The sequence below is a fragment of the Malaclemys terrapin genome, chromosome 3 (assembly GCF_027887155.1).
Source record: "Malaclemys terrapin pileata isolate rMalTer1 chromosome 3, rMalTer1.hap1, whole genome shotgun sequence".
Lineage (NCBI taxonomy): Eukaryota > Metazoa > Chordata > Testudines > Emydidae > Malaclemys > Malaclemys terrapin.
Genome location: NC_071507.1, coordinates 44099876 through 44171964, shown reverse-complemented (window position 1 = coordinate 44171964; position 72089 = coordinate 44099876). Strand labels below are relative to the sequence as shown.

General features: G+C 41.5%; 2 protein-coding genes across 3 annotated transcripts in view; one reads left to right on the top strand and one right to left on the bottom strand.

The window, feature by feature from the left end:
• BATF3 (basic leucine zipper ATF-like transcription factor 3) overlaps positions 1-3578 on the top strand; it is a 6080-nt gene extending 2502 nt beyond the window's left edge. Inside the window, exons 2-3 of the mRNA XM_054023713.1 lie at positions 330-434; positions 2940-3578. Coding sequence (XP_053879688.1) covers positions 330-434; positions 2940-3125 — 291 coding nt within the window. The 3' untranslated portion in view covers positions 3126-3578. The remainder of the gene's footprint in view (positions 1-329; positions 435-2939) is intronic.
• A 30936-nt stretch (positions 3579-34514) lies between these two features.
• On the bottom strand, positions 34515-46465 carry ATF3 (activating transcription factor 3). Of its 2 annotated transcripts, XM_054024426.1 has the most exons (5): positions 46247-46465; positions 44285-44382; positions 41117-41360; positions 39528-39635; positions 34515-38017 (listed from the first exon to the last, which is right to left on the bottom strand). In XM_054024426.1, the coding sequence occupies exons 2-5, from the start codon at positions 44347-44349 to the stop codon at positions 37820-37822; spliced, it is 615 nt and encodes a 204-aa protein (XP_053880401.1). In that variant the 5' UTR covers positions 44350-44382; positions 46247-46465; the 3' UTR covers positions 34515-37819. The 2 variants fall into 2 exon arrangements, with proteins under 2 accessions (XP_053880401.1, XP_053880400.1); XM_054024425.1 differs by lacking the exon at positions 44285-44382 and having other exon boundaries at positions 46247-46336.
• Between the last annotated feature and the right edge of the window lie 25624 nt (positions 46466-72089).

Genomic DNA, 72089 nt, shown 5'->3' with positions numbered 1-72089 from the left:
CTCGTTGTGCCACTGACTTGCTCAACAACCCCAGCTCCCACAGATGTCAATAGGAGCAGCAAGTGCTCAGCACTTTTGAAAATCAGGCCACAAATCTCTCCATGCCTCAGTTTCCCTGTCTGTGTAATGGAGATAATGCTACTTACTGACCTTTGCAAAGTGCTTTAAGATCTGTGGATGGAGAGGATTATGTAAGAATGAAATATTGTTATTATGAAACACACCAGATTGTTTGCTTATTTTCACTAAAAGTTATTTCCTTGCTTTTTGAATCTCAGTGCACTTTTTAAAAAAACAACAATAGCAAGGTGTTTGGTTTGGTTTTTCAGAGTCCCGAAGAGGATGATAGGAAGATAAGACGGAGAGAAAAAAACAGAGTCGCTGCCCAGAGAAGCCGGAAGAAACAAACGCAGAAAGCAGACAAACTCCATGAGGTGAATGGGTATTTCGTATGTTGCATTGCCTTTTGAGCGTTGTGTGCAGAATTTAACAATACTATGCATTTCTTAAACAGATCTGGGGTGGTTTTCGTACTAATCCAGCATGAGGAAGTTTGGGTTTGGTGTAAAAACATATGAATTACCATACTGACCATGCTGGTGAGCTGTCTAATCCAATATTTTCCCTACGTTGAAACATCTGGAACTTGCCAGTGGTGCTAGAACCTTATACTGAACAATTAAGGAATAAGCTTCCCATGGGGAAGCTTCTGCTAACTCCAATAAGTCACTGAAGTCTGAGGGTTTAGATACCTTATATATATTTTATCCTATCTTAAACTGTGGATGTTCCCATTGTGCATATAAATGTCTGATCCTTTTTGAAATCCTATTAACAAGCCCTCAGCATCACTAATATAATATGGTAGCCCTACTGTCTGTTCAGTTGTAAATCTAACAGGGCAGGCATTGTCTCTTTTCTGTCTTTGTACAGCAGCCAGCACAATGAGGCTTCTAGCTTGACTGGGGCTTTGGGCACCACCATACTATAAATATTTACTACTATGCTACTAATGCTTTTATGTAAGTGATGCAGCTCTCAGGGCCCAATTCAGCACAGAATTATCTCTGTCTTCTACATTGTGAAAATAAAATTTATCCACAGAAGACAATTTTTCATGATGTCTTTTGTCCTTGCAAAACACTGTGAAGTGCAGGAAATACTTGTAATGGGGTCACCATACCTAGGTTCCATTATACCAACTTCTAGAGATAAAATGCCAAATGTCTGCGCTTTTCTTCCCCTGGTGTCTACTACAGAATGCCTCCAACTCTTCTACAATTCATTCCCATAGGCAGTCTCTGCTCAGGTAAGAAGCAGGACTGGAATAACAAGGGTGTGGGTCAGGATTGACGTGGGTGCAAAGCAGAGCAGTGTTTAGAAACCAGCATCGAACCTGCCTGCATATTTGATTCTTCATAGTGCTCTTGTGAGCATTAAATTCAAACACATTTTAAAGGGGGAATAATAAAGATAACTTCAGAGGGATATTTTACACTTGCTGGATTGTGGGATATTTTCATTTTTTAGTTAGGAAAATATGATGAGTGATTATTTTCTTGCTATATAAGTACAGTGGTCATGGTGGTTGGACAGCTTGTGTTGATCTAGATAGGAACTTCTGTGGAAGTGTTTGCTAACCCACATTCAATTGAAAGTGAAAATCAGAGAATAACTGAAGTTGCACTGAAACACTGGTCCCACAGCCTTTTCATTCCGATCAATATAATCTCATTGTTTCCTTGTATTCCCTCATCTGTCTGCATCCGTCTGTTGTCTCGTCTTATATTTAGGTTGTAAGCTCTTTGGGGTAGGGACTGTGTTATTGTTGTGTGTCTGTACAGCACCTAGCATAGTGGGGGTACTGGTCCATGAGTGGGGCTCCTAGGCGCTATACTAATACAAATAATAATAATTAGTTAATAATAATGCCCCTCCAGCATATATACCAGTTCAGTTTATATTACAAGGTCTCTAGCAAGTTACTCAAGTCCCAGATGAGCAGCAGATGATAGCAGAAAATGAGGGTCTCACAGTTGTTTTTCAATTTTGTAATCATTAATTTATATAGTAGATAATGTAGAAGGAAAGTAGTGCTTAGTTTCATTCTGAAACATAAATGCAGATGTAGAGCTGAGTTAGCTGCTATCAGGGCCAGACTTTGGGCTCAGTAGCTTCCATGGTATTACATGGCCAATCTGGGCTTTCCAGCCACACAAGTCATTGTACAGCCTGAAAGGGAAGAAACCCCAGGCACAGATTTAGCACTTAGGCAGTTGCCCAACTACTCATGTTTCCCAAAGCAAACCAGGATTCTGCCCAGTTTAACTTGGGTACTTTTGATTTTTTAGGCAATACAAAACTGCCTTTTGCAGCCTACAGAGGATGTATCCTGTGTGGAAGGATCTTTGGATGGTGTGGAACTCCTAAACCACCCCCATCCCTTCAACCTGTGCAGAGGACATGGCTGGGGAAAGAAGCTGGGTGTTCTGGTCACAGCCCACACTCTTGCAATCACTGGTTGCCAGAAGGGTCCCTTTGGGCCTTTGCTAGTGAGCACAACCTAGAGCACCCTTAGGCTACAACAATTTGTGATGGGGGAACCAGAACAACGTAGATTAGCCCAGGATCAGGAGAATGCAAAGGTGGCTAAATGCTACCTTCGCAATCCCCTCCTGAGTGGGACTCCATGCTTCGTGGCCACAGCTCAGGATCTGGGCCCACAACTGTAGCTCAGTAAGAACATGGATAGTAACAGTCGCATTGTTACAAGCATCTGTATTTATTAGGCTAGTTTAGTATTTTGATTCTTATGTTAGATTTCAAAAACATTAAATAAGCAGAAACAACAATTTATTCTGCTATCATTTGATTAAAACCAGGTGAAGGCACTGAAAGGAACGTTTTTATTAGCAGTGGGCTTCCTTTTTTCATTCCAGGAATATGAGTGCCTTGAACAAGAAAATACCTCCCTGAAAAGAGAGATTGGGAAGCTAACAGATGAGATGAAACACCTGAGCGAGGTGTTGAAGGATCATGAAAAGATCTGTCCTTTATTGCACTGCTCCATGAACTTTGTGACCATACCCAGGCCTGATGCCCTCACCAGTTGCCTGCCAAGATGAGAGCTCCTCCTTATTGCCTTTAAATGCTGGTTATTGTTGCACGTAAATGGGAGAGATTTAAAGATCCAGCTTCTTTTTTTCACCACAATGCAGGTATATCCCTCTTGCAGAGGGATGGACTTTATCAAATAGGCCTTTACATCTCTAAATCCTCTGAATATCAAAAAGGTCAGTGTGGGGAGAACAAGACTGAGCTACAATTTATTTTCTAGAACCTGTAATACACTGTTTCATGTTCATAAATGGCAAAATATGATACAATCTGCTTTTACAGGATGGAAACTCTGGAGAAAAATAGCGGTATAGGCTAGAATCTGATTTACCCCACACTCTGCTGGCTATTATTTCTGAGTTGTTAGATTGTCATCCATAGATCTTATATATATAATATTCTGGCTGCTCATTTTTTGTTTACACTGGGGTTTGGCTAATAAAATCAATGTGCTCTTTTTATCTTTATGGTGTCCCCCACCTTCTTCAATATCCAATGCCTTTCGAACACCTTTACATCTGCTCATTTGTCAAATCCAAAGTCTAATGCTAATCTCCCTGCTTTCAGTGTGCCTTATTATTTGCTGATCACCAGCTTCAGGATGTTTGAAAAGCTTTATTGATTTCCCTTCTGAAGCTTGTGTAACAACTGAGTGTAGATCATCTTCACTTCCCTAATCACCCAAGCCATCAATCCTCAAAGAGTTTTATTCTCATTCTTGCATGAAGTGTGCCCACTTTCCAAGGAGTAAATGCAGAACAGGCAGTTTGGGGTCCAGATTCATCCCAGGAGCAAAGCCACTGTAGCCAGTGGAATTCTGCCAGAGGGAATTCCCTTTGGGTTTTTTTGTTTTGTGGTTTGTTTGTATGTTTTGTAATTTACTAGTTGTCCTTTTCCCTATTATCCATTACACATCTAGAGCTAGATTCACCAGGGAGACTTAGGTGCCTAACTGCCACTTTACGTGCCTAAGCCCAACATTTAGGTGCCACTAGCATTCACCAAATCCCCAAGGTGCCTACATTTTGGCACCTGGTGTGCACAGCTGCCTCAATCCTGCCCCCATCCAGCAGCTCAGTGCTTAACTTTCACCTAAGCCCCAGCAGGACTTATCAAGTAGGCAATCCCCTGTCTATGTTGCCTTTGGGGCCTGATCCCATAGGTGTACTGATAGCATGCCTAAACCTGCGCAAAAGATGCCAGAGGAGATGGTGGTGGTGTCCCCCTTTTGCCCAATAGCTCAGTGGTTAGAGCACTCACCCAGGATGTGGGAGACGTAGGTTCAAATTACTGCTGTACTGCCTCCTGTCTCCACAGGGAAGTTGGTGGTATGGTCGGTAGATAAAAGCTTGGCTACAGGATGAAGGAGACCTGCCTGACTTTTCAGCCGCTGAAGCACCAGTTGGCTGCAATGTGAGCCTCCTTCCAGCAGGGGATCCCTTGCACAGTCTGACCAGAATTACAGGTATCTAGAACAGAGCACTGCTTGGGAGGGAGTTGGCAACTGAGGAGTAAGAGGCCTAGAGCTGAAGCTGCCTGATCCCAGGTTTTCCTGGACGTGACCTCTTTTTTGGTAGCCCACCCTCTGTCCGGGCAGATTTTTCAAATAAGAGGCAGTGTCCAGGATTGTTCGTTGTGGAGCAGAGGTTGCAGCTCAGAGAGAGCCATCTCCATGCCCCGATTGGTCCCTCCCCTGCATCCACAGATGCCAGATCCTGCCTGCCCTAGCCCAGCCTGCCAGGTAAGTGGAGCCACGAAGCGCCTCTTGGCTGGGCCACCTGCCCTGCCGCGGGGCCTCAGAACCTGTCTGGGAGGGGTGACAGGACCAGGCTTTGGTTCCCTGCCATAGACAGGCTGGCACTGTGTCCCGGGCCTGGGCCAGCCTCCCCGCCACTGTGATAGGGAGCACGACACTGCCCCCCCACCTCGACAGTGAGGCCTCAGGTACCCCTTCCAACATCTCCCAGGTACCCCTTCGAGTACACACACACCTCTCCAGCACCCCCAAAAAAACCCAGTACACATGCACTCCCCATATACCCCTTCCAGCACATACACCCCTCCAGCACCCCCCTCCAGTACACACACCCCTCCAGCACCCTCCCAAACCCACTCCCAGTACACGTACACCCCTCCAGTACCCCAAATACCCCTTCCCAGTATACACACTCCTCCAGCACTCCAAAATACCCCCTTCATCACCCCCAAATACCCCCTCCCAGTACACATAAACCCCTCCAGCATCCCCAAATCCCCTTCTCAGTACACATGCCCCTCCAGCACCTCCAAATACCCCCTCCCAGTACACACACACTCCATCCAGCACTCCCAAATCCCCCTCCAGCTCCTCCTTCACCTCCCCACCCCCCCAAAGGTGTCCTCTAGTTGTGAACTTGAAATATACTAACCCTATGTCCAGGTAAAGCCCCCACCCCCACTCTTGCTCCCCAGCAACACTAGCTTGTGTTCAGCAATCACCCAGATACAAATTAGCAGGAACTCTGATTTTAAAAGCCAAATTAAAGAGTCAGGCTATGGATCTAGCTCAGCCACACACACCAAAATAGATCAAGGCATCATTTTTGAATTGTTTCTGCTCATTTGAATAACAATGAAGTAGTAATGGGCTGCTTCGTTTTTTCTCTTTGATACACTGTCAAAAAGCAGAGATGTTTATAAAAGGACATTATAATTGAACATTTTAGGCTTCCTTTGGCATTTATTTTACTATGGAATCTAGAAATAGAATAATAGAGTCATACAAATGTAGGGCTGGAAGGGACCTCAACAGGTCATCCACAGTACCCCATATGCTGAGGCATGGCCAAGTATACTTAGACTGTCCCTGACAGGTGTTTGTCCAAATTGTTCTTAAAAACCTCCAGTGATGGGGAGTCCACAATCTCCTTAGAACTATTATGTTCATTATGTAAAGAGCAAAAGGCACAATAAGTGGCAGACCAAATGGACTATTTTTCCAGCTCTGTCACCAAAGTGTGTATGATATTGTTGACATTGATGTTGATGCATCATCCTTATATTTAATAATAGAGTGGTAACTTACCAAAAATTTTGGTGCCCAAAATTCAAAGGCCTTTGGGCATCTTAAAAATAATTAGTTAAAATGAACAACATTCCACAAATAAATTGAATATTGCTGTCTGTTTATAGTTAGTTTGACGTTTGAGTCCATGCATGGCAACAAGAGAGCTGAGGTAATAAAGCAGAGTCTCACATAGGATAAATAAAAAGATCAACATTGGGGCTACAGTGATTACAAAAACCGAATGAACTGTTCATGAGGTATAGGTTTGTAATGTATTTAAAAACAGAAATTTATTCTAGAGGCTGGGATAATCGGATTGTTACAATACAACAAAGAAGACGAACAGAAAGGAAAAGGTTCCTTTGTAAAACTAAGCAACAAAAATATCTTTATCAAATCCAAACCTCCCCCTTTGGAGCAGACTAACACACCATTGCAATATATATTCTAAATCTGTGTATGTGCTAAAATGTCCTGTCCTAGCTAGTCATGTCCTAGCTTTCGAAAACTTCCAAAAAACTTGATTTGTTCCCTCTGAATTTGAGCTATTTTTTTTCTGATGTACGGTATATGTGAGGGATGCGTAGTAAGTGTTGTCTTCAGTTGTATGGCACATATGAGTGTTACCATGTAGTCATAGCCTTGTTGTATATGGATGTACAATACATGTGAGTTTGACTGTGGTTTTCAAATACATAGTGAAGTTTGCCATCTGTCCAGATTTTGTTGTTATGGTGGTGAGTCTTATATGTTCTATTTATCACAATGAAGAAGCAAAATGCATGCGGATCAAGTCTACCAAAGTTAAAAAACACTCAATTAACCGATTGGGCCCAATCCAACGTTGTCTTTCTATTAATTTCGGTGATGTCCAGAATGCCTGAAGTCTCTCTGAAAACCAATTTTAGCCTTCAAAGGTGAAAAATCAACAGAAAATAGTAGTCAAGCTTTCTGAAACCTTTAATTTGATTATAATAGACACTGACTTTGTACCTTGAGCTAGACATTTAAGGAGAAAAAAAGGAAACTACTTCTTCCACTGATCTCCCATATGTATATTTATGAATATTTACAACCTTCTAGATGTGATTTCAGTGCAGCTTCTTGTTCTTGTTGGTCCAATAACAAATATTACTTCACTCACCTTGTCTCTCTAAATTGCAGTGTAGATATTTGGGCTCGGGCTGGAGCCTGAGCTTTGGTACCCCATGAGTGGGGAGTGTCCCAGAGCCTGGGCTCCAGGCTGAGCCCATACACATCTACACCACAGTTTTACAACCCGGCAGCGAGAGCCCCATGAGCATGAGTCAGCTCACTTGGTCAGCCACAAGTGTGTATACCCTCAGTGGCCTGTGATCTAATTAGCTACATTCTTGAACTCACCCATCCTGCCTTCCCCTCCAAAAAGCCCTGTCCTTCAGTCATCTCTGTAGCTTTGTAAAATTGCACCTAGACAGCACTTCCCACTGTGCAGAGTTGAAAAGGGGGAGGTTGGGGAAAATGCATCACTGCTTGTAATGTTTGATGTCCTCATGAGTACATTTTTTGTAAATCAGAGGGCAGCTATAACATATTCCCCTCAGTGCCATTTCTCTGACCTGAACTCCTCCGCTGGGTGAAAATAAAGGAAAACCCTTGAGCCTAGTATAGTATAAACTGTCATGAACAGTAAGAAAAAGAAGATGGCCCACCCAGGCTCAAGGGCACATGGCTATATCAATTTACACTCACTTCATGTTTTCAAAGTCACTTTCATAACCAGGAGCCCTAAGAATATATTTTTGAAAATTTAAAACCCGGATTCTGAAGCACAGTTCTCTTGCAGTGGATGGGAGGGGTGGATTCTGCAGCTGTGGAATCTTGGAATCAGGGACCCCTGCTGATGATACTCCGCTGTACATAACAATATCCTAGTGTTGCTCCTTTTAATGACTCCTCCCTATCCATCCCTTTTCTGCCTTGATTGGCTGACCTGGAGCTCCATTTTGACTTCTTTCAGGTAAATGTTTCAAAGACAGCAGGACTTCTTTGGGGAAGAAGATCATCCTTAAATCCATCTCTAGCTCTTCTATCTCCCTCTTTCATGCAGTCCTTCTGTTTGGGTTCAGAGTTTATAATCTTTGTATTATCCTTGATTCCAAACTTTGCTTCCCTTCTCACCTCTCCTCTTTCAGCAAATCTGCCTCTTCTATCTCTGTAGCTTTGCCTGTGCATACTCTCTTGAGTCTCCCTGTGCTGAAATCCTCATGCATGCCATCATCTTCTTGAGCCTTGACTATTGCAATTCCCTTCTCAATGGCTTCCAAAACCACACCCTCTCCAGGCTCCTGCATGTGCAGAATCCTGTCTCCACCCTGTCACATATACAGAAAGTCATAACCACATCACTCTCGTTCTCCACTGGCTGCATAATCATTTCAGCATCCAGCTCAGAACTGCCCTCTTTATATAAACCTTCCATGGACTTGCAGCAGCCTCCCCAACAGACTTTGTGTCTCTCTCTCTCCTCCCTTCTTTACTATCTCGCATAGACTAGCACTGGTCTACTCTCTGCTCCTCCTTTAGCCCCTGCTGGTGTGAGAGTGTTCTCCTCTGCAGCTGCTGTCATCTGGAAAGCCTACCTGTATCTCTCCATCAAATTTCAGATGTTATCTTTTTGCCTCTGCCTGTACCTCTTAATTACTGTTTGGTCCTATTTACCGCTGTAACTCTATTACTTTGTCAATAATTTTGGAACACAGTTATTCTGAAGGACATTATGCAAAGTAGAGTTATATCATCCAGGTTGTACTCTGTGAAAGCAGGCAAACGTGTGCAGTTGGTGCTTGTCATTTGGGTGTTGAAGGAAGAAGTCTGAGAACTTGCACCTCCACTCAGCGTAGAAATATTTAGAAGTGGCATAACCTTTAGCCTATAAAACCACAGTGCTTCCTGTCCAAAGGCAACAGCTCTAGTGCACCGCGCTTGGGGTTTCCGTTTTTGAATCAGTCTAGAATTTCTTCCTAAGCGCATCAGTGAAAGTGATGAATAAAGCAAACACAAAAAAATCCCTTCTCTCCTCTTCCCATCAGTGTAGTGGTATCATTCCTGTCACAGGAAGGAAGCATGTCTGATAAGCAGGAGAACTGGTGGGTTTGATTTACTGTTACACAGACTGTTATTCTCTTGAAGGAAGGTTAGCAGATTACTGTATGTATACTCAGTGTTACTGTCACACAGCCATAGGAGAAACATTTTACAAAACTCTGGAGAATTCACATACATACAAATTAAGCAGTGTGTATGTGTGTGTGAGAGAGAGGAGAATTTAGGGTTTAATCCTGTGCAAAAATGTGGGTTTTATATTTACTTCAGTGGAAGAGGGATCAGACCCATGAATGCCTCAGAAGCGTCTCAGGGTTCCTGCTAACAAACTTCAGGTGGGGTAATGTTTAACTCAAGAATAGTTACAAACTAACTTGGAGTGAGTGCTGCTTAATAGAAAAAACATAGTAAAAGTTAGCCCTTTGATTACTCAGGAATGAGCCTGATACTCATGCGCTCTTTCCCAGATGGTTCCTTATGGAAAAGACTTATAGAATTTAATAGGAAATGTTTTCTCTATAGTATTTTTAAACTATCCTATAGAATGTAATGGAGAATGGCAGCCCTGCTATAGAGATCTACACATGTAGGTTGCTTTAAACGTTGTATAGAAGTGATCTCATTATCTATTAAATTATATAAATTTATAACATTTCTGTAGACCTTCTTGATCTCGCCCCTCTTATATTCTACAGGATATTTCCATCCAGGATTAGATCTGCCCTATACTGACCTCTCAGGTGTCTCTCACTGTGAGGGAACTCTCTCATTTACCTGCATGCCACACTGACCTGATGTTGTCTAGGTTTTGTCACTGTAAATTTTTATATTCAGAACAGTTGATTCATGAAATGGACATCCGAGTCCAGAGGTTCTAAAGCTGGAGTCTTAGGAGACTTTCTTGGGATCAGCAAAGTGCCCAGATTTTTTAATAATAAAAAAATAACGTTTTGCGAGGTTTTCATAGATGTATTTGACATAGACCTGCAATGTTTTTTAAACAGCAAAACCACATAAAAAAGATCTGCAGACTACAGTTCTCCCCTCATTGTCCCCAGGCTCATTTTGATGGGGGAACTAGGATTGGGGCTGAGGAGTGGGGAGAGGTAGTATCTCTTGTTAAATTAAATCAGTTAGTTTAATCTGTCTAAGGAGAAGACAGAAGAGAGTGGGGATTCTTTTTGTTAAAATGTTTATCATTTGAACCATGGTGGAATAAATTACATTTCTTGGTCAGAAAAGCTTTCATAGGCAAAACAAAAGCAAACCAACCAACCAAAAAAAGTCACAAGAATTTTGTGAATTTCTCAAACTCTGTTTAGTTGCTTACAGTCATAATGAACAGTTGTGGGACATACAGGCTTATAGAAGACTGCAGGCAATTTCCTCAGGTTCTCTTATGTCCAGTTCATTGATTAGATATGTAAACAGGATGCTGTATCTTTAAGAGCAGAAAGCTCTAAAACAGGATTTGATACTAAACAAGAGTCAGTAGTTCCCTTTTAGCTGTTCAAGTTTCATCTTCGCTTATAAGAACTGTTTTAGGGGACAGTAATTTCCAAGTGCAATACTGGGTTTGTGGGGTAAAGAATTTCTAGAGATGAATATTCTTTTTCTTTCTTTTTTACTGTAAATGACCATGCTATGTAGTGCTAAAAAATTCCCCATGTGAATTCTGGTCATCCCATGCAGGGCCGGCTCCAGGATTTTGGCCGCCCCAAGCAGCCGAAACCAAAAAAAAAAAAAAAAAAAAAGCTGCGATCGCGATCTGCGGCAGCAATTCGGCAGGAAGTCCTTCACGCCGAGCTGGAGTGAGGGACCGTCCGCCGAATTGCCGCCGAATACCTGCACTTGCCACCCCTCTCTGGAGCAGCCGCCCCAAGCACCTGCTTGAGAAGCTGGTGCCTGGAGCCGGCCCTGATTCCATGTATTCACTAGGTTCCAGTATGGACTCAGGACTTGCTCTGTCAATATATAGAGGAGTTATGCTCCATCACTAGGGCCCTACCAAATTCACGGTCCATTTTGGTCAATTTCACAGTCATAGGATTTTAAAAATAATAAATTTCATGATTTCAGCTATTTAAATCTAAAATTTCACGGTGTTGTAATTGTAGGGATCCTGACCCCAAAAGGAGTTGTGGGGGGTGATTGCAAGATTATTGTAGGGGGTGTTGCAGTACTGCTATCCTTACTTCTGCGCTACTGCTGATGGCAGCTCTGCCTTCAGAGCTGGGCCGCTGGAGAGCGGCGGATGCTGGCTGGGATCCCAGCTCTGAAGGCAGAGCCACCGCCAGCAGCAGCGCAGAAGTACGGATGGCATGGTATGGTATTGCCACCCTTACGTCTGCGCTGCTACCTGCAGAGCTGGGTCCTCAGTCAGAAGCTGCCATTCTCCGGACACCCAGCTCTGAAGGCAGCAGCACAGAAGTAAGATGGCATGCTATGGTATTGCCACCCTTACTTCTGCACTGCTGCTGCTCTGCAGCTGCCCAGTTCTGAAGGCAGTGCAGAAGTAAGGGTGGCAATACCATGCCTCTCCCCCTCCCCCAAATAACCTTCCAACCTCCTTGCAACTCCTTTTTGGGTCAGGACCCGCAATTTGAGAAATGCTGGTCTCCCCATTAAATCTGTATTGCATAGGATAAAAGCACACAAAAGACAAGATTTCACAGGAGGAGACCAGATTTCACAGTCTGTGACGCATTTTTCATGGCCATGAATTTGATAGGGCCCTATCCATCACCCATGCCTATCTAGAGGAGAATTGACCATTAACTGTGTTTGAGAGCTTGGGTAGTGGCTAAAATGCACAAAGTTTGGAAAAGGCTTCTTATAGTAATGATAGTGATAGTAGTGATTTTAGGGTATTAATTATTAGTCTTTATTATTTTTACAGTACACAAAATGTGGAAAGGTTCTGCTTTACAGACAAATAAAGTATATACAGCACCTGCCTCAGACAGCATCTAAACTAAGGCTTTGATATTGCAGACTGCTCCGTGTAAGCAGACCCCTGCTCCTGCCAGGAGCTCTGTTGACATCAATGGGGCTCAGAACAGGCATAGGGGTCAGCCCATGTAGCGCAGCTTGCAAGATCAGGACCTAATTGTAGACATGACTCAAACAGTAGGTTATAAATAAGGGTAATGGAGGATGATAATGATAATAATAGTTACATGGTTTCTTAAGTTTGTTATGGATTTTTGTAGATGACATTTACAGGCACACACACATTATATACATATTTACCATTATGTTAATAAACTAAATAATCAATAAATTTTTCTTTTCTGTAGCTCATATTCTTTCCCCAGTTGTTGAATTTTGCCTGATAATTCTTTTCAAACTTTCACTAAATTTACAGCTAAACTGATTTCCATATTCTTCACTGATTGATTTTATCCCACTATTTGTTTCCATTTTTTTTCCATTTTCCAACTTTAAATGGAAAATAACTAAAAAATTCCAGGGGCATTATGTACATTCTAGATAAGTTTCCATGTAACCGATTAGTATTTTTTAAATTTCATGTTTATAGTTTTTATTATGGTTAATGAAAATGAGATTTTGATAAAGAAATCTTGTTACTTTAAACAGTAAGGCTAGACATAAATGATCTATGGTGTGTTTGTAATTTTGTTTTGTTAACAATATATCATACAGGGATGCATCTCACTTACCCATTCACTAAATTCAGGCTTTTAGTGGTCTTGTTGTATTGTACAGTGTGCTACCAGAAACAGGGACACTGTGCTATTATTAAACACTAAACTGTTTCTTGAGCTCTTAATAAAAATTTCATTAGACTTACCTTTTCCATTAAATAAAGGGTTTCAAACTCTAGGATTGTAATTCAACTACTGAATTAATATTTTAAAAAATTATCAATTCTGAATCAATATGCAGTATCTACATTTTCCCTATATCAGTGGTTTTCAACCTTTTTCATTTGTGGACCCTTTAAAAATTCAGATAGAGGTACAGACCCCTTTTGAAATCATTGTTTGTGGACCCCCAGCAGCCCACGGACCACAGGTTGAAAACCACTGCACTATATCTGTAAATTTTGGTATCATGACAAATAATAAGACTTAACATTTTTAGTATAGAGGTTTACAAAGTGCTGTTTAATTATGTACTGGAGGGCATGGATCAGCGTTCATGTCGCATGCCCTGTCAGTACCCAGGCCGGGCCCAGAAGGAAAGCTAATGATACAACCAACGGAACGAATTCAGTGATGAATCCTGGTCACATGCCATCTGAGGCATGTTGCACATACGGTAAGAATTATGTACTAACTCATCCTTGCAACACCTTTGTGAGGTACATTATTTTTTGTTATTAATTATAAATAAATGCTTACCAAATGGACAATTAAAATTCTTACCCCGTTAATTATTTTTAGTGTCTATGCCTGAAGTATAAGCTTTATCTATAACTCTTTCTCTTACCCTACATCTGTCTTGTCTATTTACATGGTGAGTTTTTTGGAGCAGGCACTGTCTACTATTCTGTGTTAGGCACTTTTTTTAACACAACAGGGCCCCAATTTTGGTTGGTCTCTAGGCACTACCATAATACAAATAATAATAAATACTTTGATTGTACTATTAGTAAGGAAAGCATCCTCAAATAACTACTGTACTGGAGCAATTTCAGGGAGATTTCCTAACTTGCAGTGCTTTCCTGGTTTGTCCATGCATTGATCCACTCATGGCAAATTTCCCTTTCATTATTCATGCTTGTTATGCTATTGTACAGAAAACCACAACACCTGAGCTGAAGTCCCATGTTCTGAAATGGTTAGCCATATGTTTTACTGGTAGATTCTAATAATTCAATTACGATTTTGAAATCTATCTATCTATCTATCTATCTAATCATTAACATGCCCATCAAATATGTTCCTGGTAGTTTTCCTACTGTGCCATACAATACACAGTCCCTGTTTTTACAGTAGTTAGGTTACCTGAGGTGTGTTATAACAATTCACTATTATTTCATTTTTTTGTTATTTAAATATTGTCTTAAATACAATTTAATAATATCAGTGTCATATATTTCTAGAACCAAATTCTGTTCTCACAAACCCTATGCAACATCACTGAAATCAAAGAGGCACTAGTCATCCACACTAATGTTAAAAGACAGACTTTGCACCAGAATGTTTTACGCACAAATATTTCCATATGTATCAGAAATAAGGCTTTGATCCTGCAATATGCAGCATTCAAACTGACTGCTGCGCCCATGCAGTGCTCCATTGAAGTCAACGTGGCTCTGTGCAGGCACAGCAATCTGTCTGCAGGCTGCTCAAAGGATAAGGTCCTACATTGATATCCTCTTGATTTGAGAAATGAGGGGATTTCATTTAGGGGATTCCTTTTTGTTTAGATGGCATCCCACATGATATTTGCTCTTTTTCAAACATTTTTATAATATGACATATTTTCCTATAGATTTTTAAATGGTCCCCATATGATATATAATTTGTCTGTCTTATTTTTTATACCATGCATCACTTTCTCATTATTGCTTACTAGTGCCAGTAATTCATTCCTTCCAATAGGCCGGGTTTAAACCCAAGTAGTAAAATACAGATAGAAGAGTATTAGAATTGATGACAGTTCATTTAATGAAACTCTTACCAACACTCTCCAGAATACAGAAAATTGACAGAATGCTATTAATGGTAATTTTGGGGCTGCTTTCTGATGTCATTCAATTAACAACTAATGGGCTGTTCTCTTGGGTTATCATTTCACAGTTTAGCGCAGTGCAGGCAGATTTCTTTTTAGTCTTCAGTTTTCATGAGGAAAATGTTTTCACCCCTCAGCTCACAGAGAGTAATAACAGTTGATTTAATTTGTGTGTATGTGATTTGAAAGTGGATCTTCTTAGATTACAAATCAAGGACCATATTATCCTCTAATCATAAAAAATAACATTTTGAGATGTTTAGATAAACATTTGATATGAGACCTGTAATGTATTTTAAATAGCAAAACGTATGTATGTATGTTTTTTAAACTACAAGATGTATGTATGATCTCTGCATACATATCTCAATTTGATTGTTACCACAATTAGTAATAGCTGAACTGCTGATCATAAACATTTGGATGTTGGTGGCAAAATTGCAACCACTGATTTCCTGAAAAAAACCACTTTCACAGATTAAGATGATAACATGATTTCTCAGCACTACATTACTAATATTTGTCATTTCTCTGGAACTTTATTGACTTACATGTGGTATCCTGGAATAAACCTTTCTACCTTTCTGGTCAAGGCTTAGGAACAACCAAAGTAGAGACAGCCCTGAAAAAAATCCATCTCGGGTTTTACACAAGACCAAGTGTATTTCAGGACAGGATTTTGTGAGTTATCAATCATTCAGTGTAGAGTTTCAACAAAACTGGAATTTTATCAATATGAAATTGCTAATTCTTTGTCGTAAAAGTGAGTCTTAATATATAAATTCTAATTTCCCAGTAGCTTTGACATACCAACAATATGAGCAACAAAAAGCAAATTGTAAATTGTCAGGATCATGTGTGCTTATGTAATTCTTATGATTTCTCTTTAAACCTTTAAATATTACTACTATTTTGCATTTCTGCCTTCTAGCCCTAATCTTTAGCCTCAGAGTCTGAAGTATGAATGGTGATTTCTTGGTGTAATGTATAGTAATAGGGCAGTATACCTTTAATAAATAAATAAAAACTGCTAGAAACCAGTCAGAGCAGCAATCTGTATGTAATTAGGCTTTGCAGGTTTGTGTATATACATTGGCCAAACCGGACAGTCTCTACGCAAAAGAATAAATCAGACATCAAGAATTGTAATATTCAAAAACCAGTAGGAGAGCACTTCAATCTCCCTGGACACTCAATAACAGACTTAAAAGTGGAAATTCTTTAACAAAAAAACTTCAAAAACAAACTTCAACGAAAAACTGGAATTAATTTGCAAACTGGACACAATCAAATTAGGCCTGAATAAAGACTGGGAGTGGATGGGTCACTACAAAAAGTAATTTTCCCTCTGCTGATACTCACACCTTCTTGTCAAGTGTTGAGAATAAGCCACTTCCACTTTAATTGAATTGGCCTCGTTAGCACTGATCCCCCACTCGGTCAGGTAATTCCCATCTTTTCATGTGCTGTAATATATATACTGCTTACTGTATTTTTCACTCCATGCATCTGATGAAGTGGGTTTTAGCCCATGAAAGCTTACGCCCAAATAAATTTGTTAGTCTCTAAGGTGCCACAAAGACTCCTAGTTGTTTTTGCTGATACAGACTAACATGGCTAGCACTCTGAAATTAGTATACTTGGTTATTTTGGAGCCAAATGTGCCCTTGTGGTTTCTTCAAACTGTTTTTGTAAAAAGGGCAGGATAATACACAATAGCAGGAAAAGAGCCTCTTACACAGCATCAGAGGGCTTCATGTGCTAGAGAAAGGCCACCATAAAGAACCCTTAACACTTGGCCCTGAACCTTGCTTACTTTTAATTTCCCCTATATTCTTCATCTTTCTTTCTTCTGGCACTTAAGAACCTTGCTGTACATCTAAGCAAATGTTAATGTCCTGGGGACCTGTCCTTCAGATTATTGACCAGGATTTTGGAACACCTGAAGGAGAGGCCGACCATGCCCAGGAATCATTCCAGAATTTTCACTGAACCCACTGTCTGCTGGGACAGGACTCTGGGAATTTGTTCAGTGAATACTCATGCAGAGCAGACACAATAAATACAACCCACCTTAATTGATTAGTCTCATTATAGTTGGTATAGCAACACCCATTTTTTCATGTTATCTGTGTATATATATCTTCCTACTGTATTTTCCACTGCATGCATCTGATGAAGTGGGTTTTAGCCCATGAAAGCTTATGCTCAAATAAATTTGTTAGTCTCTAAGGTGCCACAAGTACTCCTGGTTCTTTTTAATAAATACAACTCATAGTTTATAGGCCTCACTATGAAGGCCCAGGTCCTCAAAGGTATTTAGATGCCTAAACTCTTATGGGAGTTAGGCATCTAAATATCTTTGAGGATCTGGGCCTCAGTACCTTGATTTAAGTAATGAGAACTAATCAATGTTAGCTACAGATGTGACAATACCTGTACAAGTGAAATACTCAAAGTTGTCAGGTGAGATTGCTTGAACTAAACCACTTATTTAAAAAAGAGATGGCATCTTGTGTAGTATAACAGCCATTTCCAATGATGAGAGGAAGATTTTGAGGTCACATTTTTAAAAGTGCTAAAGTTACTTAGGAGGAGTGTGAGGACCAGATTTTTAAAAGGATTTAGGTGTTGCTCCTCTCAGTGTTGCCAGGCCTACATGACTTAGGCAGCTAAGTCCCATTTTCAAAAGTGACTTAGGCATGCAGGAGCCTAAGTGTCATTGGAAGTCAGTGGGACTTAGACTCCTAAGTGCCTATGTCATTTTTTAAAATGGAACCTAAGCTCCTTAATTGCATATGCACTTTTTAAAAATTGTCTCCTTATCCTTTTTCTTTTTTATTTAAAATGTATGTTTTTTAAATTGACCAATGCTGTAAGAGCTCCCTTGTCTGTATCTTTCTGATATTGTAAAGCTTTTTCACTCACTGTTTAGGTACACCAAGACTGGTTCAGGGTACTTGGTACCACTCGATAGCTCATGGGACTATTTCCTACCCTTGCAGTAGAGCAGACTCAGTGATCATACAGGCCTTGTCCGCCTGCAACCAGTATGATCCTGCGATCTTATTATCATAATTCAATGACAACATCTTAGGTTATAGCTGAAGTCATGAGAAAATCCCAATGAACATATTCTATTAGTCATGAAATGTGATCAGTGAAGTATCGTTAGGGGCTATCCATCTAGTTAACACTGGTAAGAACTTTCATTTACAAGCTCTGGCCTTGCTGAAATAAGGGGAAATCCCTGTAATCAAGCCTTGGAAATCTGCAAATCATTCATTGTGACTGGAAGTTACTCTAAGTGCCAAATTCTGCCCTGATTTACACCCCTTGCATCCACATTGATGTGGACAGGGCTTCACAGGTTGTCGGTGAGGGCATAAGTTGGCTCTAATTCTGTAGCCTGGTCAGAAGAAAACATGGGGCCAAGTTCTGCCCTTAATTACACATGTAAAACCCCACTTAAGTCAATGTGGTTGCATTGGTGTAACTGAGAATTGGACCCTAAGTCTAAAGCACAATGAAGCTGCAGAGAATGAATTATAAATAACATTTAAAACATGACTGGCAAGGGTTTGGTCATATATACCCAACATTATACCAATGGAAGTGTGGCATGCATATAAAATTAGATGCATTTAAGTGAGCATTGCTGCCAGTCATGCCATAACAGAGAATTAGGTTTACTCACCCCTGGGCAGTACCGGGTTTACCATGGCGCTGGGCCCAGAGTCAGAAGGGGCCCCGGCCAGCCAGATCCCCCGGACGGCTGATCTGGCCAGGAAAGCTGCCCCCTCCTCTGCTCAGCCCCGCCCCGACTCTTCCCACCCCTGCTCTGCCTCAGCCCTGCCCCCACTCCATCCCTTCCCCTGAGCAACATCCCAGGGGACTGCAGCAGGGGTCGGGTGTACCTTGCAGTCACCGGGCGGCAGGAAGTGGAGCGACTCAGTCCCAGCCTGCTCCGCGCTGCCGGTGAGTGCTGGGGGGGCGGTTCCCCCCTACGCCCCAGTCCCAAGGCTGGGAGCCAGGGGAGCAGAGCAGAAACGGGTTTGGGCCGGGTCTCTCCACTTCCTGCCACCCCATGAGTGCTGGGTCGGGCCCGCCCTGCAATCACTGGGAGGCAGGAAGTGGAGCGACCCGGCCCCAGCCCGCTCTGCCGGCTTGTGCTGGGGGGCGGTTTCCCCCCTGCCCCCAAGCTTGGGGAGGAGATGGAGCAGTGGGGAAGGGGCATGGGATGGGGAAGCAAAGGGAATAGGGGAAGCAGGGGCCCAGGATGCGGCTCTCCTTGGCAGCAGCTGGGGCTCCCCTGTTAAGCAGGCCCATCCAAACCTCACCCTGACAAGCCCCACCTCCCCTGCATCTGTACCACCCCGATGAGCCCCCACAGACCCTCTCCCCACTGAGTCCCAACCACCTACACTTGGATCCCCACCCAAATGAACCCCATTGCCCTTGCACCCAGACCCCACCCCCCGCTGAGCTCCAACCACTTTCACTTGGTCCCCCCTGCAGACTCCCATTGCCTTTGCATCTGGAACCTCCCTGTACATCCAGATCCCCTGTTGAGCTGCCTGCACCCAGACTGCCCCACACGGAACCCTCTTACCCCCATCTGGACCCACACACACACTAAGTCCCTCTGCGCTTGGATCTTGCTGCCAGGCTGAGCCTCCCTGCCCAAATCTGGTGTGCCTGGCGCAAAAGGAGCAGGGCTGCAGGGTGTTTCTGTGGCAGACATGGCCCTTGTGCTGTGCAGGGTCAGGTTCAGCCTCACTGCCAAGTCCCTGTCCCAGGGGGGCAGGGAAGGCTGCAGGGTATTCTCCCACCTCCATGCAGCCAGTGGCCCATGCTCCCCACTGCCATGGTGGAGCCTCCACATTTATTTATTGTAAAAAAAAATTGCAGAGTTTTAAAATATTATGCACAGAATTTGATGCAGAATTCCCTCAGGAATATGGGGCGCTGTACAGCTGTGCTGGTGGGACTGTGAAGGGGTGCTGGACAATAGAGGATCTATGGGTGCGAGAGCTAGGCAGGGGGTATGGTGTGCAGGGTGCTGTGCAGTTGTGGTGGGAGGTCAGCGGGAGGGGTCTCTGGGCAGGGGGTGCTGGGCATAGCAGGTCTGGGGGCATTGGGCATAGGGATCTGTGGGGGAAGTCTCTGGGTAAGGGGGTTCTGGGCATAAGGGCAGGGCACTGGGCAGGGGGGCAGTGTGGAAGGGGCACGCTGGCAGTGCAGGGCTGGGCAGGCCAGTGTGCGTCTAGCAGTTGTGGGTTTGTAAACAGTGCCCTTGTGCTGGGCTGAGTGGGACCACTCCCACTGTGCTGCACCTCATTGCCCCCAACTGGCCCCTTGCTCTGCGGACCACCCCCTAATTCCCCAATGGGGGCCCACAAATATGTTCGGCGCTGGGCCCACAAAAAGTTAATCCGACCCTGCCCCTGGGTAGTCATCCCTGGAAGATGAGAGCTGAGATCAGCCCAGTTTCTTCCATGGGGATTTCTGACTGGCAAGTGGGGCCCCAGTTGACTGGATGAGGAAAGCAGAACTCTAGATGTCTCTCCTCACTCCAGGTGAACTGCACAGCTGTCACTTCAACTGCCATGGAACATTCAGGCCCCAGCATTCCACCCAGAAAATCTTCAAATCCCCATCGAACTGCCACAGAACCTTCAGGCCCCAATGTTCTATCTGACATGACACTTCCCCATTTCACCCCTGTCTTTAGAACTTTTTGAGTGTTTTTTAAGAAGCAGGGCAGAAGGAAAGAATGTTATCCACATTACCCCTTTTTTTTTTCTTTTTGGCCTTTTATCTCTTTCCCTTGCTCTCCCTAGCTCCTGCTTTCTCATTATGGCCATGAATAAGGGAGAAAGGGAATTTGACTAGTTCCACAGAGATCTCTTCTATTCTGACAGACCTACATGAGTAATAAAAATATATGTAGTTTATATACGTATGTCATAGGAGTGGCATACATTTTCAGATTGGTTTCGTGTGAGCTCATATATTGATTCATATATGAACTATTATGAAAGTGTCCCTTTACAGTTATTACTGTCATATGTATCATATTTGAAACATATGACATATCTATGTAGATTAAAAATAACTCTGTGTGTGTAAAGATATGGAGAGAGAGACTTCATTAAGCAAAAATTCACATGACTTTCATTGCAACCTTTAGAACCTTTATACTGTTAGCTCTGTAAAGTTCAATGTTACAGAACTATTACGTAGTTGACGAAAAATGTCTGCTCTGTGTTTTGGAAAATACTTCTGTGTCATTCCATTAGTTCTCATTATATCATGATTAAAAACGTGACTTCAAGGAGCACAGCCCAAAGCAAGGTATCCTGAGTTATAGTGTCATCTAGTGGCAACTGCTATATAAGTGCTTGATGTTGACAGAAAAGTGAAAGTGTTTCAGTTCAAAGTCTAGGGTTTTGAAATTACAATAAAAGAATCTGATTTTTACCTAAGGACCCTGTTCCTGACGAACCAGAGCAAAACATACACACAGAGGCCCCAATCCCACAATCTGATCAGTCTGGACCTTGTATCAGTACAGAGTCTCATTGACAGCCTATGGCAGTCAAAGTGCAAGACTGGTGACAAAGTTACTAAATTGTTGTCAGACAAAAATAGAAAACTCTTAAATGCTTTTCCAATTTACTTGATTTGGCTTATAACTTTTGGAAACACTTTTGAGTTACAAAAAGTCAATTTTTACAATATTGTCAAGCCTGTTAAAAGCAGCCAAAACCAATACTGTCTGAGCAGTTAGTTTGGGTGACTGTTTAGTGTTGTTTTATAGTTAAGGGGCCAAATTCTGCTCTGACTTACCTCCTATGAAATAGTATACCATACTGACAAAAGTGCAAGGATCCCCCATGAATGATGCAAGGCTTGCAAAGATAAATTATTCAAGGTTTAATGCAAGAGATATGCAAGGATCATGAGTGGTTAAAGACATTCTTGCATATTACATTCATGATCCTTGCCTCTTCGCTTCCTGCACATTACAGTACTTGGACTTTGCTGAATGATGTTGATGTCAGTGGAAGTGCACAGGATATAAAATCAGTGGAGAATTTGTTCCAATGAATTGTGCTATTGTTTGGGGGAGGGTAGTACTTAGTTATTAAGGGAGAAGGCTGCTGTGAGCAAGTGCATTAGAGAGTTTCTGTTTCAGTTCTGCTCTGTCTGCCTGCCATCCAACAAGCAAGTATCTGGTTGCAGCCTTTGAACTGTTCACAAGAGCTCATATAAGAACTGTTTGGTAAGAAGCGTGTGGTTGAAATACCACATTTCATAGAAGGAGATGGTGAACAGAAACTCCGCATTTTGGGCTGTTGTCTGCTGTGTTTCTTATTCACCACCTTAGAAATGGTAAAATACCTCCACAGCTTTACATGATTCATGAAATACTACTCTCAGATGAATGCCTACAGCTCTTGTTGAAGTCAGTGGGAGATGCATGCACATACGTGTATTAAAGACTCTCAGAGTCACAGTTATTAGTATCTATTTTCGAGTAATCAAATTGTATATCAGAAATAGATTATCCATTAAATATGAGTAAAAGACAGGGGGTTCATGAACCAAATCCTGCCCACAATTATATGCCTGTTAAAAATCTGCCATTAATTTCACTCCCATTGAAGTCAGTCATTATAAGTGAGGGCAGAATTTGGCCCCTTATCATTAATACCAGCTATGAGAAGAACTCATTCAAGAATGTTTTTTTCCCAGCATATTCTTCAATACTCCAGCAGAATCCCAAGGATTTCTTGTGTTTCCCTTCTTTATTCCCACTACCGTCATCCATATGCAGGATAGCTATTCTTCTGATAGAAGAAGATGGCATGTGGTTTCTCAGGTCTATCAATGTCACTCCTGAGTCAGCCAGAAAGGTCACTAGATGCAAGACGCTCTCTCTCTCTCCTCCCACAGGATGTGTGTGTTGCCCAGTGATTTATTTGAAGTGAGGGTAAACCAGGGAAATCCCCTCTTCTGAATGATCTGCTTCCTGGCTGTAAATGTTCATTTGTTTCCCGGCCTCAAAGGATATATTTTCCCCCATGTCATTTTTATATTTTTCTGTGGTTTGTATTGTCATTTGCTGATTATGACATGCCATTAATTTCTGTCCATTGACTTAAAATATTGTATGGCGTTTCTTCCTTTGCCCCTGAAGAATTTCACACAGGAATAACTGATACTACCGCTACAGTGCTTCCCATCTCTGCCAGCCCAGGAGATTAAGACCTAAACCAGGCCCAGACTCAGATCCTGGTCCCAAATCTTTTAATAAATGTTACTGGGTCTCTCTGAAAGAGATGCTTGTAACAATCTGTCCTTGTCTTTCCCAGGTACAATAAAGCATCTTCTTTCATTTTATTAATCAAATAGAGATTCATGACAATGGTGGTGAAAAGAAACTGGCTAGCTCAAGTTTATGAAAAGCTAGTTACAGTTTTCTGATTTAGTGTTTAGTTTGAAGCTGCATTTCTAGCTCACTAGTTGTTGTTCATGTACCCAACTAAAATATTACCTATAGGAGATTGTGTCTAGAACATTTTAATGAGAAGATGGCAGAAGCCCCTGGAAGATCAGTTAAGCCTCACCCAGAACCTGTTTAAGTCTGAGGGGCATTACTTTGTCTTGATTTATTTTCTTAGCAGGGAGGTGAAGGAAGGGTGGTAGGAAGAGTATTGAATGTGTTTCCAAGACCCCAGAATCTTATCCTTTCTCCTACATACTGTCCCAGCTCCCTCAAGGCCCTTGATCATAGTGATTTGTTTTGTTTCTGTCTGGTGTGAAAACAATTATGTAGCAATCAGAGCTAGTCAAAAAAATTAAAAACTAGTTTAGTAAAAATATTTAAAGCTCTGTTCAGTTCAGAGGATATGGAAAAGACCCATTTTCATGACTTTTTATTGTTTTTCAAAACATTTGTGACAACCAAAAAATGTTATCAAACTTATTTTCAAAAGGAAACCCTTTGAATACTTTAATCGTCCTCCAAGCAGATTTCATCCATCTAAAATAAGAAAACTACTTCTTGTACAATAAGCCCACCCAGTGGGTCACTAGAGAGTAATACAAGGCCCTCTCTGGTCCCCATCTGTAAAATGGGGATAGTAACACTCCTTTCTTCCACCGTTTGTCTCTCTATTCTACTTAGGTTATTAGCTTTTCAGAGTAGTGGCCTCTCACTATGCGTTTGTATGTTACCTAGTACAATAGGGCCTTGATTTCATTTGGGGTTTCTAGATGCTATTGCAGGGGTGGGCAAACTTTTTGGCCTGAGGGCCACATCGGGGTTCCGAAACTGTATGGTAGGCCGGGTAGGGAAGGCTGTGCCTCCCCAAACAGCCTGGCCTCCTCCCCCTATCTGCCCCCTCCCACTTCCTGCCCCCTGACTGCCCCCCTCAGAATTCCCGACCCATCCAACCCCCTGCTCCTTGTCCCCTGATCGCCCCCTCCTGGGAACCCCCACACCTAAGTGCCCCACCCCCGGGATTCCACCCCCCATCCAAACCCCCTGCTCCCTGTCCCCTGAGTGCCCTGACCCCTATCTACACCCCCGCCCCCTCACAGGCCCCCCAGTACTCCCACGCCTATCCAACCGCTTCCTGTCCCCTGACAGCCCCCCGGGACCCTCTGCCCCTTATCCAACGCCCCCGCTCACCGCCCCCTTACCATGTCGCTCAGAGCACCAGGACTGGCAGCTGCGCCACCCGGCCAGAGCCAGCCATGCCACCATGCTGCCCAGCAGGAGCTCGCATCCACACCGCCCAGAGCACTGGCAGCACGGCAAGCTGAGGCTGCAGGGGAGGGAGGACAGCAGGGGAGGGGCCGGGGCTAGCCTCCCCGGCCGGGAGCTCAAGAGCCAGGCAGGACGGTCCCATGGCCCGGATGTGGCCCACAGGCCGTAGTTTGCCCATCTCTGTGCTATTGTGATAATGAATGAAAGTTATAATAATACCTATTACTATATTATGTTATTAAGCATGTTTGGCCTCATTTAATGGTAACTTAAATAGTGCGTGAGTTACTCACGGGGGGAAATTGGTGTATGTGATAAAATGCAGTAACTTGAGCTGATTTGGTATGCAGTGGGTATGCAAAACAAGCCTAACAGATACTAAAGTGGAAGAAAGTTGGTAAAGGGGGGACATCAGCTAACGGGAGAGTGTAAGATACAGAGTGTGTGTTTAGGCAGGACTCTTCTACTTTCAGTCTCCTTTTAGGTACTTATCCTGCAGAAGTGGTTGGTTACTAGACACTAATGGGGCTAATCTGCAACAACAATGCTGCTAGTCACACTATAGGCACCATGTAGCAAGGCAGCATGCAGTAGCACCTGCTGCCACAGTGGGACTCCTGTTGGGGCTCTAGCAGCCTGGCTACCAGTAGGGGGCAGCAGGCCCTCCTCACCGTGCCTGGCTGCAGGTCACTGAGAGGAAGGCTCAGCAGAGGAAATGCAGGCCTCTCTGCAGGGGATCCCTGCCATGTGAAGCCTTGGTGTCCTTGGGCTGAAGGTAGAGGCAGGGGAAGAAAAGGGCTGAGGGTGGGAATGAGCTTCTTGACCCTGCAGAGTGGTCAGTGTGCTCTAAGTTGTGGTGGAGCATGTGGACGATGGGGCAGCGCTGATGGGGTAGAATGGTTAGAGGTTCTTTCCCCCAGCGTGGGGAGGATAGGGTGGTGTGCATGGGGTTTGAGATGGAGGACAATGTGGAGGTTCTGGGTTGAGTGCAGGAGGGAATGGTGTATGTATCAGGGGAGAGATGGTAGACCGCTACACCGCAAAGGGAGAGTGGGGACCAGGATAAAACAGTAAAGGGTCACAGAGAGATAAATAGTGTTTTCTCCTACACTGCTTTACTGAAAAGTGTCCCAGTTTTTCCTTTGGAAAGGCAGAGGGGCGGGTGCCCCAGTCTCCTCCCACTTCCCCTCTTCTCTTCGCCCTCATCTGCCACCAAAACGGTTCCTTGTGAGATCCCTGCTACAGTGTCCCTGTATTTGACTTTGAAAGTATGATTATCCTGCAGGGGAGGGCAGAACAGTGTGTTTGGAAGAAGATAAGGGCAACGTGCTACCTGAAGCCACATCACTTATTAACATCTGCCATTACTGCCTCTTATATCTCCAGTTTCTGCCTCATGGCATATAAATTGCATTCATGTTGCACCCCAACAAATGGCAGATTTGTGCAGGTTACTCTGCCCTTTCCATGTGTTTATGAGCAATGTATAACCAGCAGGCTGATTCCCGTCTTTCATACTCAAGTAAGACCACTTAAGTCAATGGAATTACTAGGTTGCCAGTTTTGATTGGACATATTCCTGGAGGTCTCATCACACGACATAATCTTTAATTAAAGATTAATCTTTCATTCCTGGAAACTCCAGGCCAATCCTGGAGGGTTGGCAACCCTAGGAATTACCCCAATTTACTCCAATCTAACATCAGGATCAAGCCCAACATATAACTTACCCCACCATTTAGTCACCATTTAATTTGGCCCAGAGACTTCCAGGGGACCTGTGTGCTTACACCACTTCTGAATTTGGCCCATTGTGTCCACTGTTGTCGCGGGGGCTGGGAGAACAAGAGACAAGTTTCAGAGATTGAATCTAGCTCACCAGCACAGTGTAGTGCAGCGCAAACAACACAGACTCGCCTGCCAGACTCAGATCTTTATTTTAATATTTTAATTTGAAATCTGATTGCACCAACCACTGGAGTTATTTTTAAACGATTAACATTATTCATGATAGCTCATGCACATTTAACAGGTGTATCTCTTAAAAGATTTATTATTCTAATATTTCACATCTCTGGCAATAATTCTGTGCTAATTGCTCAGACAGTTTGTCACTTGGGGATTATAAATCAAAATATGACACTTTATGTTTTTTCAATTTACATATATTGAACGTTCAATTAACCTGACATTACAGAGCACATGAGATAGTCGGTGAGTGTCCATTTTACTCGATGAATGTGGATTTATTAACATGACTTAGAGAAACAGAATTACCTTTTCATAAAGTTTGGGTAATCTGTCTTTCCATACAAGATGCTGCTATGGTAACCTAGGTGGTGTTACGAGAGTGACCCGATAAAATTAATTGGGTCCTTTTATACAGAAATAATTTTTAAAGGAGTCTGGGCATAATACTCACCTTCCATTCCTTTAATAATACATGTACTCATCTATCTAAAATTAGAAATACTTTCTAATTTCCCAATTCTTGTTACTTAGCATTCAGATGCCATTTTAATACTGTTTCTTAACAATATTTAACACTTATTTAGAGATTTTCATCTCCAAAAAAATTCACAAACTTTAACTAGCCATCCCTCCTGTAGTCTGATTTTATGAACAAACTGAGGCACAGAAGTGACTTGACCAAGGCTGCCAATGTTAGAACTGGATTAGAGCAGATGACTAGATTATGACTTTCTCTTAATTCTGATCTCATGTACACAAGGGCTTGTGTTTTTGGTGCTGATGGTCCTGGTTCTGAGCCTGGTTCCAATGCTTTTGGAGTCTGTAGATATTCATGGCACACACAGGGTTTGGAATCACCAGTGTGGCCTTTTAGTGACTGGTCCTTCAATTCATGCAGATGAACTGAGACAGTTCCACTGGATTACAGCTTTCCATGACCTTGGAGGAAGTGAGGACAGCATTTGTTTCTTCATCATTATTATTATTTTACTGGCATTAAAGTAGAATAAGCAATGGCACATTTACATTATTAGCAATATCAGGTACAACTCAGAATTTTAAAAAAGATTGGACAGATTCTTACCTGAATAATAACTAGTGATGGCAACAGTTGGCTGTTTTTAGTGGCATTATGTATATTTTTTTCTTTTAATTTAATTCAGTGCAATGTCACGTGTAATGATGCAGACAGAAGCTCATCAGGCATCTACTATACGGGCAGTCATGTCACTTTGCTGTATCTTAAATACCCCATCTGTAAAATGGGGTACTGGTACTTGCCCACTTTTATAAAACATTTTGAAATCTGTGGCACTTTAATAAAAGCAGACTGATTTTCAAAGGTTTTGTGTCCAGCAGTTCCCATTGTCTTCATTAGGATTCATGGGTACTCAGGACTTTTGAAAATCAAACCACTTTTATTTATGTGCCTAAGGCCCCAATTTAGGAAAGCACTTAAGCACATCTTTACCTGTAATTACATGCTCAAATTCCATTGAAGTTAATGGGATTTAAGCATATGCTTAAAACTATACACTTGCTTAAGTGATTTCCTGAGGAGGGATGGACATAAGCATGTGGTTAAGTGAATTGGGGTCTAGATAGATTTAGGAGCCTAACTTCAGACACTCCGATCTGAACATTTTGGCCACTGGGACTACATAAATCACCCACAGAAGGAGCTAGGTCTAGAACCTTTGAAGTTCATCTCTAAGAACACAGGCCTTTCCCACTCCTTTAGTAGTAGTAGAGAGCTCCTTTAGTAACAGGTTCTATTTTCAGAGTGGTAGCTGTGTTAGTCTGTATCAGCAAAAAGAACGAGGAGTACTTGTGGCACCTTAGAGACTAACAAATTTATTTGGGCATAAACTATTTTCTATCTGTAGGGCAGCCACATCACTCTCATTGACACACACAAATTTACCTAGCTACTCATGGGAGCAGAAATCTGAGGCAATGTCAGAAATGCCAGACTTAACTGAATGTCTTCCCAGCAGCCAGCTCACTGTTTATGTGCTTGTGGAAGAAAAGAATTAGCGGCTTCCAGCTAATATACTAGAGTAGAATCTTATCTCACATTCGGCATCAGTGAGCTTTCAGAGTGAAGGGGCCAGCTATAATAGTGGCCAAACTGTCCTCTTTTTGCTTAAGACAAACTCTGGTTCATCATGTTGATGCTTCTGTGACGCAGGGATGGTTGTAGGTGCCTTGAGTCCCTAGGCAAAGATGGAATTTGTACCTCCTCATATCCCAGTCATTCCCTGCTCCCTTTCTCTCACAGCCCTACCCACCCAGTCACCTGTGTCATTTTTTCTCCAAGTCATTTGTGTCTGTTTCCTGCCCAGTTATCTGTGAAAGGAACCTTTCGTTCCCAAACACATCCCAGAATCTTTCCATTGACTGCAATGGTACCACTGCAACCAGTGCAGCCGGATTCTGGGGCTCACCTGAGACCCAGAGGAGCCTGCTGCTCATGAGTAAACAGGACGTAAGGATCATAGGCAGTGAGTTCTATGAGCCCGTGGTGCCTGGGTACCAGGAATATTCTGAGCCTGGGGCCCGGCTCCATCACTGTCTGAGACTGGGTTTCTCCCTCTGCTCTGCCTTCTGCCCCCAGGCGCTCCCCCCTTCACATCCCCCGGGCAATTTAAAACAGCCCGGGGCCCCCACCCACCATCAGCAGCACAGCGGTGCTGAGCGGTTTCCTGCCTGCTCGCTCCACATGGCTGCTGGCCCCTCCCTGTGGCCCCTGGGCGGGGTGGGTCATGTCTGTGTCCACATGTGTTGCTCCCGCCCCAAGCGCCCCTGAAGCTAATAGGAAGCTATGGGGGTAGTGCCTGGGGGTAGCAGAGCGCGGAGGCCCCCCGGCCCGCCCTGCCTAGGAGCCCCAGGTAAGTGCTGCATGCCCTCAGCCCTTTCCTACACACCCCCAAACTCCCTCCCAGAGCCTTCACCCCCTCCCCTTTCCTACACCCCCCTCTTGCCCCCAAACTCCCTCCCAGAGCCTGCACTCCCTCCCTCCGTATACCCTCCAATCTCCAAACTCCCTCCAGAGCCTGCACCCCCACCCCAGCGCCTGCACCCAAACTCCATCCCAGAGCCTGCACCCCAGGCCCCCTCCCCCACCCAAACTCCCTCCCAGAGCCCAACCTCTCACCCCTTCTGCACCCAAACTCCCTCCCAGAGCCTGCACCCTGCACCCCTCCTGCATCCCAATCCCCTGTCCCAGCCCAGGGCCTGCACCCCAGTCCTCCTCCCCCATCCAAACTCCCTCCCAGAGTCTTAGGTGGGGGGGCAGAGTTGGGGGGGCGGGCGGGCTCTGAGCATTCTGGGCACCACCAAAATTTCTACAACCCTGCCACCCCTGGCAAGGATAGCACATTTCTGGGACGGGGAGGATACTGGGTGCACAGAAGTGCCACAGACAGTGATGTTCAGAACTGTATTGATGGTGTCTGGCTGTGGCTATTCCAGTGGTGGTCCAGTGCAGCTTTAGACCTGGTGCTGTAGACAGCCATTTACGTAGCCTATGCCTAAAGCTGCTCCTGCTGATACTGTGGAAGTGGTAGGGAGAATGTGGGGTTTGGCTGCAGTGCGGAGAGGGGAGAAGAGGAAGAGCGAAGGAGGAACTGAAGAGAAGGAACTGCTTTTTTTGCAAGGGAATTGAAAGTTCATTTGCTGGAGATATGTATGTTTAGTTTAGTTTATTATTAGGAAGGACGTTTTTCACACCCTCATCTTCCATCTCCAATCCCCATTCAACAACTTCTATCATAGCAAGGTATCCTGGCCAAGGAGGGCTGGACATGTCTCCTCTGGAGTACATTGACATAGCTCTTGGCTCAGCTGGAGAGCCACACAAGGAGTTTGCAGGAACTGAATGCACTAACCTCTGCAGTCCTCACTCCCCTCCAACCCCCTGGGGTTGTATGCATGACCTCCACAATACATACAATGATATGTTAACTTGCAATATATTATTCAACCATGAGATATCTCTGTGCTATACAGTTCCCAACGAAGTGTGGTCCCTGGTAAACAAGGGAGACAAAGCTGGAGCACAGGCTATGTGGAAGCCTGTTTGTGTCTGTAGTTGTAGTTTTCTTTTCTAAATGTCTCCCGTTTAAGAATGTCTTTGATTCCATATATCATGATAGCAAGTTGCTTCTTGTAAGAAGCCCTTGCCTTATTCGCTTCACATCTTGTGTGTGTGTATATATATATATATATATAACTTTCATGGGCTCTCTTTGTGTGGCATATAGAGAAATACAAAAATCTACAAGACACTGCATATAGAATATCAGGGTTGGAAGGGACGTCAGGAGGTCATCTAGTCCAACCCCCTGCTCAAAGCAGGGCCAATCCCCAATTTTTGGCCCAGATCCTTAAATGGCCCCCTCAAGGAGTAAACTCATAGCCCTGGGTTTAGCAGGCCAATACTCAAACCACTGAGCTAGTGTAATTATTGTATTATTTGAGAAATAATAAGTGATCATATAACTGAAAACTATTGTTTGGCATATACAGAGTGGGGGCAAGGTTAAGCTTCTGCTTGCAACTTTAACATTCACATTTCCTGACTTTTGAATGCTTAATTATACAACCTTAATGTTGTTTAACCTTCCTGAAGAATGGCTTCTGTACATGATGGCATGGTCATGCCATCACCTTATAAGCAGACACTGAAACATTACGTTCATTCAAGTAACAATCTCTAAAGAGAAGTGAAGTGGCAGGTCAGTGCACAAAAGGAGAGGAGGCTCAAGAATGCGATTGAATGCTGCCCTGAGAAATAAGATAAAAATGACTACTAAGATAAATGTACAGTGAAATAGCTTTGCTCACCGCTGTTGATTGGGTGCAGAGAGCAGCATGATGTTTGAATGTTACTTTAAAAACAAGTAAAATTTTTACAATACCCAACTTCCCCCCCCTTCACTATTAGCTGTGAAGTCTAGTCTTTAGACCCTTTCAGAATCTCCACAGATAATTGATTTTTCTAACAGCATCATCATTAGGATGTGTCATGCAAGAAAGAGCATAGAGTGCCTGCTTGTTAGAGCAGAGAATGCAGCATGGACAACCCCAAGCACTCTAAAATCACGAGTAAGGCCCAAAAATCATGAGATTTGCTTACAAATAATGAAATTTTAAAAATATAATGTATTTTGGGTTCATTTTATTTGTCTTGTCATTTCTGAGTCTTTATGGTAACTCCGGTCACATTGTCAAGCTTTTCTCTGCAACCATGAACACTGAGATGCTCATCTAATTGCATACCTGTAGGAGCTGGGGCTTTAAGAAGAACACTCGTGATAAAATCACAAGAGTTGGCAATACTGGGACTGGGAGTTAGGACTTCTGGGTTCTGCTACTAAATCCACCACTGGCTTTCTGGATTTCTTTGTGACCTGGAGTAAGTCACTTAATCTCTCTGTGCCTCAGTTCTGATGGTTAAAGTAGATTTAAACAGGATGAAGAGCTCTCACTACACCAGCAAAGGAGGAGTGGGTGCAATGGGAGAGCTCTGTTTACCCAAGCCAGGAGAGCACGGTCCCAGTGGGAGTTGCACTCTCATCCACATGTGAGTAAGTTTACCCATAGAAATAGTCCCATTTAAGTCAGGCATTTGCACGATTGAGGACAATGCTAGTAATATGGTCCTTTCTACTGAACTGTGTTTGACAGTATTAGTGAACGTCAGCTGCAAGCTCTGGCCACCTGCTGCATAAAATAAGATAAATGTAGCAGCAAGTCTCGGTCCACATTGTCAACTACAATCTCAGGGCCCAATCCTGCAAACACTTGTATATTAGCTTAACTTTACTTCCACAAGTAATTACTTTGATTTTGGGACTACTCCCAGCAATAAAGTTAAACACATACATAAATATTTACAGGATTCAGGGAGAGGAAAGGGGTAAGAAAGGACAGAGAGGTGCCTAACTGTGCACCTTTTAACAATTTCACAAGATTTGAAGCTGGCATGTGAAGTTACTGCTAACCACCACTAGGTGATCTCCATCAGTAACATTTAAAAAGCATAGTAAAACCATAACTAGTTATTCTGTTTTTTGCTTTTGTTCATCTTAACATAATTTGGATTGTATTTTCCCTCCTATAATTACATTTGTGGGTGATTTCTTTCTATGAGTTTTGTAACCACCTATAAGATTTCTTCTACAAAAACATCAAGACCAGAACATCTGTTGTCTGTGATCTTGTTAACATTTTAATAGGTAAAGCTACAAACTTATAAAATGCCAACCTATACTCTTAGAGTCTAAAATAGCCCCTTAATCTGTTCTAAAACATGGAATTAATGGTTATTTTTATTCACTTTGTGGGAGCGTCTACCCTTTAATTAATTGAATTGACTCACTGATTATTTATCCCAGTGTTGTTGAACTTGCTTTCTTGGGCAAAATGTGTAAAAATAGGTTATGAGGATAGAAAAGACCCAGAACAAAATACACTTATTAGTGGGTCTCAGTCATGGTGAGCCCCATCAAACTTTTTTTTGGAAAGCCCCCATTCTGCAGTGTGGTCTGCATGGATATAATTGCAAGATCAGGCCCTAATTTAAGACAAAATGCAACAAGCACGTATAACAAACTATCAGAGGGAATAGGGGAAGGAGAACAAGAGTAATAGTGATAAGAATGTTACATACACTAGAGATGTACACAATTAGATTTTTTCAGATCATATGTTTTAAAATAAATATTATATAACATAAATACAATTAACATCAGCAATACCTAGCCTGTTGATGGGGTTTTTTAAAACAAACCTGTGATTAATAGTTTGTGTTGAAGGCAAGCAGATGGCTTACAAATTTAGCAAAGATAAAATGAGACAAGAAGTCAAAACCCACTAGCTAAAGCATGACTGCCATCCAAATAAGAGCAGATAGAAGAAAATGGGTGAGAGATTGAATATATGCATGTTGGCTGGTGCAAGTCTTTTAAAGGGATATATTGATAGGGAAGTTCCATTTATAAAGAAAAAAGATGCTGTTGAAGTTGGTAGTCCCAAATTCCACCTATCTATCCACTGTCTTTCCTAGTAGAAAGTCCAGTTGAAATTTTAAACTGGTTTCAGTTGGCCAGCTAGGTTGTGTAATGATGCAATGGATCTATTAGGCTACTGATATTTAAATAACTCCAATCTACTGGAATTTCCACTGTGTTGAGGGTTTTTCTTATTTGCAAAGTATTCAGGCTAAAATTTTTGGTCAGCACCTACCTGTAAGTGCCAGGACACTTTTATTTAGGAACTTTAGTATGGATGTAGGTGCTCGGTTCCGAATATACAAGATTGCATATTTTAGCTATAATCCTTAACGTTTTCCCAAATAAACAACCAATAACAAAATCCCCAGATCCCCAACCTGTAATTTTTAACAGTTTGCACTTATATAGCACATTCCATCTTAGCATCCTAAAGCAATCTATAAATATGAAGCTCTATAGCAGCCCTCTAACATATGTATTAGCCCCATTTGGCAGATGAGTAAACTGAGGCATGGAGAGCTAAAGTGACTTGCCCAACATCTCACAGCATAAAAGTCCTGGCTACGAGTCCCCTGATGCAACTACTATGCTGTGTATGAAGCCAGCAGCCTAGCATTCCTGGGCAGTGTGTATATCAAGAGGAGTATAGAGTTCAGTAAACAATGCCAGTTTCAACTTCCAAAAACTTATTGTTGGAAACATATTTTTTAAAATAGCTTCTTGTTCTTCTAAGAAAAGAAATTGTTTCCAGACTTTGAATGAATCTTAGAATGAAGTCACACATGAGCAAATGTATATTAATTATTTTTTATTAAAGTATCAAAACATAACCTTGAGAATAGAAAACAAATTGCTTTTAATGCTGTTTTAAAGGTTCTCCCGAATAAAGTAGACATTTACTAAACCCATGCAATGCATTGCTCATGTCTAGCCTTTTTAGACATTGCTTTCTTGGGTATATTCAAATTAACTTCAGTACCATAACTTATGAATTATACTTGCACATACACACGGGTGCATGCACACACACACACACACACACTCACAGTGCAAAGCAGCAATGACTGAACAGATAGAAATAAAAACAGAATACCTTCTGACAAAAGTAGTGATGCCACATTAACATTTGGCATGCTAGTAAATAACATTTATGTTTAACTCAAGCAGCAAATGCATGACGCCTGCGTCACCAGTAATACAGTTAATAGCAACTGTACAAAATTCCTAAAGAAGAGACACGAATTTTGTGATTATGTTGAACAGTAAATGAAGCCAGTCCCTGTACTAATACCTTATAACAGCATAAGTGACAAACTTTTTTTTTTATTTTGCCTTTGCTGATATTTGTTGCACAAAGGACAAAGCCAAGGAGTTTGGTATCTGGATTATGCTTAGATCTACTGCTTCTATATTACAGAAGTCAAATGCTAATGAAAATTCATTTGACAAGGTTATTGAAACACGTTCTATGTATTTCCTGTGTCAGCCAAACAATGGGCCAAATTTATCCATTGTGTAACTCCAGTTAAGCCAGTGGAATTGCATGAGGGGACTCTGTTCTCCAACCACAGGATCTGAGAAACTCTCATTGAAGTCATTGGGAGTTCCATATAATCTGCAACGAGAGACTTGGTCCCCAGGACTGAATGTGGCCTAATATATTGTATTTTATACATTCACCTTTCAGGTGCTTGAAGTACATATCTGAAACATGATATAGGACATTACAATATATCCAGATCTTAGGAAAGTGTATTAAGAAGTTCTGTTGCAGAATATAAAAATAAAAAGGGATCTGGCATGATATCTGGTTTACCCATTTGGGGCTTGTAAAGTAAGAAGCTGATGGTTGAGGTATCTATTGGTTTAGATTGAAATTGTCTTTTTAACACTGCAGAACTGGTGTAAAATATTATGTACTGTAAGCTCCATTTTTATGGTTTATTTCATTTAAAATGCATTATTAAGCAATTAGACACCACTGATTGAGATATGAAATCTCTGAACCCAATCCTGCAAGATGATGAACACCTCATGAGAGGCAAGAATCAGGCACTTATACTTTTTAAATAGTGGTGTCCCAAATAGAAGCGTTGAAGTTTAGAAATATATAATATTAGACACCAAAAAGTAAAAATAAAAAACAGTACAACACTTGTGTTTTCAGTTTTATCTTGTTTGCAATATTTATTATTTCAACTTCTTAGGAATATTAGTGATAAATAAGGATAATATTTTCTTTTACAGAAAACTGTAATGATAATATTTAATAGGATTAAACAATCTGAGGATTTCACAGAAACATCAGAATTTAAACACTCATAACTCTAGCTCTTTAGTCCAGCAGCTCAACTAATAGTTCAAAACATCTAAGGTTAGATTTTTAAAAAAGTAAAAAATAGTTACTCACTAAATCACCAAGGCTTGGTCCACACTAACCCCCCACTTCGAACTAAGATATGCAACTTCAGCTACGTGAATAACACAGCTGAAGTTGAAATACCTTAGTTCAAACTTACCGCGGGTCCAGACGCGGCAGGCAGGCTCCCCCGTCGACTCCGCGCACACCTCTCACCAAGCAGGAGTACCGGCGTCGACGGCGGGCACTTGCGGGATCGATCCAGGATCGATTTCTTACCACCGGACCTGGAGGTAAGTATGGACCTACCCTTAGGTTAAGTTCTAGGCTGTTCTTGGATTCTAAACAGCATTTTGGTTGGCTGCAGTTACCACTCAAATATGAAAGAAAAATTCCTACAGTCAGAATTCTTTCCCCTGTATAAATTATCTGACAATAAGAAATAATCCTGACAGGGTGAGAGACTTCAAACCATTGCTCACATGAGTAAGAGCTACGTGTGGGACTACTTGTGTGAACAGGATTACTAATTTGAGTAAAGGTGTGCAGAATCAGCCCCTGTGTGATCTAATGTAGTAAGTCTTTTCCATTTCTATTTTCTGTGATTCACAAATTTGGGGTTCAATCCTGCAATCCTTACTCAAGCAAAAGTCTTATTGAAGTCCCTTCCTGGTTAGTTCCCTCTTCCCAAAAAGTACAATTCACCCATGTGCAGAGGGCCAGCATAAGGTGGATGCATTATTTAAATTACATTTATAGCGTCAAAATAGGGCTTACATGATGTATAGCCCTTGCACCTGCCCTCTGCACGGGGTAAATTTCACTCAGAATGAATGATAAATGGGAGTTTTGCCTGAATAAAGATTGCATGCTCAGAACCCAAGTCATTAGGGAATCATTAGATTTTTCAAGTCTATTTTTACTGTGTAATTTTGTTTCCATTAAGTTCTTTGAAATATCACCCATATGAGATATTATACTTTGGGTGCACAAAGGCCAAGGTGCTTTCCTATTTTTCATGGCAAAATTGCAATTCCTGAAGAACAGTGAGTGAGGTTCCAGTTCAGTAAATGCAAACTTAGTTACATGGACATTTGGCAAGAAACTGACACTTGTCACATCTCTCAGACTTCACAGAATCTGCCGCTGAGTCATAAAAAAACCCACACAAGTGTTGTGAAAAAAAAAAAAAAAGTACAATGCTTAGTTTGAAACGAAAGTCTTTGCAGCATTAGGTTAGACTACAGTATGTCCCATCACATAGCAACGCATTCTGCCAGAAAGCATCATTCTGGAAACATTGCAAAACTTTAAAAACACTCTCAGTGTGCTTTCCCTACCAGCAACAAGGAAAGATAGTGTCCATCCAGCACAGCTGTCGGTACGATGTGCATCATTGGAAGTCATAGTGTTCTAACACAAACATCATGAGTGCAGGCACTGCACACTACAGAGACCTAAAACTTCCGGAGCTGTTGTCTGTAGCTTCTAGGAACAGCAAGTATGACAAGTACTAAAACCTAGAGTTGAGGCAGAGGACTCTTCGACTTGATCGAGACCAAATCTTTGGAGAGGAAGAATCACAGCTAAGCCAACATGATCCTTCCTGCTTAACAAAGCAATCTCCCCTGCCTAACGGCTCTAGACTACTAGGATCCTACAGATACACATTGAGTCAAATCCTCGATGGTTTCTGTTTTTTTGGTGTAAAAATGCACTATGAGAACTCTTGGTTTGCCTTAACCCTGCAATGTTCCTTCTTTGATCTGTTGAATAAAGAGGTTTCTTTCATCCTCTGGTGTTCTCCCGTTCTGTGCTCGAACTATGCAAGTTGGCCTGTGGAGATTGAGCATGTATATCAAATGTTGCTTCTCATTCTTTAGCTCTTCAATCTGGGCCTTTAGTTCTGCGTTGATAGTTTCCAACTTTTCTGATTCCTAGTCACAGAGCACAGACATAAGTATTACAGTGAGTATTTTACATAGTTAACCATAATGTTATTGTGATGGTTGCCACCCTTTAATTGTAGCAAAGCATGATGGCTGGGTTAGAAAGAAACTACCTGCTTCTTAATTAGTCATAACTATGCAACTGTACTTCACCAGTATATAATAGTCTAGAGAACAGATTCAGACAATGGTCCTCTTTGCCCTTTAAAGAAATAGGACAATGGTCACAAAGCCAAATTCAATAGAGCTACCTGCCAACATTGCTTTGACCAAAAGGAAGCTTATTTGCCGCCACCACCACCACCACAACAACAACAACAAAAAAGCCATTATGAACTCACTTGGCCAGTCCAACGGCCGAGTAGAAGTTCCAGCGAACTGCACCCCAGGATCTGAATCCTTGATTCTAGCCTGGTTCCTTGTTCCCAGGCCAGCAGGGACTTAGAGCCTGTGGAGGCAGTCCATTCATTTTGGGGTAGGATAAGAAGCAGCACCCTGCTTTTCTTTGATAAGCCCCTCTGACCAACACAAGGAGTGATGTTAATGGGCTCCCTGCACTTTTCTGAAGAGACAGTCACTGATATGGGGCTTTTGAGAGACTGCTTAGTTCTCTTAATGCACTAAATACTAAACGCTACTAATCACAAACTTGCTAATGGAGACAGACATTTGCACCATAAGGGATACTTTGTGCCTATTCTTGTGTCCTCTGTGCTACCCTGTCTATAGGGCTCTTGTCTATAGGACTCTTATGACATCATTACTGTTTTGCAGTGGCATAAGCTTATGGTATCAATAAGTAATAGTAATAGTAAATAAGCTTGTGATTTGTAAAAGTTACTTCTCTGAAAAGTTCAATCAGTAGTGTTAATTATAAACCAAATGAGATGCAGCTTTAATTTGTTAAGCTACTACATCAGTGATCATTTCCAACTGGAGAGCCATTTCATAGAAAAATCAAGTTTTGGTGCATGGAGTAAGCATAGCTTATTAGAATCTATAATGTACATTATGTGAAATGTAATTTTAATTCTTCGTGTTCCATTTACATTTTCAGATTAGTATTATCCATATAAATAACACTATCATTCACTAAAATTTCAACAATGTTTTCTTCTCCTTCTTCAGTTATTTTTCATATATATATTTTTCATTGTTAACCAAATTTGATCTAAAGGCATTTGGGTAAAATTCACCCCAGTGTCCTAGGATTTTGCATAGGCCTTGTGCCAGCCTTCTGCACAAAGATGAATTTCACCCATTGGTGAATTCATCTTTCCACCACTCAAGTGAGGTGGCTAAATATCTCCATTTTACAGTTAGGGAAAAGAGGGTAAATGACTTGTCCAAGATCACACAGGAAGTCTGTAGCAGAGACAGGAACAGAGTCCACATCTCCTGACCCCCGGTCCTGACCTTTAGCCTGAAGACATTGTCCTATTTGCTCAAATAACAGAAAGAGGAAATAGGTTGAGAAGAGTCAAAGTCAGTAACTTACTTTCTGCAAACATTCTGTTTTCTCCTTCTTTTTGTTTCGGCATTTTGCAGCTGCAATTTTGTTCCTTTCCCTTCTTCTCTTTTTCCTTTCATCTTCTTGGGGCGAAAACTACAAGATTCAAGATGTACATACTCAGCATGATGCAGTAAATGCAGAATAATCATGTTGATAATTGCTGACTTTTAAAATAATGGTAGCACTAAAGGTTAGCACTAATAGGTGTGTTACCAACACAGAGCATCAGACACTCTAGAGGTATGCTTCTGATCTCACAACAGTGTAAATCAGGAGTAACACCTCTGAGGTCATCAGTGGAAACCTGGCGTAACAGATCAGAATGAGGTCCTTTATGTGTCACATTCTGAAGAGTTATTTAATCCAACATTTTTAAATTAAAATATATTCAGATTTTATTCTACTGACTAATGTTTAATTCCCTGAAGTCAGGAGGAGTTTTGTCTGAGTAATAATGATGTGCAGATGCAGGCCCCTAGTCTGGTGGTTGGATAGCAGAGTACTATGCCAGTGTCTAAGATCTACTAGCTGTACTCAACCCAGCCATCTTTACACACTGAACACCCTCTGATGCCAATAGGAGTATGGAGTGGGGATCAATGTATGGAATTCTCAAAAAGTTTCACTCTTTACACTCAATTCTGCTCTCAGTTACTCCAGTGTAAACCCAAAGTAACTTTGACCTATGGACCAGATTCTCATCTCACTTGGATTTTACACTAGTATAACTTCATAGATTTCAGTGGAGTTACTCAGACTTATACCAATATGCATGAATTCACAATCTGCCCCACCTCCCCCCGAGGTTAGGAATGGCACAGCTGGTTTCTTCAGAAGAGGGTACTATTATACAGCTTAGCGCTTTCTTTTTGGCCACCTGGTAGGTTCACAACCAGAAAACTGGTTTACAACCAATTCATGGCTAGGGTGACCAGATGTCCAGATTTTATAGGGGCAGTTCTGATTTGTGGGTCTTTTTCTTATATAGGCTCCTATTACCCCCCACCCCCGTCCCAATTTTTCAGTCTGGTCACCCTATTCATGGCTATTGACCAAACTTAAGCTATGTCTTCACTGCAATAAAAGGTGTCTTTTTATATTGAGATAGCTAATTTGAGATAGTGACCTTGATATAAAATCCTAGTGGTTGATTTTACTTCCCTGTACCGAGCTGAGGAAAGTCAACCCTTTACCTCCCACCTGCAGATGACCTCAACTAACTACATCAAGGTTAAATTGCAGTGACTTGCTCCAGGCCCTACAGCAAGTCAGTAGTGAAGCCAGATACAGAGTACCCTCTAGAGATACTCCCATTAATAAGGGAAGTTATTACTTGTGTCAGGCTAAAAATAAACTGGCCCTAACTGAAATGAAAGGTGAAATAGTGTTTCACAGTAGCATCTAAAGAAAACGGAAATAAAGAAACACTAAAGCACTGAACACATTGACAGATTAAGTCCCCTGAGGACTGCCTGTGTTTGAGATTATATCATTCTTGGTCTTTGGGATATTTTGTGGTACATTAAATCAGAACACTAATCAATCAAACGGAAATATTATTGAAGGAATGATACCTCTGCTTTCAGAACAGACATTTCAACGGGTCTTTCCAACACTGTCACTGTATCCAATGTGGAAGACATCCTGTGGGATAGGCACTTATTTTGGATGGCAAATCTCAATTCCTCCTTCACCAGTGGGGTTAGATTTGTGAAATCCTCAAACCCCAGTGACGCTGTAGGAGACAAACAGGGAACAATTGCGGAGGCGCTGACTTCTGATGCAGATACCTGGCCTGGGTTTTGGAGCATCATTTTGCTGAAAAGGAACAAAATAAAACATTGAATAGTCTTTTAATAATCTTAACAAGCCAAACAGATTTGACAGAAGAGAGCTGCATTTTCATAACTATGAACCAATCCCTGTATATTTTTTGCATAGGTTGAGATGACATTCTTACACTATTTATGTATGTGTACATATATGTATACACACACATTTATAGATTTATTTTAGTCTCATGGAAAGGTGTGCGAGTTGACACTGTAGCTCATAATGGTTGCAAGAGAACGGTTACTGTCTACTTTATAAGGACTGATCATGTATTCCTTGAGCAATCCAAACTTCCATTGAAATCAAGCAATGCAGGCTCAGATCCTAAGTGAATGCATCTATATTTAGTCAATTTTTAAATGGATGTATGTTTTTTAGATTCTATCTTATTATGCAAGTCCATTTTCAGGATTTTTCTGCAAAGTAAAATGGCATTGTGAATCCTTCAAGCATGGCAGGGTGTGTGAGGATAGTATTGGGGTGGGAGGGAGGAAAGGAGAAGGACCCGTAGAAGGAAAAAATGGCAATTGAAGAGGTTTTAAATTTTAAAATTGTAAAAAGACACAAAATAAATGATTCTCTCATACTAAGAGCTATACTTCTATATTCGAGCTTGGAAGGAATGGGCCAGATCCTGGCCTCAGTTACACCTGTGTAAATCCAAAGTAACTCCACTGGATGCCTAGATTTACATGGGTGTCACTGAGCAAGATTAGAATCTGGCCCAAAATTGTTCAAATCAAAAGATAAATTCCTGCAAAGCAGTTTGTAATAAAAGTTGGCTCAAGCGTAAAGAGCTATATATGCTCAGAGGTATCAAGCCAGAGGTAGAATTGGAGGGAAGGAATAATGCAAAATTGGAAGTATATTTTATTCTTTTGCTCTTGTGAAATCTGAAAGTGCCCTTGCACACCCTTAAAATTAAGTATTTTAAATGATTAAACATCACTGTAACTTGATGTAGCTGTATTAAGTTGATACCAGTGGAGGATCTGACCCTTATTTTTAAAAAATTGGTTAAAATTCAGATTATTTTACCATATTTGCTTTTTCTACTTCCTCACGGGATGCAGTCAACTGTATATCTTGTAGTAATGGGATTACTGCAGTATTACCTGTTCTTGATTCGTATGGTAATTATAGTAAAATCAGTTGCAATTAACTCCCTAGCAGCTAAGTAGACAACTGCCTCAGGGCTATCTGCGTACATAAAGGAAGGCTCTGTATAGTCAGCCTAGATTTGTGCACTCACCTTTATGTCAGTGCTTTAACTTTGCAGCTTTGGGTGGTGGTGAAGATTATGTACTCTAACAAAAGGCCAGATTCTTCACTCAGTTATCCAGAAATTTACTCTAGATTTACACGGGGGTAACTGAGAGCAGAATCTGGGCTAGAGCTAAATATTTGTAAAGGGTAAATACAAAAATCTAAAGTTAGTGAACTACCGATATGTAGAATTCCCTTGCCCTGGTCACCAAATCCCAGGTTTGGAGGCTTTCCAAGCAGTTTCTCGTTTTCAATAAAAATAGAAGTACCGAGAAGTTCCCAAACTCCACATGAAATCCTGGCCCTATTGAGGTCAATGGAAAATTCCCACTGATTTCAGTGAGTTTAGGATTTCACTGTCAGTTATTAAAGAAGGGAAAATTCCCTGGAACTGTTTGTTATTCCAACAGACCTTGGGAAATTTATGTAAATGTATTCACTTCAGGAAGCCCCCGCTCATGAGTCATCTTAAGTATTGATACTCATTAATCCTATAATCTCAGAGTGCTAGAGGATACTCATCTCCAACAAGTTAGAAACATGCCTCTGATTTCCAGCTGACAAACCAACAACAGCATTTAGCATTTCACCAACACATTCAAATAGGTTCTTTCTATTTCCCAATGGGATTGAACCCATCATTGTATGTGGACAGAGGAAGCCTTAGCTATGTGCATTAGCTGTCACTGTTGTTTTAGCTCATGGTGATGGCTTAATTCTATATGGCTAATTCTGTTTAATTCATTCCAATCAGAGATCTAAATTAACAAAGCCATTTCTCCAGCCCACCCCAAGTAATATACAGAGATATACCTATCTGATAGAATTGGAAGGGACCTTGAAAGGTCATCAAGTGCAGTCCCCTGCCTTCATTAGCAGGACCAAGTACTGTCCCTAACAGTGTTGTTTTTTCCCCAGATCCCTAAATGGCCCCCTCGAGGATTGAACTCACAACCCTGGGTTTAGCAGGCCAATGCTCAAACCACTGAGCTATCCCTAAATTTTCAGTACTGGTGATAGGGCTGTTTTTTTTTTTTTAAATATGTGAATAAACTTTTAATTAAAATCAGTATTACCACCAAAAGAAACCAAGAATGTTCAGAGCTTTCAGGGAAAATATCTTGAGAAATATTGTCTATGCTGGATTTCCATTGGTAATTTGAGGAGTTATTTTCAAATATCCACAAAACTCTGCTAAAATCCCTTTTATAACCCTATTTGCTTTTACTGGTGTCTCCTTGATGTAAGAGTGATGGGGGAGTGTTCTCTATGGGCACCCTTGACTTTAGAACTTGCGGCTCCCTTTGGTCTAAAATAGCCCAAGTCTGCTGACCTTCAAAACATGCTGGAAGGCATCTCTACTTACTCAGGCTTTAGGAAAGAGAAGGGCTTGAAGGGGTTTGTGGGTGGGTAAGTTTGTAGGAGTACTGTTCTGGGTCAGTTTTCCTTTGGTGGGGTTTGCTGCTAGTTTCCGCTTGTTTTTTGTAAACTGTTTGGGACAGGGACTGTCTTTTTGTTCTGTGTTTGTACAGCACCTAGCACAGTGGGGTCCTGCTCTATGCCTGGCGCTCCAGACACTAGGAGAATACAAATAATAATAAATCAGAACTATATCAGAGGTACGGAGAGTGCTAGATAGATACCTTTTGTATACTTGATAAATAGACATAAAATTGTAATGTTGGTATTTTCCTCTGTTCAAAAACATTTTTTCTTCAAGATGTAGATACAGGACAACTTCCTATATTATAATAGTATAAGCAAGAGTTAAAAATGTGTTTTGCCTCCCTTTTTCCCAGTCATCTGTCTGTAAATTATCTTAGGCTGCAAGTTATATGGGGCAAGGACCTGGTTTACTCTGTTTGTAAAGCACCTAACACACTTTGGCTTGCTCTATAATTAGCCCAAGAAAATAATCACATGTAAACCTTTCTATTTAACTACAAGTCCATACAACTACATGGATCCCAATCTGGTGAGGTGCTGAACACCTTCATCTCCCATTGAAGTCATTGGGAGTTGGAGGTGCTGAACACCCCACAGAATAGCACCACAGAGGCTCAATTCATCCCTGGCGCAAGTGCAAGCCACTCCATCTGAAGCTTATGATCAAGAAAAAACAGGACATTTCCCGATGAAGATCCCATTCCACAGTTTGTGTAATGATTTTCCCCCCACTTTTAGTTTTCACCTCTCACATTCTGACATTTGATGTGTCAGGGCACATTCTCTATTCCAAAGTCCAAACTCAGCCTTTATGTTATTTAAAGTGTCCTTCAGTTTAATGCTAATATTAAAAGTGAACACTTCAGGTCACCCTCACTCCTAGCTTTCCTTTAGCTTAACTGCAGATGAATGATTTAATTGTATTTCCCCAGATGAATTCATTTTCCTCTGCTGCTGACGCAATAAACCCTGTGAGCTATACAGGTTAATCTGAAACGGCATTATGAGCAATTATAGTTCACAACCTCTGTGCACTCAAATTGACCTTTAGGATTCTGATATCCCAGATCATATCTGCCTGCTTATTTGCCGAACTTCTCTGCTGTTGTTGCTACCAAGAAAATCGATTTCACACAGGAAACTCGTTCTGTGTAACAGTTTTTCTGTTGCGTCGTCACTCAACCCTGCTCAGTTAGGCAACAGGTCAGCAACTGATCTTGTTCATGTCAGTCATCAGTAGAGGGGCAAAAAAATGACTGTTATCTCCTAGTGACTTTCCCCACTATTTAATTATTCGTCACCTTGCAGGATGATATTACTTCTCGTCTGTGTGTACGCTAATCAAATACTCAAAAGAGGGCAATATTTCCCCAAAATAACATAAAGGAAAATAACTTGGTTTGGGACCCTACAACACTTATATGTAGCCCCGGCTCTCAACAGACACCGCCATTGCGGTGTGACCCGCATGAACTGAAGTCTGCGGGTGCCTTGAGCTCTTGGTTACTAACTTTTTTCTCTAAAGGACTGTATCGCAGGCACAACAACTTGGGCAGCAGCTTGCGAGCACCGGGCGCCCCGCGGAGCCGCGCTCCTACTGCCGAGCAATGCGCCGCCCTACGGACTCGAGCGCTACCCCCAGCCCAAGAGAAACGAATGAATCGGGCAGTAAAGCGACCCTGGCCGCTCAGCTGGGAGAACCCCCGTCTCTCGGGTGAAGGGGGAGGGCCAGATGTGCAGGGTCCGTCCCCCCCGGAAGCGGCGCCCCTGGCCCCAGTGAGAGCGCCCGGTTCCCGGCTCCCGGCGGGTCAGACGCGCGGCTGAGCGCCCCGGGTTAAGCCGAAGCGGCGGTGACTTGTGCGGGGGGAGCCGCGATTGCACTGTCCAAGCGGGGGGATGTCTAGGGCGCGGGTCAGAGACTCCGAAGCAGGAGAAATGGGGGGGGGCAGGGGGGGGGCTTCTTGTGCGTGGCCCCAGCAGGAGTCAAAAACTTCGCTCTTCCGAGCGCACTTTTGCTTTCAGTTGCGGTTCGCGAGCTCCCCAGCCCACCCGCGTGAGCGGGGCCAGGAGGGTCCCCCGGAGCTCGCCACCATCAAGTTCCTTAGCCAAGTCCGGGCGCTCCCCGTCCCCCCGCCCTGCCCCTTTCCAAACTCACTCACCTTTCCCCCGCCGCTTCTCACGCCGCCTTGCCGCGCCTGGGACAAGCAGAGCGGGACGGAGCAGACGCGAGCCGGGGAGCAGCAGGACGGCTCGGTCCGTCCGCGCGGGTCCCTGCCGGGCGCGCTGGCTGGAGGGGCTCCAGTCCCTGCCGGGCAGTTCCGAGTTTGCCGCTTGGAGAGCGGCGGCTGCTTCTCGGTGTGTGTCTGAATCTCTGGCTCGGCGAGAGGTTGCATCACCCTCCTTATATAGCCGAGTGGGCAGCGCTGGTATTTACTCTGGCTGCGAGTCCCGGGCTGATGTCATGCTATTAATAGCCTTGCCGAGAGAGCGAAGGAAGGGGGAGCGCAGCTAGCGCTGGGCGGTGATGCAAGGTTCCCCCCATCCCGACCAGGAGGAGGAGCAAGGGAGCTGGCTCGCATGCACACCCGCTCCATAACAGGACTGCAGCCGCCTGGGCTAGCCGCCAGATGTTAACTCCTGCAGCTGCGTGTCATCCTCATGAGCCAATGGTGCCCAAGCCAGCTGCATGACTCCAGATCGCTGGCATCCTGCTGCAACGGGGATGGGCAATAACTGATCGGGGGGCGGCGGTGGAATTAGGGGGCAGAACTGGTTCGCTGAAGGGACCTTTTAGGAAAGGCTTTGTCATTTTCTGTAGCCATTTAAACGGTTTGAACCCCCCCCCTCCCCATTAGATCAGCGTTTGTGTAGGGGGCGAATGTGTAATTGTGCATCAGGCATCTGTGCCCGTGTGACGACCCTAGCACCGTGTGTGTGATATTGTGTGTCTGTTTGTATGCGGGTGTGTACGCGCATCGGGCAGCCCCTGTGCAAGGGGAGCAGCGTGCGGCTCGCGGCGTTGACACAAAAATACTACAATCCGCACCGATCTGGGTCTCCACTGGAGATTTAGCGAACTGGATGAGAGGCGGGGACGGGTCCGTAGCGTGTGGGAAAGGGGCATTTCTAACAGAGAATCGAATTCACTTTGGAAAGTAGCCTCCCCTCAGAAAACTGTCCGACCCACGGGTGAAGATTGAGAAGATTTGAGAAGATTTCTAGAGAAAAATCACTTCCCCATTCCCTTTCCCCCATACGGCGCAGATGTGCTTCCTGAGATGTTTTCGGCGTGATCTGCTGTTTGTAATTCCGTACCTTTACAGGGTTTTACTAGGAATCGGGTGCGTGGGCGACTGGGGCTTTTTAGTAATAAAAGCAAAGCCCGTTTTACGATAATTTTTGAAGGATTATGTAGTTTTTAAAAGAACTGAAAATGTGATCCTGTGTCACTGAGATGTAGTTCCCACTTTTTCAGATGCCACCTAAACGTTCAGTGTACAAATTGAGTGGGCTGACTTTAATTTTTACCCGTAAAGATTAAAGACCCCTTTGCTGACACATCAGGGAGCTAAAAAAATATCTTTCCTTAAAGCAACTAACAATATCCTTCTGGCTTCGGGGAGGAGGAGGACTTAAGGGGAGGAGAACGTTTTCCTTTTTTTCCTTTCACATCATCCTAATGTCTTAAACAACAAGAATTAAATTCTAACAGCCACAACACAAAGCTGGGAAACAGATTGTTTAATGTGCTTCAGTATTCATAAATATACACACACATATATACACAACATAATATAATACTTACATAATACATACAAAAAACAGCATGAACACAACTTTCACTTGCAAACTCAGGCACTCAAGCCATGTTAACTCAGCCCCTTTGTGTACTGTGTACATGCATATTACGATATACATCAATAAATACATACAATGCATTAACAAGCAAGAGCACTACTTTAAGGTCTGCATTTAATAAGGGGCTATATATGTGCATTGGGGGCAATCTAATCCTGATAGCCTTAAATCTTGAAATGTCATGACTTTTGCATGCTTGATCTCACAAACTTAACACTTCATTAACAATGGCATTTTGCATTTAATTTCCTACTTTTTTTAAGGAGAAAGGGTTGGGAACAGAGAAAGAAAATCTGGCTTGCACAGTTTAGAAGACCATCTTTGCAGTGTGTAGGTACAGTTTGTTCCTTGCTTTACACTTATGTGGTGTGTTCAGTTTATAGATTCTAACGGCAAGGTCTTTATTCCACACCTGTTCAGTTTTAGACCCCTTGCAAGATCTAAAACATTGATTGCTGCACACTGCCTAGCTATGCACTCATATAGTGGTCATATCTCTTTAAGTACACACCTACAGATACTGGAACAAAATCTCATCCAGCTCACACCCTTCTAAGGATTTTATCTTTGTAAATCCAAAACAATTATCCTAACACCAAGCAAAAAACATTACTCTTTAGTGGGAACTTGTCTATGACAAGTTTCAAACTTCAGCTCTGTTTTCTGGGGTAGCCCTGTAGTTAAATTATTTATACAGCAGAGGGGTATTTTCTTCACTCATTCCACATCCAAAAACAGCTGGAAGGAGTTTGCTCAGGCTTACAAAGAAGGCAGAGTCAAACATGGAGAATTTCATCCCAAAATGTAAATGTTGTGGAAAGTTCTGAGCACGTGGAAACAGGGAGTTATTATGGAAGCTGTTTTGCAACATTAAGTGAGTGGTGATGACCAGGTGCCTGCTGTAATACAGACAGAAAGCTTTAGCAACTATCCAGGGTTATTTAACTACTTTTATTATCCATGCAAATTTATTTGGAGGGAGCATTTTTAATTAAATAGAGCAAAGTTACACAAATAAACAGGGGCAATTAGAAAGGTTAAATACATTACTTCATCTTTCAGAGTGGTTAGAAACACCTCACAAAGATAAATATTGTCAACCTGTTTTAAGTGTCACTAAAAATTACTTCATGATCACAGTGTTTCACAGATATAATATAGTACTAAGCAGACAGATGCTTATGCTTCATGTATCTTCATTACTTCTAGTATCATCATTGACAAGGAAATATGTTTAATATGAAAAATGCTTTTGACAGTAAAATGGGTGTTATTTACCAAATCCTTGATATGAGAGAGCACCTCCCCTTAGAATAAACATAGAGGTAGCAACTGTGCATGTTTTAAAATTAGTCCACTGTAAAATTTCATGGCATGGCATTCCTCAGTAAGAAAGAATTAAACTATAATAAAAATGAAAACAGAATTTTACGCTTAGTTTCTTTAACATATAGGGTCCCATCCTGCTCCCATTTCAATCAATGTCAAACTCCCATTGATCTCAGCAAGGGACATAGGATTGGGGCTAGATTCAACTTAATACAAACTAATATAGCTATCAAGAATGTCAGGAAGTAAAAGCAAACAATAGATACATAAGATGCTTAAAGAAGAACAGGAGTACTTGTGGCACCTTAGAGACTAACAAATTTATTAGAGCATAAGCTTTCGTGGACTACAGCCCACTTCTTCGGATGCATATAGAATGGAACATATAATGAGGAGATATATATACACACATACAGAGAGCATAAACAGGTGGGAGTTGTCTTACCAACTCTGAGAGGCCAATTAATTAAGAGAAAAAAAACTTTTGAAGTGATAATCAAGCTAGCCGAGTACAGACAGTGTGATAAGAAGTGTGAGAGTACTTACAAGGGGAGATAGAGTCAACGTTTGTAATGGCTCAGCCATTCTCAGTCCTTATTCAAACCGGAGTTGATTGTGTCTAGTTTGCATATCAATTCTAGCTCTGCAGTCTCTCTTTGGAGTCTGTTTTTGAAGTTTTTCTGTTGTAATATAGCCACCCGCAGGTCTGTCACTGAATGACCAGACAGGTTAAAGTGTTCTCCCACTGGTTTTTGAGTATTTTGATAAGATGCTTAAACACTTTTGGTAGTTTTACTTTTCAACTTTTCACACACACAAAAAATTTCCTCTAGCTAAATATCCTGATCCTTTTAGATTTCCTCTCTCTAGTGTTACCAGAAACCGCAGGAAGTAGTCTGACTGAAACAGTAATAGTTTCAGTGAGATGAAGTTTGTTTTAATTATTGCTGTTATGTCTCGATCTACGTACAGTATATGATCACCTGAGCACCTACAGTATTACTCATTGGGTATTTCTACAAAGAGCAATCATACTAAATAATAACCTGCTGCTCTGTTATTGTAGACTCTCAGAAAATCTCCAACCTGAATTGGCACAGAGAAAAGGATTCTTTTATTCACCATCTTCTGGGCCAAATCCTGCCTCTCCCACCCCCACACCTCTTCATTTCCAGTGGGTATGTCCATAAAATAAAAATATGGCCTCCAGTAATATAACTAAGCAATAAGGCTCAAATCCCTGCAGCAAAAGCTTTCTGTATTCCTCCTTCCATTACATGTATGGAGCTGTGGGATATCTGCCAGGGAAAAGCTATATAATATAGGGGCCCAATTCTCATCTCTCACTTGTTTTCTAGTGGTGTAACTCCATTAAGCAGTGAAGTTACCTATGATTTCCTCTGGTAAATATCACAGGCCTCATGAAATAGAAATATATAAAATTTACTTTCCTAAGTATCTGTCCTGCTTAGTGACTTCTTAGGTGAAATTTGGTTTCCTGAGTCCTTTGTGGTTTTACTGCTGTTAAGTTTTGATATTACTATAAACATAACAGGCCTAATTTTCCTCTCAGTTCCACATGCAACTGAGGAATAATTCTGTTGAACTCAGCAGGGTTACTTACAGCAATGTAAAACCATTACAGAATTGGGCTCTTTGACTGTGCCAGCAGAGCTATTCTAGAGTTCCATGCCAAGCAGTCACTTTGCTATGATTTTTCCTATACAGTATATTTCTGTTCCAAAGCTGTATTGCAAGAGTCCTATATTTGCTCTTGCATTTATATTGGCATCAAATTCCCACCTCAGATGCTTATGCATGTTTTGTCAGCAGTATGTGTTGTAAGCAGCATAAACCTGGGTCCATTATCTCTGCATCACAGATCTCTACTGGTTGGCAGAAAGTAGTAACTCCTAGTAGTAGCAGAGCAGCCATTAAGAAGGGTATGTCTACAGTGCACACTAAGCCCTGGCTCTGATTCAGGTTTGAGCCTAAGCCCCCTTTCCATCCATGCACATCAGTCTGACTTGGGTCAGCAAGCACTCAGGTCCCAAGCACTAGGACCCTGCTAAGAGGATGGGTCAGAGCCCGAGTCCTGCCGTGATTCTGGTCCAAGCCATGTCTCAGGCTGCAGACCTGAATCAGAAGATGTATGTGGTGCAGTATGAACATGTTAGCATTTCTGTGAGACCCGGGTCCAGTAAGTGGAAGCCCAGGTTTATATGCAGTGTGGATGCTCAAGTACAGGCTTGGAGACACAAACCTGGGTCCCACAGAACCGGGTTTAAAATGCAGTATAGACATCCCTTAAAGGGGCATGCAACACAAACACTGCCAATGTGTTACATACAGTCCTACTGAAGTCAATGAGATTTGTGTATGTGCACCTCAGGGGGGAATTTAGCATGTAATAAGTAAGGGATTATTACCACTTGTATTATTAGTAGTAAAATATTTAAAAACAAGATTAGTTCTCATCAGTTTCTCATCTTCTCTTGCTTTCCTCCTGCTCCCTCTGTTTATGTTTCTTTATTCACTGTCTCTACTTCCATCTCTATTTTTTATTCTCTCCAACTTCATTTTCCTCCTTCCTGTCTTATTTTATCTCCTTTTCATATATTCTCTCCTTTCCTGGTCTCTGTTTTGCTTTATGTTTGAGCAATAGCACTCCTCCCTATTTCCTGATTACAGAAACTTCTCCTTTTCTTTTCGTCTCTTATCTCTTCTCTATTTCCCCTCCTTTCACTTCTCCCTTTTCTCCCACTTTGTCATTCCTAACCTCTTTGTCATTCCTCTTTTTTCTTCTTCCTGTTCCCTTTTTCCTGTTATTTTCTCCCTGGGTCCTTTTAGTCCTGCCTCTCAAGCTTCCAAGCTCCCTGAGTTTTGACAAATAATTTTACCCCGTGTTCCTCAGTTTGCCCATCTGTGAGATAGAGATAATAATACTGTGCTTACCTACTTCAAAGGGATGCAAGGAGACTTAATTACTAATAGACCAAACAAAAATTGTGGGCCAAAATTCTCATTGACTTCAGTAGGAGTTTTACTCAATTTAAAGACACCAGGTTTTGGCCCATTATTATTATATGCGTGAGTGCTTTTGCGTGTTTGGAAAAAAACAGTGCAGATGGCCATGCTCTTTGGCTGAATGAGCCAATTCACTGTTTCCTTCCTCTGAAACCTTCCTGAGGTTTTTATCACACAGACTTTGCACTCTTGCATAGTAGCTGGATTATCACACTGGACTATGAATACTCCTTTGGAGCTGATATGGTCTATCTAGTCAATAATCAGCAAAGAAAATTTCATGTGATGGTCTCCTTGGGAGTTACTAGGGTCCAGCATGGAAAAGACGCACTTCTCATAAAGTGACCAAATAAACTATACTAGCTCCAAAAGAACCATTGTGTCCACTGAATATGCAAAATACAAGGCCAGATACACCAATGCTTATGCAGGCTAGTATAGATTATACCTCCTAGACCTGCTGCCATTGGATCAAGTCCTCAGTTACAACCCTGCAGCATTGTTCCCCTCAAGGGAGAGAAGGCTATCATCACTCTTTGTGGTCACAACTCCTCACCCCCAGCAGGTTTTCCATTATGGGATCCCACATAATAGTTTAAATTGGTGGAAGCAATCATAAACACGGACTGAGTTTGGCCCAGGGATTATGTGTGTACAAAAATATCGTAAAACCTGATTTAATCAACTACCTAAATGTCTGGTTCAACTGTCATTGAAGTAAATGGAAAGATTCCCATTGACTTCAGTGGAAGCTGGATCCAGTAGAGATGGTTCTTAACTACATACAAAAGTGTCCTAGGGACTTTACTGTAAAGGAGTATTTTAAGATGGGAATTGCTTGTTGGAGATCCAGGTTTCACTGTAGTGATTTGATATAATAAGGGATCCAACACATTTGTAATCTACCAGATAAAATACATCCAATCACACACACACATGCACTCTCTCTCACACACACAAAGATTTTGTGTATTTTTACCTGGTAGATTAAATGCTTTGGACTCATTATGGTATCAGTCACACGTGATGGAGTATATTCCTATCTGTCTGTAAATGTGTACTTTATAATCTGCTGTAGTCATTACAAATATATATTTTAAGCATTAAAAAAAGGTTAATTTCTAGACAGATATTCATCTTAAATAACAGTAATCTCCAACACAGATTTACAATCTCCAGCAATTTCAAAGTCAAGGCTGACATTTCATCTTTCAGTCAGATGATCATAGTGACCCTTCCCCCACAGTAGGTGAGAGTTTCTGTAACAGGGACAAATAGGTGAGTCTTAACTTTCAGTTTCTTGACAGTGCTGACTTGTTTTGTGGCTTTAATTTTACCGTAACTTGTCCAGACATGAAAGGACAAGGCATAAGGAAAATGAAACGAAAATGGCTGGATGCAGTTTTTAAATGGGAAAACCTTAATTACAAATGCAAAAGCATTCTGCTATCATCTGCACAACGAGGGCTAACCCTGACCCCTTTCCATGGGCATGGGGAGCTCTGGACACAGTGGTAAAATGAGGCCAAGTCTACTGAATAGGAGGGAGGAAGCAGGGTTTAAGGAGCCCACACTGGGGATGCAGATCCTCAACATGCCATGCCGTAGGGTCTCCCTGAGTGTCACAATAGACAGATTGGCAGGGATTGGGGCAGGAGTTCACCGGAGAGGAGAAAAGAGTGCACATAAATTATGAGGGCTTCTGTGAGGACTTCTGAGGTTGCATTAGTGGTTGTGGAATGACTCTGCAAATGCTCCTCAGTGTGGGAGGATGATTCCAACCTCCCCACACTCCACCTGCCCGCTGCAGAGCCCCCATGTCATAGCCAGTTGCTTGGTCTATGTCAGGGGTGGGCAAACTTTTTCACCCGAGGGTTGGAGTTGCAAAACTGGATGGAGGGCCGGGTAGGGAAGGCTGTCAGGGGTGGGCAAACTTTTTCACCCGAGGGTTGGAGTTGCAAAACTGGATGGAGGGCCGGGTAGGGAAGGCTGTGCCTCCGTTTTGCCATGGTGAGGCAGGGATAATGAGACTCAGGATATGTCTACGCTGCACAGCAAAAACCCCCCCCCCATGGCTGGCCCATGCTAGCCGACGCAGGCTGTGAGGCTGTTTCATTGCTGTGTAAACTTCTGGGCTTGGGCTGAGTCCTGAGCTCTGGGGCCCTGCCACCCTGCAGAGTCCTACTGTCTGGGCTCCAGCCCAAGCCCAGAAGTCTACAGAGAAGTGAAACAGCCCTGCAGCCTGAGCCCTGAGAGACTGAGTCAGCTGGCACGGGCCAGCTGCGGGTTTTCTTTGCTGTGTAGACATACCCTTACTTTCCACTGTGAAAAATCTGGAGTGCCACAGATGAAAAGTTATGTAGTTAAATATTTTATTGTTAGATATTTTAATTATGTTAGTAACTTAGTCTCCAAAGGCCCAATCAGATGGGGGCCTCTCATTGTGTTGGGTGCTGCACAAACATATTATTATTCAATATTTGTATTGCAGTAATATCTAGAGCTCCAAAGCAGGAATCAGGGTCCCATGGTACTACACACTGTACTCGTATCTAACAAAAAGACAATCCTTTCCCCAAAGAGTTTACCTGGAAGAGACAGTCCCTGAAGTGCTTATACTCTATTTTAGATTTAGTTTGCGTATGTGTAAACATTTGATATGGAATTTGGAAAAGGATCAGTAACACCCCAAAACTTTAACTAACTATATAGGACCAGATTCAGCAAAGCACTTAATTGCATGCTTGACTTTCAGCTCATGAGTTGTCCGAGTCCACTTAAGTGCTTTGCTGAATTGTGGGTCTTACTGTTTAGTAAATAGCTTAAAAAGTCCTCTATAAATATTACTTCTTATCTCTGTGATTTAGGTCATATATTTTTTCCTCAGGCATTTGGGAATGGGGTGGTTCATCGGGTGGGATATATTGATTTTGTGTCAGGATCATTATTTTTGGAGAGTCTGTCTTTATTATACATATGGGCTGATCAGTTAGTTACAGATTTTTTAAATATTGTAATAAATATATATTTTTAAAATTGTGAAATGCCTGGAATTTGAGGCAGATGCTGATCGATTAAAATAAATAAACAAATAACAAGGCTAAAAGTTGTTTTCTTTGACATAAAGAAAAAAAACATGTTTCCATCTATATAAACACTGGAAACTTTTTGTAGTAATAGTGGACATAAGAGATGTACCAAGTTATTCAAAAATAAGTTACATTGTATCCTACGTACATAAGTATACATAAGTATTTATTCTGTACCCGGAATGATAATGGAGCAAATAATTAAGCAATCAATTTGCAAACATCTAGAAAATAATAAGGTGATAAGTAACAGACAGCATTGATTTGTCAAGAACAAATAGTGTCAAACCAACCTGATAGCGTTCTTTGACAGGGTAACAAGCCATGTGGATGGGGGGAAGCAGTAGACGTGGTATATCTCGACTTTAGTAAAGCTTTTGATATTGTCTCGCATGACCTTCTCGTAAACAAACTAGGGAAATGCAACCTAAATGGAGCTACTATAAGGTGGATGCAAAACTGGTTGGAAAACCATTCCCAGAGAATAGTTATCAGTGGTTCACAGTCATGCTGGAAGGGCCTAATAAGTGGTGTCCCTCAGGGATCAGTTCTGGGACCGGTTCTGTTCAATATCTTCATCAATGATTTAAATAATGGCATAGAGAGTACACTTATAAAATTTGTGAATGATACCAAGCTGGGAGGGATTGCAAGTGCTTTGGAGGATAGAATTAAAATTCAAAATGATCTGGTCAAACTGGAGAAATGGTCTGAAGTAAATAGGATGAAATTCAATAAGGACAAATGCAAAATATTCCACTTAGGAAGGAACAATCAGTTGCACACATACAACATGGGAAATGACTGCCGAGGAAGGTCTACTGCCTAGGAAAGGGATCTGGGGGTCATAGTGAACCAGAAGATAAACATGAGTCAAGAGTGTAACACTGTTGCAAAAAAAGTATACCACATTCTGGGATGTATTAGCAGGAGTGTTGTAAACAAGACGTGAGAAGTAATTCTTCTGCTCTACTCTGTGCTGATTAGGCCTCAACTGGAGTATTGTGTCCAGTTCTGGGTGCTACATTTCAGGAAAGATATGGACAAATTGGAGAAGAGAAGAGCAACAAAAATGATTAAACGTCTAGAAAACATGACCTATGAGGGAAGATTGAAAAAATTGGGTTTGTTTAATCTGGAAAAGAGAAGACTGAGAAGAGACATGATAACCATTTTCTAATATATAAAAGGTTGTTACAAGGAGGAGGGAGAAGAATTGTACTTAACTTCTGAGGATAGGACAAGAAGCAAAGGGCTTCAGTTGCAGCAAGTGCGGTTTAAATTGGACATTAGGAAAAACTTCCTAACTGTCAGGGTGGTTAAGCACTGGAATAAATAGCCTAGGGAGGTTGTGGAATCTCCATCATTGGAGATTTTTAAGAGCAGGTTAGACAAACACTTGTCAGGAATGGTCTAGAAGGGGGACTGGACTAGAAGACCCCTTGAGGTCCCTTCCAGTTCTATGATTCTATGACTCTAAGATAAGTTGTCTGTAGGACCTGATCTTGCAGTTCTCATGCATCCAAAATTTCTAATGACTTCAGTGGGAATTATGAATGCAAGAGAAATTCAGGGTTAGGCCATGCTATGTTTTTGTAATCTAGGTACATTGTTTTTAAAGAATTCATGTGAAGCAAAGCTAATGCACAGACCAGCTGCTATGTATAAAAAGTGTTAAATAGTTTACAATATTTTATACTGAAATAAATATAGGTGTACTGTGGAAGGTTGAAATTATATACCAGGGTCTACAGAATATCCCATAAAGTGTCCAAAGAGTAAATACTATTACCCTTTTGCTGAGCGGTATCAGATTTTGGAGGCTTTATGGGTTAGTTTCCCATTTGGATCAGAAATTGATTACTCACAATCAGGTATCCGTTAGTGCAGTTTGTTTATTTATAGAATGTACACAAATCCTGGTTCCTTGGATGGGGTAGTAACTAATGGCAGCACAGGCAACTCCTGCCTGCAGAAGCCTCAGATAAGGCCCTGTTCCCTGAAGCAGCTCTCTTGTACCTTTCTTTCTCAACAGGTCATCACACACCTCTATTGCTTCAGTCTCATCTTGCTGCACCAGTCCCTGAGTTTTACATCCGGGAACCCCAGATTGAGACCACAGAGACCACATGGCCTAGAAAGATGAGCTTGGGTGTCTACAGTGTTTTGTGCAGTTGGTCTGCAACGCAAAGGAACCTCAGAGCTTCAACTACCAGAGCCCTTTAGACCACACAATACTCTGGCTAAAGTCAATGGAGCTATGACAATTTCCACCAGTTAAGGATCTGCCCCTCTGGATGCAGTTACTGTATGTCATCTTTAGGGGAGTTACAGTACCTTGTGCCATAACAATACAAAAGATATACATGTTTAACAGCAAAAAATGATACTAGTAAAGGGAGAAATTAGTAAGATTTGCCAGTTTACTTTGGATATCCTCCATGTATTTAACAACAGATTGCCACGTCTTCATACTAATCTAATATATATTCTTTTTAATGCCAGTGGGTTTCTCCAAAGACAGTAGGTTGGAGACAGGATTTAGCAGGGTCACTTAGATTTGTTTAGAATTGTGTGTGCATGCAATTAAATTTGTATACACAGGAGTAGTTAGACCTCTAGCTGGCCATTTGCACACACAATCTCAGTAACTGCATGCACAAATGAATGCACATATTTCTGAAAATGACTGAAGTACTGTTGGAAGCTTTGCATTCTGAAGTGACTCCCACTCTAGCAGCAGGGATACTAACGTATATTATGTACAAGCAATAAAGACCGATGAGAAAAGCATTTCCTGGTGTAATCATCATCTGACAAGAAATCCCCTCCCTCCCTGTCGGTCATTAAAACTATTGTAAATTATGGGACTATAAAAGTATATAAAATATATAAAAATATAAAAAATAAATGGCCCAGTTCTGTGCTACTTATGTGGGTGCAACTCCCATTGCAGCAAACAAGGATTGCCCCTATGTAAGTAGAAATAGACCTAAGCCAAAAGTAATGACAGAAGAACTTCTTTAATTTGCTCTGATGACGGGGAGAGCTATTGCTTATGACTGGATTTTGCAAATTAATAAGTAAATGAAAACCAAGAAATTAATCAAGGCAACTGCTGCACAAAATAGGCTTTGCTTGTTTTGTCAAGCTTAGTTTTAATGATATTATTAATTATTTTTAGTTCCACTGTCTTGACTGGGAGCAAACTCAGGCTCTTACAGTAGATTAGCAAATGTATGGTAGTACGTTTTGTAAAAGTAAGGCATTCTCAGTTACCTGAAACTTTGCTATAGCAGTAAGCTATTAAATCTTTGCTGAGAAGTGGAGCGAGCTGGCTGATTTTCTAACCTATTTGTCTGTTTACATAAATTGTCTATGATCCTTACTCATAAGTTCATAATACTGTTTTATCAGTGCTCCAGTTGACCATTAGGAACTTATAATATATGCAGATCACAGACAGTAAAATTCTGCCTTAAGCTACTGCTCAAGTGATCAGCAAAAATTTAAAAAATATTACTTAACAGAGGTGATCTTCTAATAAAGGCAGACCAGAATTTTAGTCACTGCATTTGAGAGTACTCTGGGGGTGGTTTCCCAAGACAGAAGGCTACCTAGTAAAGGTGACCTCTTGTATATGTTTAGACAAATAGGCAGAGTAGATACTTTTTTCCCCTCCCTGAAGCAAAAAGAAAGAAAGAACCCAGTTCTGGAGTTCTTACTCAGATACAACTCCTGTGAAATTTAATGTGACATTTGCCTAAAATAATTTTGCAGGGTTGAGCCCATATAGCCTGAGAGATAATTAATCAGAATAATATATTGTGACTTCCATAATTTACTTGCTTTTGGATGTAAACACTGAAGGATTTTGGGTGACACGTTTTGTATCAATGACACTAAGTACACTAAGGGATAAACTGCTCTCTTCTAAGTCTGCAAGCATTCCCTCATGGAGAGAGGGCATTATGTGACCCATAAATTTAGAAACTGTATTGTAATTTACAATTGAACACCAAATGTGAGAAAGAAAAGGTGTAAAACATAAACTACTAATTTGAAGGGCCTCTTGGAACTGTTTTGCAGATCTCACACTGACTTTACTGTGAGGTTTTAAATCTATGTTCTGTTCCAGAATTCAGTTCTGTGCAGCTGTATGTTTAACCAGATTCCCACTTTTTTCTTTTCTCTAAGTTCTGTTTCTAATAAAAAAAAGTTTAGATCAAACATACTTATACTTAGCAATTTTCCTGTGAGTGAAAGCTGATCAAAGTAAAACATGGAACAGTATCCCATTTTAAGTATGGCAGATGTCTGCCATGCTAAACAACTTTCCAGGAGAAGAAAATCTTTTCACTACAAACACAAGAGCATTTAGAGGGAGGGTTGCATTTAGATGGGGTGTAGGCCAAGATTTATGATCCTTGGATCAGAGAAATTGTAAAATGTTTAGTTAAATATACATTGAAATTACATCAGGGTTATAGCACAGTTAAATGTCAGGAAATTCACAGTTAAGACTGGCATTCCATTCCTCATTTATAGTGTTATGGTCAGTGTTTTACTGGGAGTTTTGCTTGAGAAAGGACTCTTTGCTTTTTTGAGAATGGAGGGGCTCAATTTGACACTTCCTGGCTTTGGCAGTCTTATCTCCTAACATTACTTTTACAATTGCATGATTTTTCCAACCATATAAAAATCAACCTTTTGGTATTAAGAGCAGACACTAGAGATTTGCCAAATTACCAGAGACTAAAGACCGGTTAGTATACAGTGGCATAGCTCCACCCATTTCAATGCAACTACACTGATATCCACCAGCTGAGACTCTAGCCCCTGATTTTTTAGCTGCTAATTGTTTTTGTAAGCATCAATTTGAAGCAAAGGAATTTTACAATTAACAGTCAAATATATATTTGATGGGTCATATTTATAGCTGATTTGCCCACTATTCAAAAGGGTGTGTTTAGACTTTAACTCCTCTAAACAGTTTCCCTTATGTTCTGTGCAATCCTCTCAAAATCAGGTTGTATGTCAGCAATGAGTTGGGCCCAATGTATTTGAAAAGACAAGAACATTCATAGTAAGCATAAAATGCATACTATTTTTGTTTTGCTTTGCCTGGGTTAAATATGTATTGAGATTGTTTGTGGTATTACAATTTTGTAGGTCATTAAAATTTGTTTTTTAATGTTTATTTCATTTATGCCCTGATCCTTAAAATATCCATGCAGATTTAGGGCTTTAATAATCAACTTGAGTATATGGTTGTAATCTTTTTTTAAAATATGCATCATACATACCTTTATGAAAGGAATTGTAAAAGCAGCGTCAAAGGGCCCAATCCTGCTCTTACTGAGGTCAACAACAGATCTCCCATTGATTTTAATGACAAATGGATCGGGCCTACTATTTTTCTTAAATACAGCTCTAGGGCTGATCCTACAGTCCTCACGCACAGTGGAACTTTTGAATTGGAACCATAGAGAGAATATTGACATTTTCAGGAACTTTTACACCATCCTTCCCTTACTTTATAGGTTTCCCATTGACCCACTGGGACACTACTATAGTGAGGCCTGAAAATGGCTGCCACAGGCATGGAAGTTAAGTGGTATGCGCTGACAGAATTCATCTATAAAAAGGTGTAGCTAGTAAAAGGTTTCATGAGCTGATGCAAACAGCCTCACCATGATCTGGGAGAAATGTGTCAGCAACAAAATATGGGACCTCTGAAAGAGCTGAACGTCTCCTTAGAGAAGACCTATAAAGGAATACGTCTGGATGGCCTGGATGCTGCTCTAGACTGCACTTCTGTGTTAGTCCATTGGATCATACACAAATGGAGCTGTTCCAGGTCTCACATTAATTTGGAGCAGCCTCAACCCATATGAGGACCAAGGGATAATTTTATAAGACTTTGCCTACCTACCAGGCAGGATATGAAGCATCCAAACAGCCCCACCATAGCCACCATTCCAGCCTCTAAACTGGAGCAGGGTCTGTATGCCTGTTACTTCATCCTAGGCAGGTGTTTATAGCCACTGTGTGCATATAGTCATGGACAGACAGAAGACGTGAGTCAGCATAAAAAAATATGAGTGCTCCTACTCCAGCCTGTCCCTAAGGGTTGGTCTATACTTACCTCCGGGTCTAGATGCGATAAATCGATCCCGGATCGATCCCGGAAGTGCTCGCCGTCAACGCCGGTACTCCTGCTCGGCGAGAGGATTACGCAGCATCGACGGGAGCCTGCCTGCCGCGTCTGGACCCGCGGTAAGTTCGAACTAAGGTACTTCGACTTCAGCTACGTTATTCATGTAGCTGAAGTTGTGTATCTTAGTTCGAAGTGGGGGGTTAGTGTGGACCAGGCCTAACTCTCTCCCCTCAGGTCTGGCCTATTGCGGAGAGGGCACGGAGACCAGTTCTGCTGTGCACAAACGATGTGGAGTCCCTCTGTGCACCTGCTCAGCAGTCACCTTCCCCAGTGTGGCCGAACCACATCAGCCCTCCATAGACTCCTATACTGCTATCTTCCCCCACTCTGGGATGATACTTTTTCTGATATAGCATTGCCAGGAAAAATAAGTTAGGGGATACCCCAATTATCACAAAGTAAATACGAATTCTTCTGTTGTGCTCAGGGTTTGAAAGAATACCTATACAATGCACAAGAAAAACTTGCATAAGTTTTGATTTTTCTCCATTATTCATTCAGATTTATTTTGACAAGTGCCAACCCCAATAGACTGCTTACAAAAATTGGGGAAGTGTTAATGAGTGACTCCCCTGGTACTACATCAGTTCAAGTCCTGTCTTTGCCTTTCACCACTTCATCTGCTCACCTAACTGAGCTAGATACAGAGTGGACTGGGTGACGTGTAATGTCTGTGACATTCAGGAGGTCACACTAGGTGATCTAATGGCCCCTTCTGATCTTAAAATCTATGGGTATGTTTTTGCTTCAGAAAAAAGGTGTGTTCTCAATTCGGGTTAGTTAATGGGTTAAAATAGCAGTGAAGGCACTGCAACTCAGCTTTTAATTCAGGTTATGAACCCCAGGCTGCTAACCCAAGATAAAAGCTAACTAGACTTTAAAAGTTAAAAGCCAGCTGCTACATCTAATTAACTAACTCAAGTTAGCTAACCTAAGGTAAGAACGCACCTTCTTTTACAGGGAAGACATACTTATGAATCTAGCGCTGGCCACCTATTTTAGGCCATGTCTACACTACAGGCACAATAGAGGCGTAGCTATGGTGCTGTGGCTATGCCACTGTAACCCCATAGTGTAAATGCAGACTATAGCAATAGAAGGGGTTTTTCCATCTATGTAGGAACTCTGCCTCCCCAAACTCTGATAACAAGGTTGACAGAAGCATTCTTCCATTAATCTAGCTGTGTCTATACTGAGGGATAGGTTGGCGTAGTTACGGCACTCAGGGGTGTGAATTTTTCACAGCCCTGAGCACTGTAGCTATATCAACCTAAGTTTTAAATATAGACCAGGACTTACACAATTGTTGGTTTAAGAAGCTTTGTCCTTGACTTTCCATCTCACCTCATATCCCAATTAATATGGGCCTCATTCTCCTTTCACAAACACTGGTGTAATTTCATTGACTTCAAAGGGATCACTGCGGATTAATGCTGGTCAGGGGAGAATCAGGATTTTCTCCCTTGCTGTACCTCCCAATTTTCTCACTCTCCTGCTATTTTTTAATTTTGTAATTGTATTAACTTTGAAGAGCAGTTTGTTTTAGAGTTTGTATGAATTAAAGTTATATTGTATTCTAATTGAAGTACAAGGAACCACTAGTAATAGTACTGTAAGTACCACACCAGGTAGTAAATATTTGCAGGATTGGGCCCTAATTTGTATTGCAGTTTGATAGGAAAATAGACATCTCCCTGAATGTGGGGTTAATAGATAATACTAAAGAGCACCTCAAAGTTTAACCTTTATACATTTTTTTTCTTTTATGAAAATGTTGACAGCTTTTTTTTTTTTTTTTTTTTTTTTTACAAACTGGAAATGTTTGCAAAGATCCTTCCTCTCAGTTCTGGATAGGGGCCTATTTGGAGTAGAGAGAACATGTAGAATCCTGGGAAGAGGCTGATGAACAGAAAGGGAGAGTAGAGAAACTGTTCTTTTCAAAATCTCTTGACTCATGGCCAGGGCCAGCTCTGGCTTTTTTGCCACCCGAGGCAAAAAAGCCTCTCACCGCTGCCGCGCCCTTCCCCCGCCCCCAGCAGGGAGCACGGCAGGGGAGGGCACTGAGCCCAGCCGTGGGCCCGTTCTCCCCGACCGGCCGGAGTGCTGGGGGGAGGGCGGCGAGCCCGCCGCGGCTTCACTGGCGGCCAGAGCGCCGGGAGGAGGACGGAGAGCCCGGCCGGGGCCCTGCTCTCCCCGACCAGCCGGAGTGCCAGGAGGAGGACAGAGAGCCCGGCCAGGGCTCCGCTCTCCCCGGTGGCCAGAGCACCGGGAGGAGGGCGGAGAGCCCGGCCGGGGCTCCACTCTCCCCAGCGGCCAGAGCGCCAGGGGAGGGCGGCGAGCCCGCTGCGGCTCCGCTCTCGGGCCAGAGCGCCACGCCGCGCCGCCCCCTCCAGGTGCTGCCCCAAGCACATGCTTGGTGGGCTGGTGCCTGGAGCAGGAGGATGATTTGGTAACTGCCCATCAAACAAAGGATTTAGGTCTTTTGAAGTATAACATTCAGTTTAATTTTGGAAACATCAGATTTAATATTAGCATAACAATTAGATTAATATGTAAAAAATAAAATAAAGAAATGTCAGAATCTCCATGAAATATAGACTACCATCTATCAAAGCAACTATATGATCTTATTCCTGTAGGATCTCCATTTTACATTTCCTCTTCCTTACCCAGCTAGAGTGTGTGAACATCACTCAACAAGTTATATTTCAACCACCTGCCATGTGATCCACAGGGCAGACACCCACACCCATGAGGAGTCTCATTTGTGGGTTGTGTCAGAAAATTAGGATCTGGATTGTAAGTTTTCAAGACAACTGTTTTTTTGTTTTGTTTGTTTTTTGTATCTGTCAAGCAACACGAACATTTATAGCATTACATACATAAAGTAATAAGAATACAAATAATGTTAGTCTTCTCTTGGACTTTACTCATTGATAACAGCTCATTGTGGAAAAACATCTTCCCATCCTTCTGGCATGTGGATGGATGAAAATTCTCCATCTGAGTTGAACTCTGTTGTGTTTGTATATTATAACAATTTTGCACTTCTTTAGCACCTACCATCCAAAGTTCTCAAAGCACTTTACAAACATTGATGAATTAAGACTCACAGCACCTTTGTAAGAAAGGTATTATCCCCCTTTGTAGATAGAGAAGCTGAGGCACAGAGAGATTATATGACATGCCCAAAGTCTTGCAGCAAATATGTGACATGACTCCCAGGTCAGTGCTTCCTCTCCCTTATCTGCAAATGAAAGTACTAGGGTGATACTTTTGGTGATGTACCATGCATAGGCAACTGGTACTCTTTTAGAGTCAGATCCAATGCCCATTGAAGTCAATGGAAGGATTCCCATGGTGTACGGTGGGCTTTGATCAGGCCCTTAGTGCCTGCCCATAGATCAATGACTTTGTTTCAGTGAAAAGGTATTAAGAATTTATTTTATTAAAAGCCTTCTTCCAAATAATGACAAGCAGTTTTCCCCTCTTGCATAGAGGTATCTCTCTTTTAATAGAAGGTTCAGCCACTCAACCAATCTCATTATCTGAATATTGCACTATGTTTAATTTGATAAGACACATACTTTATGTGACAGTTTATCCATCAAACTACAATGGGCCCTTTAAAATAAATAGTGATTCACATAAAACTTGTGAATTTCTTTAATGTTTTTACTGTACATAGAAGGTGACAGCATTCTAAACTTTAAAGTCCTGACCCTGCAAACATTTAGGCATATGCTTAACTTTAATCACATGAGTAATCTCGGTGGTTCCAAAGGCACTATTCATGAGCTCAGAATTAAGCACATGCATAAGTGTTTGCAGAATTAGGCCTGAATATATCACTCCATTTAACATCTAATTTTTCAAAATTCAAAAGCGATTTGACCAAAGACCTTGAAAAATGTTTTTGGAACAGAAATTGTGCTGTATAAAACCAATGACAAAAATGCATCAGAATCTAATAAAGCCTTTGTCCCAAGAATATTTTTGAAACTTTATTTATTTTATCATTTTAAACATTTATATACAAATGCATATAGTATATTCTTGGAGGCTCAATTTCCCAGCAAACATACAATACAGCATAAATCAAGGACATAATTAGCTATTCTTATTGTTTATTTTTTGTAGTATGGTAGTGCCCCCAGCCTGTAACTGAGATTTGGGCCTCGTTGTGCTAAGCACTACGCACACACTTAGTGAGAGACAGTTCATGACCTAAAGAACTTAGAGTATAACCAACTTTAGTATGGTAATACAGTACTCAGTGTAGACCACATAACATAAAATATGTTCAGATCCATCAGCTAGGCCAGATCATCAGACCCCATAGAAAAACCCATGGGGGTGATTAAGGAAGGAAAACTCAAGAGGGTCCTTTGCAGAGTTCTATAAAGTCATTCTATTGTAGAGTTTACTCTCCTCCCACAGAACAGGTCGGGGGTTCAGCCCCAGAATTTGTAGGTCTCAGTGAATTTGCTAGAGACCAGATCTCTCCACACAAATGCCTCTGCACTACCCGCAGCTCCCATAAGGCCAGGTCCCACCATACAGAAATCCTTCTTGTGTCTCCTCACTGCTTCCAACCCACTGTGGCTATCACACAGCCCTCTGTCAGTAGAAATTTTGTAGATAGGGCTTTTTCTGAAGGCAACTGTCTTTGGTCTCCCTGAAGATTCCCTGCATGCTACCTGGGATGAATTATGTTCATAGCACATCTGTCCTCCCTCACAGCTGTGGTCTGACCATAATGACCATACTTGCAACTTCCTGTGCAGCTTCTTTTGCATGGGGCTATAGCGAAGGAGCTTCCATGTGGTCCCAAGGTGCTAGCATGGTGACATTAAGACAGTACTCCCCTCCCGCCCCAGATTCCTTTCAGTCAATGACAGGGCTGCCCCGGGGGGGGGGGGCGGAAGCAAGTGGGGCAATTTGCCCCAGGCCCCACAGCGGCCCCCACGAGAATATAGTATTCTATAGTATTGCAACATTTTTTTATGGAAGGGGCCCCCGAAATTGCTTTGCCCCAGGCCCCCTGAATCCTCGGGGCGGCCCTGGTCAAGGAGAGGTCCATGTATACATGGATCCCAGGGAAACTTTTTGAGGCACTTTTTGCAAGTTGGAGGCCTAATTATGTCTTATGTTTACTTTAGCATATTAAAAAGAGACATGTTATATATGATCTATACACTCTGTAGACAATTCTCCAACTGTAAATTCATACTGTTACAATCAGAAAATTAAATTAAAACAGGTAAATCTGTTCACTCATTCTCCCTTGGTCTCTAGCACCCTCACAACATTCAACACCAAACAAGGGTTCTGACTATTTTGCTCACTAACTCAGTTCACACAAAAAGAAGAACAAAGTCGGCAAAGTTCACAAGATTTAAAAATGGTGGGACTTCATTTGAAATGGTTTAGTTTTGTTAATCACACCTGGTCTAAGACCCAGCATGCCCTGCTTTACCCCAAATTATTTTGAAGGCTGACTTGCGGACAGCTTTACAATTTTCAAAGCCCCAAGTAAAAACACAAATTAGTTATGTGAAATTTTCACAGGATGTAAGTCATGGCAGAATTGGTATTATTTTATGGAAAAGAGAAAGGCCATCAAGATGGATGCTGCACAGAACCACCTCTAGAGAAATAAAACAAAGTACTGGTGCAACTTCCCTGAGAACTAGGGTAGGAAGGAAATTCCATTGGAATCAAGTACATTATGAGGAACCAGGGGCTCGAGGTGAAGGATCTTGCAATTAACTCTTCAGAGTTAATCACAGGAGTACTTGACTGCTGGGCCTCAAAAAACCACTGTACTTAAGGTTGGATCTGGGAAGAGCTATTATAATAATAATATAGAATTAAACAAGTTTTTATAATGAAAGCGTTGACATAATCTTCACTATAGAAGATTAACCTGCCATTCTAAGGCTGGGACACATTTCCTAACACTTTGATAGGTGAGCTTCTGTAATTCCATATTTTTTTTGCCCTAATCAACTGAAATAAAATGTAAAGACAGTTTCATTTGATATTTCAGTGCAGTGGTGTAGCACAATGAAATGACAGTACAGAAATAAAATCACTTGATGCATCAATAATTATAAATCTGCTGGATATGTTTACTGCAAAGCAGGGTTGGTTTCTGAATGCAGGGTTGTACTTTGGAAAGAAATGTTTTAATTTTCTTTGACCAAATGACACTGTATATGCATGCTGATAATAATGCTTTTCACTTTTGTAGCAGCTGTCATTCAAGGATCTCTAGGCGCTATGTATACAATAAACCTTACAATACATCTGGGACGGGGAACTGAGGCAGATGGCAGTGAAGTGATTTGCCCAATACCACACAACACATCAATGGCAGAACAGGAAACAGCAAACCCACAAGTCCTGCCTCTCAGTCCCCTGAAACATGTTAATATTATCATCAGCAGATTGCAATATTCTTTTCTACAACTTTTCCTTCCCATATGCTTCTTTTTTACCACTTCTGGGACTGCTCCATCTTTGCAAGAGGCCAGTGGAGATTAATGTCACCATATTAAGTGTCTGATTGGGTCCTGAGCAGCTTTTTCAAAGCGATGTGAGTGGCTGAGGTGAAGTCTGGAGTTCCTGATTTCTTAAAATCATTTAGAGATCCTCTGATGCCTCATGGTAAACTTCTATTCTAGACATATTTTCTATATTGCTCTCCCTTCCCTCTTTTTATTACTACAGACACTTTTACAAGAAAGCTGTTTGCTGATTACTGTAAATGACAGTCCTCTGTAACTTACTTCTCCACAGGAGCGACTGTGTTTGATAAGCCAATCCTGGGAGGTGCTGAGTGCCCTCAACTCTTGTTGAAGTCACAGGAAGTTCACAGTGCTCAGCACTTCTCAAGGGATGCTCGGCACCTCACAGAATCAGCCCCTGTGTGAGGAATAGCAAGGCAACATTGATAAACTTCTAAACAGCAAGTGTCCCACTTTCATTCAAATGTCTATTGTAATAAAAACCAAGTTTTGAAAAATCAACAGAAAAAAGATATTGTCAAGATTATTGAAAAACAATTTTTTTCTAACATTTCCATGAGGTGTCTATAGCTTTTTAAACAGAGCAGAATTACATTTGAATGAAGTAGGCACCACTATTTTTTTTATTTTTCCTTACATTTAATCTATTTAGCAGACACCATTTTAGTATTTATTCATAATATGCTCAGCATCATAAACCTTTCAGTTAAATATTTTTATTACAAAGCAAAGATTCTCTTCTGTACTAGAACTAAGCTTGTACTTATTTAAAAATATATGATCAGGGCAAACAAATACAACAAATGTATCTTATTGTTATCTGTTTTCTTTCTTTGAGTCAATTCAAATTCACTATAGACTCAAAATATTTGTGGGATGACCTCATTTTTCCCCCCAGTTTTTGATCCTCTCTCGTCTTTGCTGACAGGATGCTTGTCACTTGCATTTTGAAATGAACTCTGTGTACACACTCACTTCTTGAAAAGATCAGTGTTATCATTTGAACACGACTTTTCCATAAATATGCACGTGGGAAGAAATGTAGGGAAGACTTCTTGTGTGAACTACCCACAGTCTCAGTCTGATCCTTATTACAGTATGATGTCGGTTCTGGATCCTTCTTCAAAATACACTACCTATCTCATTTCTGTACATGATTCTGAATTCCAAAGAAGGATAATTTTACTGTAAGACTTTTTAATTCCCTAACTTACTTCAGCAGTTATCAGCAGCTGGTTACTTCAGCTAGTTGATATGTCTTGCTGTCTTGTAAACACTCTCTAGTATTGTGCATTACTCATAGTTTGAAAACCACTTTGACTTCTGTAACATAATTATGTTAATGTCAAATGAGTCACAGAGAAACAGCAAGCTCCTTGTATCAGAGCCTCACCTTCGTGCCAGTTTCTGAATACTGTCTACTCCTGCCGGCATGGGAGGGGTAAGACAGGAGGTTTAGGGGAAAAAATCCTTTCATTTAATTGAAGTCATGTGAAGTTATGATAATGACACACAAGGGAGAATGAGTGACAATCAAATTCAGATTCACTGGAACATAAAGTTACTATTAAGAGAAAAAGATCACCTGATTTTATTAGAAAAAATAAAAAGTAATGAGGGAAGCTTGGCAGAGATCTGTTGAACATAAACAACTTTTGCCATTGCTTATTTAGCTAATCTGCAATGACTGACTTATATAATTTGACATTTTAAAGATGATCAATTTTGAAATTTAATATGGTTAATGTCTTATGAATTTTACTTCTTTGGGTATTTCTTATCTTTTAAATATCATTTGCATTTGTTAAACTATTTTAGCTCATTTTTTTGGGCCATCAATTGCCAGGAGCTAGGAAGTCCTTGAAAAGTTAACAGTTACTGCACCAACTTCTGTTCTGACTTACTTACAACCCCATTAACAGGTGTCAGAACAGGTCTTGGTCCAGTATTAAAAAAGAAAGGAATCTAAATGTGTGAAACACTGGACATCTCAACACTAAACTATGGAATTTCTTCTGTAGCATACAATAGGCAGTTACTAATTCTTTTGTATTTGTCTAACCAGGATTTTATAAATTAAAACATAAATTGATATACAAATTTACCAGATTTTAACAGTCTGATTATGAACAAAATTTATCATCTGAGTATAAATGAATACACTTTTTTTCAGATAAAACATGTTTTACTTTTAGAACATAGGTGCTTTTCATTGTTTCAATAGAACCCACTGTACTAAAATAAATCAAAATAAAACAACTAGTGAGCTAAAAAACTAGACAAGAGATAACAGCTGAAATGACAGCACTAGTAAAATACTTTAAGCACTAGTAAAAGCAATTCACACAAACATTATGTATAAGATTGTTTGATTGTAAATATATATTAAATATATGTATATTAATATATGCAGCCCTAGTTGAGAAAATTATGAGACAAGACTTACATTTCTCTATATTAAAATCCTTAAGAAACTCTATGTCCCTTTCAGAATATTTTCCCTTCACATCTCGACTTCTCAGATCATCCCTTTCAAATCTTTCTGCTCACTTATCCTAGAAACTCTGTTAATAAACTAAATCTCACTTGCCTCCTCTGGAACCAACTGTTGTTACTAAATTAAATGGAAATATGAAGTCATGTCATAGGTGACTAATTGCATCCTAGATTTATCTACTAGCCATGATCTAAATATGAAGCCACAGCATCATCTCGACCTTAAAGTGAGTGAGGGGCTTTATTTCACAACACATCCCTCAATCAAAGATAGCCTACTATGGACAATACCTGTAGGTTGAAACCAGCAGAGCTCTGAGTTATAATTATTTTTGTTTGATTTATTACAGGCTTTGACACAGTAGAATCAATTTATTATTTTCTCGATGGAACCTTTTTTGGAATATTCGGTATTTCTGTTTTTCAACTAAAGAACATTTATGAAATGCATTTTAATAGACTAATTCACAAAAGAAAAAGTCTATATTTTGTTAATGATTTATATATAATATTAAAATAGTCCTTACAAAGATGCCCACACACAAATATCCATAAAGGGATGCTACCTAGATTGAAAGCTTTTAGGGCTGGGACTGTCTCTAATCTACATGTACAGCACATAGCAGTATTGAGCTGTGATTCCTGACTGAGGTTTCTAGGAGCTACTCTAAATAAATAAATGGTTATTAATAATAATAATGATAATGAATACACTAAACCCATCTTGTTTTTGTCCATTACACACACAGTTAGGTGCAAGAGGGGAAGAGAGTCTCATATACAATTCAGTGTGTTAGTTAGTTTAGACTCCCAAATAGAGTGATTACAAATAAAACTGGACTAATACATCCCTGATATCATCCCAGTTCACCCATGGAATGAAATTTGGGATTAAGATGGCCCATGTTTATTAATGTAAAACTTAATTTACCCTGGATTCCTCTATTTTATTGATTTTTTCATGTGTCCATGCTCATAGTACCTGGATTCATGACCTACATTAAAAAGTAAGATGTAAAATCAAACTGCCCACAAAAGGCAGCTGTAATCCAAAACTCCCTCTTGACCAATTCTCATTTACTTCCCCCAGCACAAAGCACATACCCAATAACTCCACCTTCTGTTGTCCTTCCCCTCTCACAGTTATCCAAACCCTTGTTTATCTGAATCTTTATTGTGCTCCCGGAATTGTTTTTTTATAAACAGGATTGTATTGAAACCACCAGAACAGCTTTCAAGCAGTCACAGTTCCTACATGATATTATTAAGCCATATCAGCCCTCAGCCTCTGACCCCATCTCATGTATTATCTAATTGGTCACAACAAATTCCCATTGCCCCCGTCAGTGAAACATATAAATAAAATCATATCATGTGACAGGGAATTTATGTATTTGAACAAAAAATAGTGTTATCTGTTTGTCTGTCGATCTAGCTATCACCTGTGTCT

What these genes read in the sequence shown, in the direction of transcription:
- ATF3 (XM_054024426.1), bottom strand. Translation starts at nt 44,349, where the DNA reads ATGTTTTTGAACAGAGGAAAATACCAACATTACAATTTTATGTCTATT. An exon ending in ATTTATCAAGTATACAAAAG is followed by an intron (nt 41,361 to 44,284) that starts GTATCTATCTAG and finishes GTTCCTTTTCAG; the next exon opens with CAAAATGATGCTCCAAAACC. An exon ending in TGTCTGTTCTGAAAGCAGAG is followed by an intron (nt 39,636 to 41,116) that starts GTATCATTCCTT and finishes TGAATCTTGTAG; the next exon opens with TTTTCGCCCCAAGAAGATGA.